This window comes from Lolium rigidum, chromosome 1 (assembly GCF_022539505.1).
Source record: "Lolium rigidum isolate FL_2022 chromosome 1, APGP_CSIRO_Lrig_0.1, whole genome shotgun sequence".
In the NCBI taxonomy this organism is placed as follows: domain Eukaryota; kingdom Viridiplantae; phylum Streptophyta; class Magnoliopsida; order Poales; family Poaceae; genus Lolium; species Lolium rigidum.
In genome coordinates, this window is record NC_061508.1 from 38,453,154 (window position 1) to 38,525,242 (window position 72,089).

Here is a 72,089-nt window from a genome sequence, read left to right on the forward strand (position 1 = left end):
GTCTATTAAAACAAAACGAGGCCCGACGAGAGTGTTAAAGGGCGAGGGCAGGTTAGCCCTCACGGCATTTAAGGCTAATGGTGAACCGGAGCATCCCAATGAGTTCTACCGCAAATTTACAAATCAAGCCGGAGTTCTTGTTAGGGACCATGTACCGATCAGCATTCAAGAGTGGAATAAGCCGAAGAAAGCGGGGACTGGAGCTAGTTATGTCAACGACACGATGAAAACTTTTCTTTGGGACACTCTACTGACACGATTCAGCCTACCGGAAGACATGACGGAAGGCCAGAAGAATAAAGTCAGGGAATGGACATGGAAGAAGATGGCCATACAATTCCAGACCTGGAAGAAAAATTTATGGGACAAATATAAGAATGAAGATCCAGTTTTCGATGATACTCTAGTGAAGATAAAAGATCACTGGCCCGCATTTAAGGAGTATAAGCAATCGTATACTTTTGTGTCCCGATCGGAGACAAATACGAAAAATGCTGCAAAGAAGAAACTTTGGCATCATTTGGGGTCAGGTGGCTACAAGACTACCATTCCGAAGTGGACAGCGTTTGAGAATAAACTGATGGACGCAGGAATCACTCCACAGACATGGGACTAGCCCGAACGGTCCAAGTTCTGGTTGTTCGCGCATGGGGCAGGGTTGGACCCAAATACAGGGTTGATCGTTGCGAAGGGAAAATGGAAGGAAAAGATTGAGGCAATCGTACCGAAGCTTATAGATGCAATTGATAAGGTCAGAAAGGGAGAGTACATTCCCGATAGAGAGAATGACGAGCTTACACTCGCTCTGGGGAATCCTGAACACGTTGGACGGGTACGAGCTCGCCCAGGTCTCACCATGAAGGAAGCATTCCCGGAGTCCGCTGACACTTATAGAAGCCGTTCGCGGAAGAAGAAGAAGGATGCCGACATGTTAAAAGAATTGTTAAATAGGGTGGAGGCGCTTGAGAAAAATCAGAGGGCACCTGATCAGCCGCTGTTTCTACAGGATCCACAAGCCGGTGCTGCCCCATCTCAGCGAAGAAGCAGTGTCGGTTCCTCGCATCTTGACGGATGTGGAGGAAGCTACCCCGTGGATTATGTCACGGAGAAGACAGATTGCGAGCTACATATGTTAATCAGGACCGCGTCCGTTAAGGTGGAGGTCGGCTATGTGTACCCAAGTGAAGATGGAGCAATGCACCATCATATGCCCATTCCACCTGGTTGTGTTCGTGTCGGGGTGGATGAAGTTGTTTCGGGTTTTGAAAAAGTGGAGCTTGATATTCCTAGAGGTGAAGATGAGAGGACACTGGCCGATGTCAAGCACGGTTTCGCCCTATGGCCGAAGAAGTACGTCGTCCTTTTACAAAGGCCACCGACTCCTACACATGAGCAGCAAATGCCATCGACTCCTCCTGGTGGCAGTCCTCGTGAGCAGCCAAGTCCACACCTACCTGAGAGGGACCCCAGCGTGAGTCCACCACCTCGAGATCCTCTGTGTAAGACAGCGCCCGTTAAGCGGAACGGTGCACCGCCCAGGAAGAAAGCTAGAAAGGAGAAACCACTGCCGCCCATTGAGAAGTTACCTTGGGAAAAAACTCCCGAGGAAAACCAGGCAGCCGTTCAGGCCGAGGTGAAATTTTTTTTTGCACCGAAAGTGCCAGAGATACCTTTCGAGAAGACACTAGATCCGGTGAAAGTTGTGCGTACCGTTGAGAATCTATATGACCCTGTACCATAGCCGCCATCTGACTATAGGCATTCTATTGAAAGGTCGTATGACAACATGATCGAGGCGACAAAACCCGTTCAATCGGGTGTCAAGGAGTTAAAAGGGATACACCAAGTCTAGCAGCTCGGACAACAACCCGTTCAATCGGCCCCCCATCACGTGGTGTATGACGAGAAGGCCGTTCAAAGTTCTCGACAATACACCGATTACCCCTTAGCTGAAGTACAATATAAATATGTTCAAGGGAAAGATTTGGTCGAGAATCTCAGGAAGCTACCAACAAGAATGCGTAACTTGCATACGTGGTACCAAGTTGCCACAAAGGGAGGGATCGAGACTATCATGGTGCGAGTTAAGGAAGAGCACTACTTCCAAGAATACTCTGTGAGCATTGACTTCTGCGAGCTTTTCCAGTTATACAATCTTCGGGCCCTCGACAAATCTATCATCAGTTGCTATTGTCTGTAAGTGATTTATTCATATAATTTGAGAAGTCTTTAGCTCAGCTCCTTCATTATCTGCAAATTATAATCTTTTGTGCGCTATTTTATGCAGATCGAAGATGCTCGAATGCAAAAGGGATGAAATCACGGACATTGGGTTCATTGACCCGAACACAATGCATGTCAGGACCATAGAAGAACCCCTCTATAACAGGGATACACCGGAGACTTTGCTAAGGTTTTTGAAGCGACAACGTGACAAAAAGATAATACTTTGGCCTTACAACTTCCGAGTGAGTGTTACTCTCTTATAACACATTCTATTTTGCTCACCATATGTTAAAATATTAACTGATGACTTATATATATGACACTACATATTTAAACTTGCATAGGTTTCACTTTATTCTTATCGTCATTAAAATGTACGAAGGAGAAGTTGAAGTCTTTGACTCACTAACCAAAGAGCCTATACTATACAAGTCTTGTTTTCTTATGCTCAAAAGGTAATTCAAATTCTTATCGGTTTTTTTGTGAATTTCCTGATATCAACAGATTGATAACTCTTTTGTGCATTTTCTTTTGTCGGGCAGCGTATGGGAAACTTTCATCAAGGAAGATCAGTCATTTCAATGGGCACCGAAGCTGATATGGCGTGCGAACAAAGTAAGTAGTAGTTACCTAGGTCCACACACCTTTATCATACTTGATTATTGTTTGACTGAATTATATTCTTGTACGTAAATGCGCGAAACAACCACAGGGGACTGATCTACGTGGATACTACGTTTGCGAGTACATCCACAGAATTGTCAGCGAGAGAGCGAATAATGAAAGAAATAAAGAGGTACGAAAACAATATTCACAAATTTATTTTCTTACCATAAGTTGTGCTGAGGTTCATGTATTCATTTGTATCTTATTCTTTTACAGTTGAGAAGAAAGCGGGAGAGGATCTCAATCGAGGAGCGCTTCAAAGCAATTGGCGAGGAATTTACGGGATTTTTCCTTCGGGAAGTCATACCACCATCCAGAGAGTTCCACTATGCATAAAGATCTTCTCCCGCTCCTCGATTGCTTTGTGTATATATAGTTCGACTCGGAGTGTACCACTATGGTACATGTAATAGATAGTATGCCTCGGAGAGTACCACTACGCATGAAGATCGATCTTCATGCATGTACTACTTTATTCTGGTGCATCGACTTGATATGCATCGAAGAGTACTACATATGCAATTACATGTGTGTTATATTATATGCACCAACTTGATATGCATCACCTTGATCTTCATGTACTACGTATACCTAAACGCGTTTCTGGTGTATCGACGTGATATGAAACGCTCCGATACCCCTAAACCCCTCCTAAAACCCTAAACCCTGAATTCTCTGCCGCGGCAGAGATTTTTGCATTTTCTCTGCCGCGGCAGACAACCTTTGGTACCGGTTTGTAATACAAACCGGTACCAAAGCTCCCTCGCCGTGCGCTCTCCTGGGCTCCCATGTGGAGGCGCCATTAATACCGGTTCGTAAGGAACCAGTACGAAAGGGGGGGGGGCTTTTGTACCGGATCTTTTATACCGGTTCAAAAACCGGTGCAAATGGCCCTTACGAACCGGTATAGATGAGCGTTTTTCTACTAGTGTGATATCTCTGCGCAGTTACTTATGTGTTTTTTTAAATGGAGGCAAAAGCTTTGTCTCATCCATTAATTAAGAAGAAGGTGTCCGATTTTTAGGAAAAAACCGGGCGAAAACCTACAACAACCGGGCCAAGCCCACACCAACAACACACCCACATAGACCACACGACGACACTAACAAGCACTCAAACACGACACTCAAATGCCGCACCGAAAAGACAGGCACGACATTGAGAGGCACCCGTCAACCAACTACGGATCGAGGATAGGCAACAACCAAGGTGGTGAGGAAGTCGCAAACCTCTCTGGTGACAACAACTCCAGCCACAGTTGGCAACAGCCCAGACTTAGTGACCCCATCACCAATAAGAACCACATGTCTCCCGGACTCAGGCGAGGAAGAGACTGCAACGTCAACAGCAGCACACTTCTCAGGTGCCTGGCACGGTGCAGAAGTCGCATCCAATAACTCGTGCGAACCGGACCTCACTTCCTCAACGGGGGGGGGCCGGGGCGTAAGCACACCACCACACAACTCGAGGAGTTCAACCATGATCTGCATAATCAAAGCCTTGATCGCCGAGCACACCTTAGCACGAGGAGAGAAACAACCATGAAGGCCCTCTCCATTTGTGCCCACTTTGCCAACATCAAGAGGAACCAAAGGATCGACGGGATTCTAGGAGAGCCTACCCAACACAGCTTCTGCCCGCTCCAGAAAGCCCCCAACCACTAGCATCCAGTCGTGCAAGGAAACAACAGCCTGTTGAAGAGGACGGACGGCCTCCTGAAAGAACTCAGCTTGCTTATCCATAGCGGATTGCATATCTGTCGAGGCCAACGAGCGGACGGGAGCAGAAACAACTGACGCCCAGGACCGACGATGAGGAACATCGGACGGGAGCGAGACCTCAACCTGGGCCCAATGCGGAGCCTTCGCTTGGCTGGGCGATGAAGCGACGAGGCCTGCCAACAAGCTGAGAGGACGCCAAGCGTTACGGCAATCATGTGCCCGATGACCGTTTTCAAAGCATCAAGAGCATCTCAAGGGATCACAGCAAACCGCATCACGGTGACCAGGGGCTAGGCACCTGCAACATCTACCTTTGAGCCAAGTAGGAATAGGACGGCGAGCAACTGACGGGGATGGCAGAGTCGGGCGCCACGGGCCGCGCCGTGACATTACTTCCTACCATCCAAAAAGCGCACTCGCCACACACTCCACCTCCCCGCCTGTTACAAAAGCACGCAAATAAAAGTAGATCAAACGAAGAACAAGAACACAGATTTTTACGTGGAAAACCCAAACGGGAAAAAACCACGGAACGCACGGCGGCGTATCACTATAATTGGAGGAGCATTACAATACACGAGAGGACAAACCCTCTACGTGCTATCAATATGGAGAAACTCTCTCTCATCTATTCTATGACTACATTGGACTATATATAGGGGCAAACAACTCTCTTTCTTGGCGGACACGAAATAGAGTTGTAGATGTGCTACGTCTAGCACGGTTGGCACGCCGTAGTCCGTTAGGACTCCTTCCATAGTACAACAGGTAAATAGATTTCGGAACACAATACAACAAACTCCACCTTGAGCCGAAATCCCTTGCAACAGTCATAGATAACATTCAACTCCTCAACTAAAGTCATCACAAGTAAATCTTGTGCCTTGAAACGTCCATAGGACTAATAAAATTCTCATGAAGTCAAATTGAGCAAATCAATCTTGGGTTGTCCAGAAAACAACACAGCTATCAACAAAGCAGACAAACGAATATGGGTCTCCCATAAAATCCAAAAGTCTAAGTCTGTGCCACTGATCTCAACAGAAAAAGAAACCGCTCAATCATCAAATGACATAAGTCATCATATCTCCTGTGGTGCCTGAACGAGCGCATAGCTCATAGTGCAACATCTCGGTGCACATAACATTGTGAAGAACTCATCTCATGGAATCTAAACGTGCTACAAACTAGAGAGCACACACCTCGGCAAACATACTCATGCAAGTGCATCTGATACGAAGGACATCACGTACACCAAAAACTGTCGATCTGTAATGGCTAATGAAAATCCATGACATGGTCAAAAACTGTCTCTGTAGAGCAACTGTCGGATGAAGGAACCTCAACATGCAATGGAGCATCAACTCTGCAATAGACCCCTCTTAAAAGAGCATAGACAACAGAATTGCACTGAAACTTACAGTACTAAATATTGTAGTATCTAGCAGAAAACAATCTCCACTTGCACCTCAAATGATAAGGTGCAAGTGGAGATTGTTTTCTGCTAGATACTACAATATTTAGTAATGTAAGTTTCAGTGCAATTCTGTTGTCTATGCTCTTTTAAGAGGGGTCTATTGCAGAGTTGATGCTCCATTGCATGTTGAGGTTCCTTCATCCGATAGTTGCTCTACAGAGACAGTTTTTGACCATGTCATGGATTTTCATTAGCCATTACAGATCGATAGTTTTTGGTGTACGTGATGTCCTTCGTACCAGATGCACTTGCATGAGTATGTTTGCCGAGGTGTGTGCTCTCTAGTTTGTAGCACGTTTAGATTCCATGAGATGAGTTCTTCACAATGTTATGTGCACCGAGATGTTGCACTATGAGCTATGCACTCGTTCAGGCACCACATGAGATATGATGACTTATGTCATTTGATGATTGAGCAGTTTTTTTTCTATTGAGGTCAGTGGCACAGACTCAGACTTTTGGATTTTATGGGAGACCCATATTCGTTTGTCTGCTTTGCTGATAGCTGTGTTGTTTTCTGGACGACCCAAGATTGATTTGCTCAATTTGACTTCATGAAAAGTTTATTAGTCCTATGGCCGTTTCAAGGCACAAGGTTTACTTGTGATGACTTTAGTTGAGGAGTTGATGCTATCTATGACTGTTGCAAGGGATTTCGGCTCAAGGTGGAGTTTGTTGTATTGTGTTCTGAAATCTATTTACCTGTTGTACTATGGAAGGAGTCCTAACGGACTACGGCGTGCCAACCGTGCTAGACGTAGCACATCTACAACTCTATTTCGTGTCCGCCAAGAAAGAGAGTTGTTTGCCCCTATATATAGTCCAAGGTAGTCATAAAATAGATGAGAGAAAGATACACATATTAACAGCACGTAGAGGGTATGTCCTCTCATGTATTGTAATACTCCTCCAATTATAGTGATACGCCGCCGTGCGTTCCGTGGTTTTTCCCGTTTGGGTTTTCCACGTAAAAATATGTGTTTGTGTTCTTTGTTATTTGCTTGTCGCTTTTATAACACTGCCATCAACCTTGTCAACGACAACATCATCATTGAAGAACTTGGGGGCCGGCGGGGTCCAGGGAACCAACTCCTCTTCGTCGTCCTCGTCGTCGTTGTCCGAAGCGGACACCCAATAAGCAGGCCACAACACGGGCTGTGACGGGTAGCGCCCCTGCACCGGCCTCACCGTCGACAGTAGCAGACCGCGGCGTCTGGGGTGCAAGCCCTTCCTCATCCTCCTCGATGTCAGCTGCATCAGAGGTTCCGAACCGACGGGGGCAGCAGGCGAAGATGCAGACGGTGCGTTGAGGGCCGCAGGTGCAACCTGCACATGCCCGCCACCACCAACCTGGCAAACAAGGAGGTCCGACGGAGTCGAAGAAGACATCAGAGTCTGGGGGCCAAGACCTCTTCTTGCTCATCGTCGACAGCAGCGGCGGAAGACCAAGACGGAGCTCCATGCGGCAGCGGCTTGCCGGGCGGCGACGAGGCAGGCGCTGCAGCAAGCACAGATGGTGACGGGGCAGTTGCAGCAGCTGGCACGGACGGGAGGGGCGGCGCGCGAGAGCACAACTCGCTCACCTGCCCAAGCCTGGAGACGGCCACGCCCGAGACAACCAGCCCGCTATTCTCCTTGCGAAACCGCCCTGCAGGAGGCAGCCGTGACGAGTGACGAGCGTCGAGCGGGAGCTGCACCCAACACGGCAGCAGGGGCGGCGAGGCCGGAGAGGCGGCCGTCGCGGCCATGGAGAAGAGAAACTCCAGGAGCGACCGCGGGAACAGCAAGCCAAGCCCCTACATGGCAGACGGAGGGAAGGGAAGAGGGCTTCGAGGGGATTCCGGATCTGGTCGCAGAGCTTGGAGAGGATGCCGGAGGAGGGAGATCACGCGGCCGGCGGCGGCAGGTCAGTGCTCGTCTCCATGGTCGCGGGTCAGCGCTTGGTCGGTCAGGGAAAATAGTGTATTGTAATACTAGCTATAGCTTGTTGATAGATCACTTACTTATGTGTAATGCCTACCAGGTTATCACTAAAGGTCAGGTGCTACAGTCTCAACTACTTCCTATGTGTAATCCTCATGTGTGTTGTATGTTGTGTTGTGTAATTGCAAGATTAGGACATGGAATCTGTTTTCTGAATTTGTCATTTGGTTTCGATTTTTTTTTCATGAATCTAGTGATACTAATTTAGTGTCATAAAAGCTGCTACTTTTCTCTATAAAGCTGGTGTTTTTTTTTTAATTTCTGACTAAGGACAAGGTAGAAACACATGTATTCATATTCATGGACAGAGGTAGTGTATTCATTTTGTATGTTGATTTTTATTTCCCCTCTTTTCGTTGCGTTTTTGGTTAAACTCATAAAAGTGTTATGTATATTCACAAAACAATAATATTTACATGTATGATTTCCTTTTAATACTTTTTTTGGAAATAATTTGTATGACAATTAGTTTTTGTATAAGTATGTGTAATGTACATGTAAGTGAACATTTATATTTACAACACATATTTTTTATATTATTAAATAGATTTATAAGAGGCACATATAATATTTAAGCTTATAATAAAAATGAAAACTATAATACATAATAATGGGACACACCAAATGCGGCCAATTTAGGGCATCATTATCTCCAGAAGTGTTGAATAAGAACTCCATAGGCAAGTGAACCGGGAACGCCCTGAAGGTCGGGATATAGGTACACAAGGTTAAAGGGCCACATACAATAACAAACAATGTCGATAGAGTGAGCAAAAAAAACATGGATAAGCGACTATTTTATATGGGACATATATTTCACCCCCATCAAATCATAGTAACACGAAATCAGTATCAATAGATCCATGATGAAATACATTTCCAAAGCTGTGCACGCAGCTTGCACAAACTTTAAAATATTTGAATGAAGATAATTTATAGGCCATATAAACTGAAAGGTAGGGAGTAATATTTTTTTTAAAATAATTTTCTTCTATGAGATTCTTTTTGTAGGATTATGTATTGAGATGTCCTTGAGTATATATGGATGATATGTGCATGCATATTGAAATGAAGGTAGACCAGCTTGCTGCTATCCATACTACCAAAATTGTGATTCAGTGCTACAAGTGGGATTTAGAAAAATTTACTGATAGATGACTCTCTCAGATCATGTACCATGGTCTCTCGTTGGCCTATACGAAGTTCACTGGGTTATATTTTCATCTCCTAATCAACAAAAGTACGGCTCCTATTGTAGAGTTGGAGATACATGAATCCACAACCACCAATTTTTTTTGTTGATCTTGCAACAATTTGCTATAAATTTCCCAAGAATGTTTAAGGCCAATTCTAAAAACTTTTATCCATATTTTTCTTAAGGGGCCTTACTTGACTCATATTTAACATACAAAACCATGAATTGAACTAATTAAACATCAGCACAGCTAGCCCAATCTCATTAATTCGAAGTGTGTCAAGGTAGGAGGCCCCATAACACGTCAAAAGTTTATGCCCTCATACCATTCACCCTCCATATATCAACATCTCAACTCTTTCATCATCATACATCACCTTCATATACTTCATCAAATAATGTAACTGATAACATATTTATAACAAAATTATGCATGCCAGTGGTACTGACCCACGTATAAAACACCAACCGACAACATATAATTGCAAGTTGTAAGTAAGATAAGACTTACACAAATAAGAAGTGGAAAATAATCATGAATTAGAACATAACTATGATTAGCACGTGTTATTCACTTATTACCATAAAATCATAGCATAAAACCAACCCGTTACATGGATTAGCATGGATTAGTACTAAAGTATCACTGATTAGGATATCACTAATTATTGGGTAATAGTGTGATACCTTGTCCTATTAGTAGAGGGTCATGACTCATGTGGCACAAGTGGAATTTCCTGGTGTGCTTTGTCCCTTGTCGAAAACATAAAGAAAGTTTGATCACCATATATATCATTATGCACCAAACTGTAGGGATTCGTAGCACAGAAAACAAAAAATTCCTACCGCAAAAATGAATAACAAGCCAAGATCTAATCTAGTAGATGGTAGCAACGAGGTGAAGACCAACATACCCTTGAAGATCGCTAAGCGTTAACGAGATAAATCTCATGGTGGATGTAGTCGATCACTTGCCGCTTTCAAAAGCGCGTAGAAGATCTTGACGATGCCACAATCAGGGAGCACCTCCGCACTCGGTCACACGTACGGTGTTGATGACGACGTCCTTCTCCATGTTCCAGTGAGCAGTGGATGTAGTAGATCCTCCTCGGAATCCCGCCAGCACGATGGCGTGGTTACGGTGGTTGTGGAGATCTCCAGCAGGGCTTCGCCGTAAGCACTGCAGGAGAAATAGGAGGAGGGAGTAGCTAGGGTTTGGGAGAGAGGGGGGCTGGGGCACCGGCCTGGGAGCCCCTTGGTGGTGCGGCCAACTTGTGTGTCCAGCCCCCCTCTCCTCCCCTTTAAATAGGTGGAAACCCCCTAGGGTTTGCCCCAAAATCACTTTGAAGTCCAACTCCAAACTTACCAAATTGAGAAACCTAGAAGGAAAGGGATTTCTCCCTTTCCTTCCTTCTTGGCCGGCCAACTAGGTGGAGTCCACCATGGTCTCCACCTTCCCACTTGGTGGGTTGGCTAGGGTTGGTGGAGTTCCTTCGAGACTCCTCCTTCCATAGTGATTTATTTCGGACGATTCTAGAAACTTCTACAACCTTCCATAAATTCACCGGATCACTCCCAAACTTGGAATGTGACTTCCCATACATGAATCATATTCTCCGGACCATTCCGGAACTCCTCGTGATGTCCTGGATCTCATTCGAGACTCCGAACAACATTCAAACTCCATTCCATATTCCATATCTACTTAAAACGATATCAAACCTTAAGTGTCTCACCCTACGGTTTGAGAACTATGCGGATATGATCGAGTCTCTTCTGCGATCAATAACTAATAGCGGGACCTGGAGATCCATCATAGTTCCCACATTTTCAACGATGACTTCGTGATCGAAAGAACCATTTACATAAAATAACAATTCCCTTTGTCTCGCGATATTTTACTTATCCGAAGTTTGATCGTCGGTATCTCCATACCTAGTTCAACCTCGTTACCGATAAGTACTCTTTACTCGTACCGTGATATGATATCCCTTGTGAACCAGTCACATGCTTGCAAGCTAAGATGTCATTCTACCGAGAGAGCCCAACGTATACCTATTCGTCATTAGGATGGACAAATACCACTACTGATTCACGTGCCTCAACCCTATACTTTCCGAACACTTAATTCCATCTTTATAACAACCCATTTACGCAGTAGTGGTTGGTGTCATCAAAGCATCTATCCGGTGTAGGTGATTAACATGATCTCATGGTCTAAGGATTAAGTTACTATGCATATTAAAGCTTGAAGCACAAAGAACTAAATGACTTGATCATATGCTACACTTATTGTGGGTGTATGTCCATCACATCATTCACCTAATGATATGCCCTTGTTATTAATAACATCCAATATTCCTTTATGTTTACAAAACACACAAGTATTAATGTTTCCGATTAATACAATTATAGCATGTGATGTAAACATTTATCATGAACAATAAACACTTTTATTATTACCTCTTGGGCATATCTCCAACACAAACATATATCATTTTAGAGTTCACCCTTTTAAGTGGAGGGAGTACGAAAGTGTAAGAGAGGTGCTATGTACAACTGGTCCCGCCCAATGGGTGGGGTAGGGCATTAAGCGAGTTTAGGCTAGAGTGATACAAATGGTATTCTTTTTTGCGAAATAATACAAATGGTATTCATACTAAACATGTGATGCATGGGACACATGTGTCTGCGTGCGTGTGTGTGCGTGCCGATGAAGGATACACGACGCAAGACATGTACACGGAGATCATAGACATCTTCTTGCTAGCGGTGTGATTCTAAGGGCGCTAGTCTTCAAAAGTGTGTGACTTGTGAGTGTAATACCCAGATCCATTAGTAGAGGCATGATGGCTCATTTAGAGTTGTGTGGTGGGTATAGTCTCACATGAAATGTTTTCAGATAATTTAAAAATCATATATATCATAGTCTTGTTAATTAAAAAAGTACTTCCAGGTTATAACTCTTACATGAAGCGATTGAGAAAGTGTAAAGAAGATCTAAGGACGTGGATGCTTGCCCTATGAATGGGCAGAACAACAAGCAAATTTAGGTTACAAATAGGGAGCCCCGGGCCACCTGTGGTAACCCAGCATACCACTGCATGGTGTAGTATGCAAGTCGTTGACATAACACCAATGAAACACCGTTCCACTAGTATTACATCGCTCAAAGTGGTACAACAGAAACATATGCGAGTCCAAGGCATGTCTATAGAATTACAACACCGACTCTTTACAAAAGATCAACACAGCCTCCTACTTTACAATGAGGTAAAACTGCAAATAAACTCCAGAAGAACGACTCGTAGTCTAATCTTATCACGAACTCTATCTATGGAGAATTTGACTAGCTATAGAGACTATGACTGGATTCTAGCTAAATAGGAGCTAGGTTAAGGAGCTAGTTCCCTTCTATTGCTAATCTAGGTTTTCTCCTTGTTGGGTGTGGTATTTGACACTTCTGACACGGTCATGTCCCTTGAAGTAGTTGTTGACTTCTTGTCCTTCGAGTTGCACTGTAGATCCTCCTTCGATGCCTACATATCTAAGCAGGGGATTTAAGGTGGGATGAGTACGAGCGTACTCAACAAGTTCATTATAGGAAAGAGGTGTTTAATGCACTAGCTACAACCATAGACCAGAAAGTCATAGGCAATGCAAGTTTTTGTAAACATTTCTTCAAAATGTTGCTTTTATTCTGAAGAGCTATTTCCGTCAGCCTTCACTGGGTGTCTAGAACTTCATGGAGTTCCTTTCCGGCCGCGTTCGCAGTTCCATAACCCGGAACAGGGAGTGACAGGTCACGATTTGATACACTCTGCAGAGGTGTGTTTCTTTACCCATAAGAGATCTTAACTTTGTTGCTCAACCAAGTCATGAGCTTGTCCGCACTTCCTTGGTATGGGGCTAGGTATAAGGTCCTAGCCAATCATTGCATTTCTCTGCGACCCCGCACACACACCCTTTGTTGCAGTTCCGACCTTGGGTCCTCGCCGGTCAGCGTATCCATTGGATACCTCGACTACTATCAGGTTCCACGACCTTGATACATTCGCTGGTCCCTGCAACCCATCATAGACCGCATTACCATGGGGAATTAGAATGGGATCCCCACCCTCCGGTTGTTCTCGCAAGACGCAACTGCTACGGTAAGCGCATCCATTGATGTACGAGAGGGAGAAACACAACTGAGTACTCCATCCCACTCCAGATCTTATGGTTAACACGGGTCTTACGGCACAAGAATCACTGGACGATATTTGTTGTTAATCCTAGATGGATACAAACCCATTGCAATGGAACCTCCACCATACTCATACCATGGTTCCATTGCCCACCACATAGTCATATTCATAGTTATGAAAATAGCATTTTTTTCCTTTCATGCAAGAGTGATAAGTATAGTACTTTGCAAGTAATTTGGTAAAAATACTCAAATTGACATGAGCAAGCGATAAACTTGCCTTTCTTGACTGCAAGATTATGCAGGCAAGGTCTTTGATACGCAATAACTCCAAATTCTGAAATACCATCATCGTCCGGTAAGGACGATGTTTAAAAGATTGGCAAGGATGCAATAATGCATAAGTATGAGATGCAATCGCTCTAAGTGTGACCTAACCCCGATGATTTATGATTAGTGAGTTGGTATAATGGTTTAGGGTGTGTTGCACTTTTTAGAGTGATTCACAACCAAGGTCCTTATTAAGGGTTGATGACTTGGTATCATAAACAAGTAGTGTAATATATCACAATCAATAACATTACTAGCACACAACAATAATCATTTGGTAGAATCCGAATATGAAATGAACTGTGGTGACCCTGCATACCACTTCATGTTCTAGTATGCCAGTCGTTGATATAACATTCACGAAGTACCATTCCGCAAATATTACATCCCTCAGAGTAGTACAACAGAACATAGCAGGTCCATAACTCATTCATTTATTATTACAACTATCATACACATGTCATCTCGGAGCTCCTCTTGGGTCCTAAGAGGAATACTCCTGGGTTCGAGGCGAACCCAACATAGCTTACAATATAAGAGTCTCATTAAGTTATACATTTATTTCCTCGAGCAGCTAAATACTAAGAGTTCGGGCTGCTCGGTTACTACTACTACTGGATTTCTCTAGGCTTGATCTCCTCCGGAAGCCTCCCCGGATCCGTAGACGATGAGGTAGTCTACGCCTTCTACACCTCCAGAGAGGTCTGGTTCTTCATAGCCGATGATCTCGGCTCCTTCATTGTTGTCGTAATCCTCCTCCAGACGATTCAGACAATCTAAGCATGAGATTTAAGAGTGGTATGAGTACGAGCGTACTCAACAAGTTCATTATAGATAAGAGGTGTTTAATGCTCTAGCTACAATATTAGACCAGAAAGTCTAATACCAATGCAAGTTTTGATAAACATTTCTTCAAGAGATTGCTTTTATTCGAAAGAGCTATGTCCGTCAGCCTTCACCGGTTTACTAGAACTTCATGGAGCTCCTTTCCGGCCGCGTTCACAGTTCCTTATCCCGGAACAGGGAGTGACGAGTCACGGTTCTTTACACTGCGCAGAGGTGTGTTGCTTTACCCATAAGAGATCTTATCCTTGGTGCCAACCGGGCAGCTTTCCCGTCCACACTTCCTTCGGTGTGAGGCCCGGTATAAGGTCTAGCCAATCATGTTCCTCCGCTACCTCGAACACCCACCCTTTGTTGCATACTCCGACCCTGGGTCCACGCCAGCCCCATTATTCCCATAGATTTCAGTGGTGGACTCCGACCACGACGTCAATGCAGGGCTCTACCATACATTCCTACGCCGGCGGATGCAACCCATCATAGACCTCATTACCGTTGGGACTTCTACGGGTTCCCACCCCTGCATCAAGTCTCGCAAGATCATGAGCACCCGGTAATGAGCATCCGTTGATGAACGAGAGGTGGAAACACTTTTGACTACTCCGTCCCACTCCGGATCTTATGGTTAACACGGATATTACGGCACAAGAATCACCGGCGACATTTGTTGTTTAATCCTAGATGGATATAACCCTTGCAATGGAACCTCCACCATATCAACACAATCCATGGTTCCATTGCCCACCACATAGTCATATTCATAGTTATGAAAATAGTGGTTTTGGTTTTTATGCAATAGTGATAACCATAATACTTTGCAAGTAATTTGATAGAAATACTCAAATGACATGAGCAAGTGATGAACTTGCACGAACACTGCAAAGTTTTGCAGTTGGATGGTGTGGACTGACCCTTGTCCTCTCGTCTCCGAAAAATAGCATCATTGTCCGATAAGGGCAATGGTTAAAGAAGCAATTATGCATGATTCCAGTTTTAGGGTTTGTTCCCCCCTTCCGATGTCGTTGTTATTTCATGTGAGATGTTAATACTAAGAACAACTTGGAGATACTTGCTTTAGGGTAAATACAACCTTGAAATATTGTCAAGGTGTTTTTAAAGTCCAAATGCATTAATGGACTTATTTTCTTTATTGAAAATAATATGTGTGATTTAAATGATTATTTAAATCATCAAATGAAGACTTATTCCTAATTGTCTTCAAAAATTCACTTTTGTATTTTATTATGATAGAGAATTTTATGCTGATCTATTTTCATATTTTTAATTATTTTTTTAGAGCTTTTAAACATTTCTTATGTAATTTCAAAGTTTCTGTTTTAATTCATTTTGTGAAATGACTATAATGCCCCTGGGCCCACCTGTCAGGGTGGCCCAGTGGGTTAACCCTAACACGAGCCACACTTGGGCTCGGTCGGCCCACTCGCCCCTTTCTTCCTCGCGCAGAAACCCTAACCCCTCTCTCTGTGGCTCTCGCGACGCCGTGGTCGCCTCGCCGTCGCCGAATTAATCCGGCCAACTCCGGCGGTCGCCGCCGGTGAGATCAAGTGGATCTGATCCGCCTTTCGACGGCGGACACGGTGGTCCGTGTCGATCTGATGCTGGCGTCCTTGTTCGCTCGCCCTCGTCGCCTCTGCTCGCCTGCTGTGGGGATCCATGGCGATCTCCTCGCCGCCGATGCTCCCGGTCGCCGTGGCGGTCGTCGGGGCGCTCGCGCTCGGCGACGTCAGGCCAGGCGCGGCTTGGCGCTGCCGTGGTGGCCCGTGCCGCCGTGGCACGCTATGGTGCTCCGCTCCAGGTACGTGCGCCGCCATCCTCTTCCTTCTTCCTTCTCTACTGCTAGTTCATCCTCCTCTCCTGTTCTTCTGAGCTAGCTCTGGCCACTGCCTGCTGTCCCTTGTGCCTATACTGTTCTGTGGTTGTGCTCATTGCTGCTGCCTACATGCGCCATGGCTCCTAGCTAATGTGCTTGCTCTCATCGCTATGCGTATGCTTGCTTGTCTGTCTTTATTCTGCCATGCTTCGTGCTTCCTAGCTACTTCGTTCATGGTGATCTCCCGTCGTGGCCCTCCTGTGATTGCTCATGAGCATCCAGTGATGCTCATGGCCTACTGCCTTGCTCCTATAATTTTTACTGTCACTTGGACATATTGTGTGTGCATAATCCTGTCCCTGGCTTGATTATATTGTGCAATTTCTTGCAAATTTGCAAGAACCAGTGCACTTGGGTGCTCTTCAGTGTGCTATCATTCATAGTCTTGCTCACTGGGAGCATGCACGTGGGCTAAACAACACCATCCCTTGATGATGTGCTTCTGTATACAATTATATACATGTATTTGATTGTCTGCTAGGCCATTATTCCTGTTCTGTGACCAATTAATTTATAGGGTGCATGTGTTGATGCTAGGCTTGGCTCTAGCATGCTCTGCCAAGCTACGATGATCTTATAATCATCGGATGCTTGGTGATCGGCTGATGTTTCATGCTTATGTTTAGTTGGTGCTCTCCTGGTGTACGTGTGATGCATACACTTGTGCTAGTGAATGGTAATGCTTGCTCAAGCATCATCCGATGCTTGCGGTGAGCCATTGGTTCAACGGCAAGGAGTTGGTGCTTGGTTCTTGGTCTCGTTTCATTTATCCGTAATTCCTTGCTTGGCTAAATAGATAAATGATGTGAGCTGTTTATCAGTAATGATCATCTTAATATTAATAAGATTGAGCTAGAGGGATGCCAACATCTATTGGGAACCCTAGCTCCTTTTTGAACCCATCTGGGTGATGATATTTGTGCATGGCTTCTCCGTGGGATTTGGTGAAGTGGTTGAGGTGGCCCCGACAACAAATCTTTCTTCGTTAGGGTAGCTCCCACCTTTGTTGGCTGGCTGTGATTTGGTGAATATCTCACTGGAAGAAACCATGTTGGTTTTCCAGTATCTTTGCTGTTGACAACAAAAATAGACATGATCTGTCTAATATCTGATGGCTTGCTTGGCTTTAGGTGCTAGATGATTTTGAATGGCTAGTTAGGGATTAATCCAGGTTGGATTTCTCTGGTATGTCATCTTGTTGACATGCCAATGTTCCCCTTGGAAATCTCCCACTGTCTGTTCTCTAGTTTGCTTGCACCAAAAGGCTTAGTAGCCAGATGATGATACAAACTAGTTCTCACACCCTTTTGCTTGTGTGTGCTTGATGCATATGCTTATTTATGAACAAACCATCTGGTTTGTTCATGATGATTTGTATACCTCACTCCAGCTCCTAGAAATATTGTTGGTGTAGAGGGTTTGCTTCTGTGATGATCTTTTGCTTGCCCTGCTCCTCCTAGCAAGCTTGTGGTCTTGGTTTAATTTCGGTGATTGTGGAGTGGATGAAACAGCTTTAGCTGTTCATCTGTTCTTGGTGTTCTTGAGCTATTCTTGCTGTTCTTGGTGGCTTACCACTGCTGCCCGTCGATGGATGAAACAAATGACTAGGGTTTTGGCTGGGAAAAGCTTATATGTGGCCAGCCATTGCATCCCTGGTCGACAGCTCCACCTTTCCCTTTGGGTGACTCACTGTGTGTGTGTGCTGCATGCACACAGCCACGTGAGCGGGTCGTGTGTGTGTGTAGACAGGTGATGTGCACTTGGACCTGGAACTTGACTGTGGCATGGATCAGCTCGGCCACTTTGGTCCTATCTGCTTATTTCATATTTTCATTTGATTTCTAACCTGCCAAGTGGCTATGCCACTTGGCATAACTTTTATTTGTTGTGATTATGTGCAGGGATCAACAATTGATCAAGATGAATATGGAGGTCTGATACGTCTCCAACGTATCGATAATTTCTTATGTTCCATGCCACATTATTGATGTTATCTACATGTTTTATGCACACTTTATGTCATATTCGTGCATTTTCTAGAACTAACCTATTAACAAGATGCCGAAGTGCCGATTGCTGTTTTCTCGCTGTTTTTGGTTTCGGAAATCCTAGTAACGAAATATTCTCGGAATTGGACAAAATCAACGCCCAGGGTCCTATTTTGCCACGAAGCTTCCAGAAGTCCGAAGAAGAGACGAAGAGGGGCCACGAGGCAGCCAGAGCATAGGGCGGCGCGGCCCCTGCCCTGGCCGCGTGGCCCTATGGTGTGGGCCCCTCGTGCCGCCTCTTGACCTGCCCTTCCGCCTACTTAAAGCCTCCGTGATGAAACCCCCAGTACCGAGAGCCACGATACGGAAAACCTTCCAGAGATGCCGCCGCCGCCGATCCCATTTCAGGGGATCCAGGAGATCGCCTCCGGCACCCTGCCGGAGAGGGGAATCATCTCCCGGAGGACTCTACGCCGCCATGGTCGCCTCCGGTGTGATGTGTGAGTAGTCTACCCCTGGACTATGGGTCCATAGCAGTAGCTAGATGGTTGTCTTCTCCCCATTGTGCTATCATTGTCGGATCTTGTGAGCTGCCTAACATGATCAAGATCATCTATCCGTAATTCTATATGTTGCGTTTGTTGGGATCCGATGAATAGAGAATACTTGTTATGTTGATTATCAAAGTTATATCTATGTGTTGTTTATGATCTTGCATGCTCTCCGTTACTAGTAGATGCTCTGGCCAAGTAGATGCTTGTAACTCCAAGAGGGAGTATTTATGCTCGATAGTGGGTTCATGCCCGCATTGACACTGGGACAGAGTGACGAAAGTTCTAAGGTTGTGTTGTGCTTGTTGCCACTAGGGATAAAACATTGATGCTATGTCTAAGGATGTAGTTGTTGATTACATTACGCACCATACTTAATGCAATTGTCTGTTGCTTTGCAACTTAATACCGGAGGGGTTCGGATGATAACCTTGAAGGTGGACTTTTTAGGCATAGATGCGGTTGGATGGCGGTCTATGTACTTTGTCGTAATGCCCAATTAAATCTCACTATACTCATCATGATATGTATGTGCATGGTCATGCCCTCTTTATTTGTCAATTGCCCAACCGTAATTTGTTCACCCAACATGCTTGTTTGTCTTATGGGAGAGACACCTCTAGTGAACTGTGGACCCCGGTCCAATTCTCTTTACTGAAATACAATCTACTTGCAATACTTGTTCTACTTGTTTTCTACGCAAACAATCATCTTCCACACAATACGGTTAATCCTTTGTTACAGCAAGCCGGTGAGATTGACAACCTCACTGTTTCGTTGGGACAAAGTACTTTGGTTGTGTTGTGCGGGTTCCACGTTGGCGCCGAATCCCCGGTGTTGCGCCGCACTACATCCCGCCGCCATCAACCTTCAACGTGCTTCTTGGCTCCTACTGGTTCGATAACCTTGGTTTCATACTGAGGAAAACTTGCCGCTGTATGCATCACACCTTCCTCTTGGGGTTCCCAACGGACGCGTGTTGAACGCGTATCAAGCAGCTTTTCTGGCGCCGTTGCCGGGGAGATCAAGACACGCTGCAAGGGGAGTCTCCACTTCTCAATCTCTTTACTTTGTTTTTATCTTGCTTAGTTTTATTTACTACTTTGTTTGCTGCACTAAATCAAAATACAAAAAAAATAGTTGCTAGTTTTACTTTATTTGCTATCTTGTTTGCTATATCAAAAACACAAAAAAATTAGTTACTTGCATTTATTTTACTTGATTCATCATGTTTCCTTTTAATTTTACCACGAAAGACATACCGGTAGGACATGGGTCTATAGTTGGGAGAAATAATATAGAAGAATTTTTCAATCATGTTAGTACCATTGAAAATTTTGAAGATAGACACTTGGTAGACCTTGCGCCTACTTATGAAATTGTCTGCTGCGCATTTAGTTCGCCCTGTTGGAAACTAAATTTGTTAATCTTAATCCTATAATCCAACACATGTTTCTCACACTTGGCGATATGGAAGAAGGGGAAAAGAAAGATTTTGTTTTAGAAACCCTTCTTAGAGAATTTGGTGGTCTAGCAAGAGAAGCTAGAAAGGTCTTTGCTAAATTTAATATGCTTGGTTCTCATACTAATTTTGTTAGTCTCCTTGAAAAGATGGACATGGATAGAATAAGATACACTAATAATATTGATGATGGTGGGGAGATCAAAGCACCAATACCATGTAAACTCTTAGCTATGAATGATGCACTAGAAAATAACTATGCTTGGCTTATTCCTGAAAATTTGTTTGATGCGAGTAGCACGCCTAAGACTAATGAAAAGGGAGATGCTAAAACTTATGTATCTAATATGTTATGCTTGGTTGAGAAAACTCCGCACCCCGCTGAGAACGCACCATCTCTTGATAATACTTGATACACACTTTCTGCGCCTAGCTGAAAGGCGTTAAAGAAAAACGCTTATGGGAGACAACCCATGTTTTTACCTACAGTACTTTGTTTTTATTTTGTGTCTTGGAAGTTGTTTACTACTGTAGCAACCTCTCCTTATCTTAGTTTTGTGTTTTGTTGTGCCAAGTAAAGCCGTTGATAGAAAAGTTCATACTAGATTTGGATTACTGCGCAGAAAAAGATTTATTTGCTGTCACGAATCTGGGCTGTTTTCCCCTGTAGGTAACTCAGAAAATTATGCCAATTTACGTGAGTGATCCTCAGATATGTACGCAACTTTCATTCAATTTGAGCATTTTCATTTGAGCAAGTCTGGTGCCATTTTAAAATTCGTCAATACGAACTGTTCTGTTTTGACAGATTCTGCCTTTTATTTCGCATTGCCTCTTTTGCTATGTTGGATGAATTTCTTTGATCCATTAATGTCCAGTAGCTTTATGCAATGTCCAGAAGTGTTAAGAATGATTGTGTCACCTCTGAATATGTTAATTTTTATTGTGCACTAACCCTCTAATGAGTTGTTCTAAGTTTGGTGTGGAGGAAGTTTTCAAGGATCAAGAGAGGAGTATGATGCAACATGATCAAGGAGAGTGAAAGCTCTAAGCTTGGGGATGCCCCGGTGGTTCACCCCTGCATATATCAAGAAGACTCAAGCGTCTAAGCTTGGGGATGCCCAAGGCATCCCCTTCTTCATCGACAACATTATCGGGTTCCTCCCCTGAAACTATATTTTTATTCCATCACATCTTATGTGCTTTTCTTGGAGCGTCGGTTTGTTTTTGTTTTTTGTTTTGTTTGAATAAAATGGATCCTAGCATTCACTTTATGGGAGAGAGACACGCTCCGCTGTAGCATATGGACAAGTATGTCCTTGGTTTCTACTCATAGTATTCATGGCGAAGTTTCTCCTTCGTTAAATTGTTATATGGTTGGAATTGGAAAATGATACATGTAGTAATTGCTACTAATGTCTTGGGTAATGTGATACTTGGCAATTGTTGTGCTCATGTTTAAGCTCTTGCATCATATGCTTTGCACCCATTAATGAAGAAATACATAGAGCATGCTAAAATTTGGTTTGCATATTTTGTTTCTCTAAGGTCTAGATAATTTCTAGTATTGAGTTTGAACAACAAGGAAGACGGTGTAGAGTCTTATAATGTTTTCAATATGTCTTTTATGTGAGTTTTGCTGCACCGGTTCATCCTTGTGTTTGTTTCAAATAAGCCTTGCTAGCCTAAACCTTGTATCGAGAGGGAATACTTCTCATGCATCCAAAATACTTGAGCCAACCACTATGCCATTTGTGTCCACCATACCTACCTACTACATGGTATTTTCCGCCATTCCAAAGTAAATTGCTTGAGTGCTACCTTTAAAATTCCATCATCACCTTTGCAATATATAGCTCATGGGACAAATAGCTTAAAAACTATTGTGGTATTGAATATGTACTTATGCACTTTATCTCTTATTAAGTTGCTTGTTGTGCGATAACCATATTTACTGGGGACGCCATCAACTACTCTTTGTTGAATTTCATGTGAGTTGCTATGCATGTCCGTCTTGTCTGAAGTAAGAGAGATCTACCACCTTATGGTTAAGCATGCATATTGTTAGAGAAGAACATTGGGCCGCTAACTAAAGCCATGATCCATGGTGGAAGTTTCAGTTTTGGACATATATCCTCAATCTCAAATGAGAAAATTATTAATTGTTGTTACATGCTTATGCATAAAAGAGGAGTCCATTATCTGTTGTCTATGTTGTCCCGGTATGGATGTCTAAGTTGAAGAATAATCAATAGCAAGAAATCCAATGCGAGCTTTCTCCTTAGACCTTTGTACAGGCGGCATAGAGGTACCCCTTTGTGACACTTGGTTAAAACATGTGCATTGTGATGATCCGGTAGTCCAAGCTAATTAGGACAAGGTGCGGGCACTATTAGTACACTATGCATGAGGCTTGCAACTTGTAAGATATAATTTACATGATACATATGCTTTATTACTACCGTTGACAAAATTGTTTCATGTTTTCAAAATCAAGGCTCTAGCACAAATATAGCAATCGATGCTTTTCCTCTATGGAGGACAATTCTTTTACTTTCAATGTTGAGTCAGTTCACCTATTTCTCTCCACCTCAAGAAGCAAACACTTGTGTGAACTGTGCATTGATTCCTACATACTTGCTTATTGCACTTATTATATTACTCTATGTTGACAATATCCATGAGATATACATGTTATAAGTTGAAAGCAACCGCTGAAACTTAATCTTCTTTTGTGTTGCTTCAATGCCTTTACTATGAATTATTGCTTTATGAGTTAACTCTTATGCAAGACTTATTGATGCTTGTCTTGAAGTGCTATTCATGAAAAGTCTTTGCTTTATGATTCACTTGTTTACTCATGTCATATACATTGTTTTGATCGCTGCATTCACTACATATGCTTTACAAATAGTATGATCAAGGTTATGATGGCATGTCACTCCAGAAATTATCCGTGTTATCGTTTTACCTGCTCGGGACGAGCGGAACTAAGCTTGGGGATGCTGATACGTCTCCGACGTATCGATAATTTCTTATGTTCCATGCCACATTATTGATGTTATCTACATGTTTTATGCACACTTTATGTCATATTCGTGCATTTTCCGGAACTAACCTATTAACAAGATGCCGAAGTGCCGATTCTTCGTTTTCTGCTGTTTTTGGTTTCAGAAATCCTAGTAACGAAATATTCTCGGAATTGGACGAAATCAACGCCCAGGGTCCTATTTTGCCACGAAGCTTCCAGAAGTCCGAAGAAGAGACGAAGAGGGGCCACGAGGCAGCCAGAGCATAGGGCGGCGCGGCCCCTGCCCTGGCCGCGCGGCCCTATGGTGTGGGCCCCTCGTGCCACCTCTTGACCTGCCCTTCCGCCTACTTAAAGCCTCCGTGACGAAACCCCAAGTACCGAGAGCCACGATACGGAAAACCTTCCAGAGACGCCGCCGCCGCCGATCCCATCTCAGGGGATCCAGGAGATCGCCTCCGGCACCCTGCCGGAGAGGGGAATCATCTCCCGGAGGACTCTACGCCGCCATGGTCGCCTCCGGTGTGATGTGTGAGTAGTCTACCCCTGGACTATGGGTCCATAGCAGTAGCTAGATGGTTGTCTTCTCCCCATTGTGCTATCATTGTCGGATCTTGTGAGCTGCCTAACATGATCAAGATCATCTATCCGTAATTCTATATGTTGCGTTTGTTGGGATCCGATGAATAGAGAATACTTGTTATGTTGATTATCAAAGTTATATCTATGTGTTGTTTATGATCTTGCATGCTCTCCGTTACTAGTAGATGCTCTGGCCAAGTAGATGCTTGTAACTCCAAGAGGGAGTATTTATGCTCGATAGTGGGTTCATGCCCGCATTGACACCGGGACGGTGACGAGAAAGTTCTAAGGTTGTGTTGTGCTGTTGCCACTAGGGATAAAACATTGATGCTATGTCTAAGGATGTAGTTGTTGATTACATTACGCACCATACTTAATGCAATTGTCTGTTGCTTTGCAACTTAATACCGGAGGGGTTCGGATGATAACTCGAAGGTGGACTTTTTAGGCATAGATGCGGTTGGATGGCGGTCTATGTACTTTGTCGTAATGCCCAATTAAATCTCACTATACTCATCATGATATGTATGTGCATGGTCATGCCCTCTTTATTTGTCAATTGCCCAACCGTAATTTGTTCACCCAACATGCTCGTTTGTCTTATGGGAGAGACACCTCTAGTGAACTGTGGACCCCGGTCCAATTCTCTTTCTCGAAATACAATCTACTGCAATACTTGTTCTACTTGTTTTCTCGCAAACAATCATCTTCCACACAATACGGTTAATCCTTTGTTACAGCAAGCCGCTGAGATTGACAACCTCACTGTTTCGTTGGGACAAAGTACTTTGGTTGTGTTGTGCAGGTTCCACGTTGGCGCCGGAATCCCTGGTGTTGCGCCACACTACATCCCGCCGCCATCAACCTTCAATGTGCTTCTTGGCTCCTACTGGTTCGATAACCTTGGTTTCATACTGAGGGAAACTTGCCGCTGTACGCATCACACCTTCCTCTTGGGGTTCCCAATGGACGCGTGTTGAACGCGTATCAAGGTCATCAAGTCCAAGATCAAGTGAAGATGATCTTGTAGTATTTAGGATGGGATCCATCCTTGTACTTTTCTTTTTATTTTCTTTTCTAATTTTTTTCCAATTCTTGTAAAGTGTTGTATATTCCTTTTTCTAATTATGGATATTGTAAATGACATTGTATTTTGTGTGTATATCAATAAAGCTCCCATTTTCCTTAATGAGCTTTATATAATTGTTGTATTATTTATATTCTTGATTACTTTTAATTATTTATTGAATTATCTTAAGTTTGAATGATGTGGTATCAATTTGATGTTTGAATATGAAATTCAAATTCAAATTTGGTTTGAATTCAATCATGCAACTTAATTGAGAATTCAATCATGCAACTTAAGATTGTGATGCATCATCTCTTCTCTCTTCTCAAAACCCTAATCTAGCTAAGTAGGAACAAGTTCATAGCTCTCTCGAAACCCTAACCTCCGTAAAGTGTCGAGAGAGAAACCTGTCCCCCTTTGATGCGAGTTTTTGTTTAAAAGCGCGAAATTTCCCCGTAAATTACAATGCAATGCACATCCCTTTCTAAAATCTACCCCTCGATCGTCTCTAAACCCGGGACATTACAGCCTTTCCCCCTTAAAGAAAACTTCGTCCCGAAGTTGTGGTTGTAATACACGAAGAGTTCGGGGTATGTTTTCCTCAGGTCTTCCTCCTTTTCCCAGGTAGCTTCCCTCTCGGGGTGATGCTTCCATTGTATCTTGCAGTATTTGATAGCTTTATTTCTGAGTTGTTTCCAGCTCTCCTCGAGAATCTTGGCTGGTTTCTCAATGTAAGTCAAATCTGGTTGTAACTCGAGCTCGGCATGTGATACTGGCTCATACGGGGTCTTTAAGCATTTCCTGAGTTGTGACACATGGAATACATTGTGAACTTGAGCTAGCCTTCCCGGTAGATCCAATTCAAAGGCTAAACCTCGGTTCTGACTCAGTATCTTGAAAGGTCCGATGTATCTAGGGCTCAACTTTCCTTTTACTCCGAATCTCTGAAGTCCTTTCATCGGGCTTACCTTAAGATATACCATGTCTCCAACTCGTGGCTCCCATGTTCTCCTCTTCTGATCAGCGTAACTCTTTTGCCGACTTTGGGCTATTTTCAACCTATCTCTGATAATGTCAATTATTTGTTGCTTTTCCTTGACATAATCAGGGTTGAACTCTTTGCTTGCTCCGGCTTCATACCAACATATCGGTGATCTACACTTTCTTCCATAGAGAGCTTCAAACGGTGCCATCTTGATGCTGCTTTGATAGCTATTATTGTATGAAAACTCTGCTAGTGGTAAGTGCTCCTCCCATGATCCTCCGAAGTCTAGGGCACAAGCCCTAAGCATATCTTCTAAGATCTGGTTGGTTCTCTTGGTTTGTCCACCTGTCTGGGGATGGTAAGCGGTACTATAGTCCAACTTGGATCCTAAAGCTTCGTGTAGTTGCTTCCAGAATGCTGATGTGAACACGGATCCTCGATCCGACACTATCTTCTTAGGCACTCCATGCTTACTCACGATCTCTTTGATGTAAAGATCGATGAGTTTCTCTCCTTTATCCTGCTGATTTACCGCTAAGAAGTGGGCGCTCTTCGTCAACCGGTCCACGATTACCCATATCATGTCCTTCTTTTTATTGGTCATGGGTAGTCCGGTGATGAAATCCATCCCTATTTCCTCCCATTTCCACTCTGGAATAGGTAAAGGTTGTAACTTTCCTGCCGGACTCGGTGTTCAGCCTTCACTCTACGGCGGGTATGGCATTCCGCCACGTATTGTGCTATCTCTCTCTTCATGTTATTCCACCAGAATAGTTCCTTTAGATCCATGTACATCTTTGTACTTCCCGGATGAATGGAGTATGGTGTTTGATGGGCTTCCCGGAGTATTACTTCTTTGATTTCAGCAATATCCGGAACACAAATTCTCTTCTGGAACCATAATGATCCAGATTCTCCGCGATGAAATTTTGATGGTCTTCCCTCATCTATTCTTCTCATCTCCTCCACGATGAATGGATCGTCCAGCTGACCCATCATGATCTCATTCTTCAGGTTAACATTTAACTCATTGGCTACTTGCAACGCCGATAATCCTTCATGGGCTTCCTTCTCCCAAAGTTGTATTTGGGCTTGACTTATTTCCTTTCTCAATTCCGGTGAGATTTCTTGTTCCACTCCTCCGGTACTCTTCCTACTCAAGGCATCTGCTACAACATTGGCCTTCCCTGGAGTGTAATTGATTGTCAGATCATAGTCCTTGATTAGTTCAAGCCATCTTTTCTGCCTCATGTTGAGTTCCTTCTGAGTGAAGAAATATTTGAGACTCTTGTGATCTGTATAGAGCTCACACTTGGCTCCATAAAGAAAATGTCTCCAAGTTTTGAGTGCAAATACAACTGCTGCTAGTTCCAAGTCATGTGTTGGATAATTCACTTCATGAGGTCTAAGTTGCCTCGATCCATAAGATATCACTTTCCGATCTTGCATGAGTACGCAACCCAATCCGTGCTTGGATGCGTCACAGTACACGGTGTAATCCTTGCCAACTTCCGGAACCGCTAACACCGGTGCCGTGGTGAGTTTCTCCTTCAGAGTTTGAAAACTCTTCTCACACTCCTACGACCACACGAATGGTGTGTTCTTCCTTAACGGCTTTGTCATTGGTCCTGCTATCTTAGAGAATCCTTCAATGAATCTCCGATAATATCCTGCCATTCCTAGGAATCCTCGGATTTCCTTGACGAGTCTTGGGTGCTTCCCATTCTAGAACTGCTGCTACCTTACTCGGGTTAACAGACTATTCCATCTTTACTAATAACATGACCAAGGAATTCCACTTGATCTAGCCAAAATTCACACTTGCTAAATTTGGCATAGAGTTGATGTTCCCTTAGTGTTTGCAACACTAACCTCAAATGTTCAGCATGTTCGGCCTTGTTCTTGGAATATATCAAGATATCATCGATGAATACGATGGCAAACTTGTCTAGATATGGCATGAAAATCTTATTCATGAGATTCATGAATATTGCTGGCGCATTGGTTAATCCAAAAGGCACTACTAGGTATTCATGATGTCCATACCTTGAGACAAAGGCAGTTTTCGGAACGTCTTCCTTCTTGATCTTTATCTGGTGATAACCGGATCTTAGATCAATTTTGGAAAAGACTCCCGCGCCTCTTACTTGATCAAATAGATCTTGTATTCTTGGAAGTGGATACTTGTTCTTGATGGTCACATTGTTCAAATTCCTGTAGTCTCCGCACATCCTTCTTCCTCCATCTCTTTTATCCACGAAGATCACAGGTGATCCCCATGGTGAAACACTTTCTTGAATAAATCCTTTCTGTTCCAAATCATCCAATTGGTCCTTAAGTTCTTTCAACTCCTTGGGCCCCATCTTGTATGGTGCCTTAGCAATCGGAGCTGTTCCTGGAATTAGGTCGATAGTGAATTCTATCTCCCTATCTGGTGGCATACCAGGTAATTCCGCAGGAAATACATCCTGGAATTCATTTACTACCGGTATATCCTCTAATTTCACCTCCTTCATGCTGTTCAGCTGTAGCTCCACTTCAATCTGTGTATGTTTGTCGCCTTGGTAGATCATTCTGCTTCCATCGGGACTTTTCAAAGATACCGTCTTGTTCACACAGTCGATCAATGCTCCATTAGCTTCCAACCAGTTCATACCAAGAATGACATCAATGTCCTTCATCGGTAGAATGAACGAGGTCCGCGTCAAACGCGCACTTATTGATCATGATGACTTGTTTTTGTTTGGTATGGGTTACTACTATCGTTCCCCGCGTGAAAGTATAGTTATGGGTGTATCTAACTTAGTGCAACTAATCCCATGATTGATGATGAATTGTTGAGAAATGAATGATGTAGTTGCACCAGTATCAAAAAGTACTTTGCCAGGATGAGTGAGTATCTGGAGCGTACCTATCACCGCCTGATCGGAGTTGATCACCTCCTCCAGACTAGTGCAGTTCAGCTTGCCGAAGGGCTTCTTATTCTTCCAGTTCCCTCCGTTATTTCCTCCTCGGCTGGCTCCCCCTCCAGATTGACCTCCTTTATTCTTATTCTTAGGGCAATCCCTAAGCATGTGTCCTTCCTCACGGCACCCGAAGCAAATGATCCTGGGCTTCTTACAGTCCTTGGAGAAATGCCCCGTACCTCCACAGCTACAACATACAATCTTATTTGCAGTCTGGAATGCTTGGTTCTTCCTGCTACCGTAGTAGTTGCTGTTGTTTTTGTTGTTGTTGTTGTTGTATCTTGGCTTGAAACTCAAGCTGGTATTGGGCTTGCTACTAACAAACCTCTTAGGCTCAAACTTGGCCTTTTTCCTTTTCTCCTCTTGCAGTTGTTTGAAATCATCTTCCAGAGTGATGGCAGCATCCACCAACTCTTGAAACTCCGTCGCTCTCATCATACGGAGCTGAACCTTGAACTGGGGACTTAACCCCCTCAGAAACCTCTTCTTTTTCTTGTCCTCGGTGTTGACTTCCTCAACAGCGTACCGGGACAGCTTTGAGAATTCCCTGACATAAGTCAGGATTGCCTTGTCCTTTTGCTCGAGACTTTCAAATTCTCGACGCTTCAGCTCCACAATACTTTCAGGGACATTGGATTCCCTGAACTTCCTTGCGAATTCCTCCCAGGTAAATACCTTTCAAGCCGGATAAACGGCTACGATATTGTCCCACCATGATGCGGCAGGTCCACACAGCAGGTGGGTAGCATAACGGACCTTCTCTTGGTCGTTACAACCAACGGTATTGAGCTTTCGCTCAGTATCCATAAGCCAATCTTCCGCGTCCATTGGCTCGGGCGCGTATGCAAAAGATATAGGCTTGGTGTTCTGGAAGTCTGCTAATGTGACTCCCGGATTCTCGGGTCTTTCCACCCTGTTCTGTTGCAGCAATTCTTGGAAGAATTTGTTCTGCTGCTCCAACGTTACACGTTGTCTTTCCTCTACCAGCTGCATGTACTGGACAAAATTCTGCTGCGTCATGGGTGGTGGTGGTGGTGGAAACTGATCTCTGGCTGCTCCCTCAGCCTCTTCCTTTTGTTTTGCTTCGCGCTCCATGCGCTGCGCTTCGGTCTCCTCTCCTAACGCTCCCGACATAACCCCCTAGTTCCGCAACACAAGATGATACTCATAATTACTCCATGCGCAAGTTTTACGAGCTCAACTTTGTGCACAGAACTAGTCACGCAATGGAAATCAAGAAGCAAATCCAAATCATACAAAACATATACCCTGTATATACATACTTAAGTGGTCTTATTACAATACTCAAGTCGATGTGAGTATGCAAACTCACTTATTAAAGTATATGTACAAATTTATACAAATATTACATACTATAATACACGTGGTACTTGTGTATTATAGCCTCGCCTCCCTTGGTGGACTCTAGTCGATCTTCACTCCCGGTACATCCCGAGGCTTCCATCCGGCCGAACGTGTCGTCCTCCGATAGACCCTGGAACATAAGGTCTCCCCGTTGGCTGGTAATCCGAATCAGATGATGATCCTAGGGAGAAATCAGTGTTCACAAACTGATCGTTAAGTGCATCATAGTCCACCCATCGGGTGTACTCCCCTGTAGCTCCACCATAGGTGTTTCCAACACTCATACCCGACTCAACTCTGTGTCGGATACCCTCCATCAACTCCTTCATTACTAGGATAACTGCGGTTCCGGGTTGTGGCGTCATCATTCATCTCCCCATCATAATACACGAAGTACTATGAGTTCCGGTATCGGATCCCCAACGCCAACCCGTGGAATTTTCTATAGGAGTCTCGGAACGGCTGATTGTTTCCGGATTCCTCTCCGCCCTCATATCCCCCATAGGAACTACCCGGATAGTTCCCGAGTGTAAGCAGTGTAGTTTCACGCTCAAGAGGATCAATACTAATGTAGTCACCGGCTGAGTAAGCTGGTGTGTGCACCACATTCTCCATAGGTTCTTTCCCCCTAATCTCCTCCTTGGGTTCAGTAAACTCCTCTAGCATCGTATCAATTGCTCCCGTCCGATGATGGTTCAACTGAAAGAGTAATGATATGAAGTTGCGGCTATTATCCATATATTTTGCAGCTGCTATTGGTTTGCGTTTTGCATATTTGTAGTGGTTAAGCATGGGATCTTCTTCCTCCTGATTATGAGGAATATGGGAGAATTCGGAACCCATAAGCTCTTTCGTCTTATGTTCCCGAATGTCGGTTATGGCTCTCATAACAGCTATATGGTAGGCTGTGTTGATAGTCCCGGCTTCCCTGCTGGCATGACTACGCTCATTCCCGGAGATTCGGGAAGTCGCGAGTCCTACCCTACACTTGGCCAATACAGTACCATCATAGTACATGTATTTCTTTACTTGGATCTGGGGATCACACCCAAATTCAAGTAACATGGCTCGTAGGATATCTGCAAGTCCTCCTTCGTATTCACTCAGTGTGGAATCCATCACTTTCACGTTTCGTCCGGGACGTGAACTTGCCATGTTGGCTGTAGAAATAGAAAGATTATAAGATTAGTAATAATGCATCATAATAGAGATAATAAAGAATTATCGCACTAAAAGATATGATTGTTGTATTCTCAATTGAATATACACCATATTTTTAGAGAATTCTTTACTAGTCCTATTTGACTCCTAACGTTTGGTCCCATTTACTAGGTTCCAACCTAAGGTCAAAGCTTTTGCTCTGATACCAACTGTGGTGACCACTGCATACCACTGCATGTTGTAGTATGCCGGTCGTTGATATAACATTCACGAAGTACCATTCCGCAAATATTACATCCCTCGAGTAGTACAACAGAACATAGCAGGTCCATAACTCATTCATTTATTATTACAACTATCATACACATGTCATCTCGGAGCTCCTCTTGGGTCCTAAGAGGAATACTCCTGGGTTTGAGGCGAACCCAACATAGCTTACAATATAAGAGTCTCATTAATTTATACATTTATTTCCTCGAGCAGCTAAATACTAAGAGTTCGGGCTGCTCGGTTACTACTACTACTGGATTTCTCTAGGCTTGATCTCCTCCGGAAGCCTCCCCGGATCCATAGACGATGAGGTAGTCTACGCCTTCTACACCTCTAGAGAGGTCTGGTTCTTCATAGCCGATGATCTCGGCTCCTTCATTGTTGTCGTAATCCTCCTCCAGATGATTCAGACAATCTAAGCATGGGATTTAAGAGTGGTATGAGTACGAGCGTACTCAACAAGTTCATTATAGATAAGAGGTGTTTAATGCTCTAGCTACAATATTAGACCAGAAAGTCTAATACCAATGCAAGTTTTGATAAACATTTCTTCAAGAGATTGCTTTTATTCGAAAGAGCTATGTCCGTCAGCCTTCACTGGTTTACTAGAACTTCATGGAGCTCCTTTCCGACCGCGTTCGCAGTTCCTTATCCCGGAACAGGGAGTGACAGAGTCACGAGTTCTTTACACTCGCGAGAGGTGTGTTGCTTTACCCATAAGAGATCTTAACCTTGGTGCCAACCGGGCAGCTTTCCCGTCCACACTTCCTTCGGTGTGAGGCCCGGTATAAGGTCTAGCCAATCATGTTCCTCCGCTACCTCGAACACCCACCCTTTGTTGCAGACTCCGACCAGGGTCCACGCCGGTCCCATTATTCCCATAGATTTCGGGGTGGACTCCGACCACGACGTCAATGCGGGGCTCTACCATACATTCCTACGCCGGCGGATGCAACCCATCATAGACCTCATTACCGTTGGGACTTCTACGGGTTCCCACCCCTGCATCAAGTCTCGCAAGATCATGAGCACCCGGTAATGAGCATCCGTTGATGAACGAGAGGTGGAAACACTTTTGACTACTCCGTCCCACTCCGGATCTTATGGTTAACACGGATATTACGGCACAAGAATCACTGGCGACATTTGTTGTTTAATCCTAGATGGATATAACCCTTGCAATGGAACCTCCACCATATCAACACAATCCATGGTTCCATTGCCCACCACATAGTCATATTCATAGTTATGAAAATAGTGGTTTTGGTTTTTATGCAATAGTGATAACCATAATACTTTGCAAGTAATTTGATAGAAATACTCAAATGACATGAGCAAGTGATGAACTTGCACGAACACCTGCAAAGTTTTGCGGTTGGATGGTGTGGACTGACCCTTGTCCTCTGTCTGCGAAAAATAGCATCATTGTCCGATAAGGGCAATGGTTAAAGAAGCAATTATGCATGATTCCAGTTTTAGGGTTTGTTCCCCCTTAGATGTCGTTGTTATTTCATGTGAGAGGTTAATACTAAGAACAACTTGGAGATACTTGCTTTAGGGTAAATACAACCTTGAAATATTGTCAAGGTGTTTTTAAAGTCCAAATGCATTAATGGACTTATTTTCTTTATTGAAAATAATATGTGTGATTTAAATGATTATTTAAATCATCAAATGAAGACTTATTCCTAATTGTCTTCAAAAATTCACTTTTGTATTTTATTATGATAGAGAATTTTATGCTGATCTATTTTCATATTTTTAATTATTTTTTTAGAGCTTTTAAACATTTCTTATGTAATTTCAAAGTTTCTGTTTTAATTCATTTTGTGAAATGACTATAATGCCCCCAGGCCCACCGTCGGGGTGGCCCGGCGGGTTAACCCTAACACGAGCCACACTTGGGCTCGGTCGGCCCACTCGCCCCTTTCTTCCTCGCGCAGAAACCCTAACCCCTCTCTCTGTGGCTCTCGCGACGCCGTGGTCGCCTCGCCGTCGCCGGAGTAGTCCGGCCAACTCCGGCGGTCGCCGCCGGTGAGATCAAGTGGATCTGATCCGCCTTTCGACGGCGGACACGGTGGTCCGCGTCGATCTGACGCTGGCGTCCATGTTCGCTCGCCCTCGTCGCCTCTGCTCGCCTGCTGTGGGGATCCATGGCGATCTCCTCGCCGCCGATGCCCCTGGTGCTGTGGCGGTCGTTGGGCGCTCGCGCTCGGCGACGTCGGGCCGGGCGCGGCTTGGCGGCCGCCGTGGTGGCCCGTGCCGCCGTGCCGCCGTGGCACGCTATGGTGCTCCGCTCCAGGTACGTGCGCCGCCATCCTCTTCCTTCTTCCTTCTCTACTGCTAGTTCATCCTCCTCTCCTGTTCTTCTGAGCTAGCTCTGGCCACTGCCTGCTGTCCCTTGTGCCTATACTTGTTCCGTGGCTGTGCTCATTGCTGCTGCCTACATGCGCCATGGCTCCTAGCTAATGTGCTTGCTCTACTGCTATGCGTATGCTGCTTGCTGTGCTGTTACTGCCATGCTTCTGTGCTTCCTAGCTACTTCTGTTCATGGTGATCTCCTGCTGTGGCCCTCCTGTGATTGCTCATGAGCATCCAGTGATGCTCATGGCCTACTGGCTTGCTCCTATTATTTTTACTGTCACTTGGACATATTGTGTGTGCATAATCCTGTCCCTGGCTTGATTATATTGTGCAATTTCTTGCAAATTTGCAAGAACCAGTGCACTTGGGTGCTCTTCAGTGTGCTATCATTCATAGTCTTGCTCACTTGAGCATGCCTGTGGGCTAAACAACACCATCCCTTGATGATGTGCTTCTGTATACAATTATATAACATGTATTTGATTGTACTGCTAGGCCATTATTCCTGTTCTGTGACCAATTAATTTATAGGGTGCATGTGTTGATGCTAGGCTTGGCTCTAGCATGCTCTGCCAAGCTCTGATGATCTTATAATCATCAGATGCTTGGTGATTGGCTGATGTTTCATGCTTATGTTTAGCTGGTGCTCTCCTGGTGTCTGTGTGATGCATACACTTGTTCTAGTGAATGGTAATGCTTGCTCAAGCATCATCTGATGCTTGAAGTGAGCCATTGGTTCACTGGCAAGGAGTTGGTGCTTGGTTACTGATCTGTTTCATTTATATGTAATTCCTTGCTTGGCTAAATAGATAAATGATGTGAGCTGTTTATCAGTAATGATCATCTTAATATTAATAAGATTGAGCTAGAGGGATGCCAACATCTATTGGGAACCCTAGCTCCTTTCTGAACCCATCTGGGTGATGATATTTGTGCATGGCTTCTCTGTGGGATTTGGTGAAGTGGTTGAGGTGGCCCTGACTGACAAATCTTTGTCTGTTAGGGTAGCTCCCACCTTTGTTGGTCTGGCTGTGATTTGGTGAATATCTCACTGGAAGAAACCATGTTGGTTTTCCAGTATCTTTGCTGTTGACAACAAAAATAGACATGATCTGTCTAATATCTGATGGCTTGCTTGGCTTTAGGTGCTAGATGATTTTGAATGGCTAGTTAGGGATTAATCCAGGTTGGATTTCTCTGGTATGTCATCTTGTTGACATGCCAATGTTCCCCTTGGAAATCTCCCACTTGTCTGTTCTCTAGTTTGCTTGCACCAAAAGGCTTAGTAGCCAGATGATGATACAAACTAGTTCTCACACCCTTTTGCTTGTGTGTGCTTGATGCATATGCTTATTTATGAACAAAACCATCTGGTTTGTTCATGATGATTTGTATACCTCACTCCAGCTCCTAGAAATATTGTTGGTGTAGAGGGTTTGCTTCGTGATGATCTTTTGCTTGCCCCTGCTCCTCCTAGCAAGCTTGTGGTCTTGGTTTAATTTACTGGTGATTGTGGAGTGGATGAAACAGCTTTAGGCTGTTCATCCGTTCTTGGTGTTCTTGAGCTATTCTTGTCTGTTCTTGGTGGCCTACCACTGCTGCCCGTCGATGGATGAAGCAAATGACTAGGGTTTTGGCTGGGAAAAGCTTATATGTGGCCAGCCATTGCATCCCTGGTCGACAGCTCCACCTTTCCCTTTGGGTGACTCACTGTGTGTGTGTGCTGCATGCACACAGCCCTGTGAGCAGGCTGTGTGTGTGTGTAGACAGGTGTTGTGCACTTGGACCTGGAACTTGACTGTGGCATGGATCAGCTCGGCCACTTTGGTCCTATCTGCTTATTTCATATTTTCATTTGATTTCTAACCTGCCAAGTGGCTATGCCACTTGGCATAACTTTTATTTGTTGTGATTATGTGCAGGGATCAACAATTGATCAAGATGAATATGGAGGTCATCAAGTCCAAGATCAAGTGAAGATGATCTTGTAGTATTTAGGATGGGATCCATCCTTGTACTTTTCTTTTTATTTTCTTTTCTAATTTTTTTCCAATTCTTGTAAAGTGTTGTATATTCCTTTTTCTAATTATGGATATTGTAAATGACATTGTATTTTGTGTGTATATCAATAAAGCTCCCATTTTCCTTAATGAGCTTTATATAATTGTTATATTATTTATATTCTTGATTACTTTTAATTATTTATTGAATTATCTTAAGTTTGAATGATGTGGTATCAATTTGATGTTTGAATATGAAATTCAAATTCAAATTTGGTTTGAATTCAATCATGCAACTTAATTGAGAATTCAATCATGCAACTTAAGATTGTGATGCATCATCTCTTCTCTCTTCTCAAAACACTAATCTAGCTAAGTAGGAACAAGTTCATAGCTCTCTCGAAACCCTAACCCTGTAAAGTGTCGAGAGAGAAACCTGTCCCCCTTCGATGCAGTTTTTGTTTAAAAGCGCGAAATTTCCCCGTAAATTACAATGCAATGCACATCCCTTTCTAAAATCTACCCCTCGATCGTCTCTAAACCTGGGACATTACATGAACAATTGTTGGTTCTAGTACTATATGGCATGGTTAATGATTGCTTATCATATACTTCAAAAGAATAACTTTTGAAGAACATGTTATTTAATAAAGAACAAGTATGATATTTAGGGTTGTGGGGTTCTATGGTTTACTATGGTTCCAAGTAGCTTCTGGAGTAAGGATTAGATGGATCACAACAAAGTTGGATTCATCAACAACTAGGGCTTGCATGGTATTACTTAAACATAAGCATCTTAAGAAAATTATTATAAATGGTTGCTATCAAGGTTGGTATATCTTATTGGTGATAGCTGGCTATTGTCTATAGGTCCTATTAGGCAGGGTTGATGACTATTCTATATTAACTTCAAAAGAATAACTTTTAAAGAACATATTACTTAAGTAATAAGAAGTATTTCAATTTAGGGTGAGGTTGTCTAGGTTTTGCTATTGGATCCACTAAGTAAGGAATAGTCAGTTCCTAATTAAGTAAGATGTTTCATAAATATCTAACACTAGTAGGGTTTAGTGTGTATGGTATATGATGCAAAATATTGGGCATGGTTGCTATTAGAGTTCATCACAATGGTGTGATGTTAAATATGGATAGTTAAGGATTATGGCCTTGGTAAAGGGAACTAGGGTTTACACTTGGTTGATCCTGCTTGATCATCTGGTTTTATTTGGATGAGACATGAAATACCAATTTATTAGTGATAGGGCACCTATATTTTATGTGGACATGGACGTGCATTCAGTTGTTAATTATGGATATATAAATGAAAAGAAAATAACATGATCACATGTATAACCTAGGGTTTAGGTTTATAAGCAAGTTAGGATTCACATGAAAAAATGGAGCTAGGGTTCCTAATGAAATTAGGGTTTTAGGGTTTCACATGAAATGATAAGGTTGTAATTTCATTCAACATGGAATTAGGGTTTCCTATTAGTAATGTAGTTCTTAAATTATTACTTGGTTATAAAGTTGCATTTATTATTAACCTTGAAACCAAATAATAATGGTCTTAGCAATTTTATTTTTTTTAGAAAATTAATAATTATGATAAATATCATTTAGGGTTTAAATCCATCTAATAAGGATTTAACAAGATAACATGTAAAGAAAATTAGTTTTAATGTTTTATTTATTTACTTACTGGTTTTTATTTACTTTTGAAACTTTTCTTAATTATTGAATTTTAAATGAATTTAGATTTAAAAGAAAAGGCTTAATTAAATAGGGTTAAACAATTAAATTTTTATTTAAAATAAAATTTTCATATTATATTTTTATTGGATAGATTTCATTTTAAGGAGCATTTTGATATCTTATTTATATTTTTATGAATTGAAATGAATTTTCTATATTCTTTCAAAGTTACAGCAATTTATGAAATTTGAAATAAAATAGAAAACTACTAAGTCTACCCGGGCTAAAGCTACCCGTAGACACAGATAGGTGGGCCATCAACCAGGTCAGTGGCCACGTCGATTTTGACCGAGTCAAAATCGATGACTGGATGGGGAGCACATCGCCGGCGGCAGTCGACCACGACACCGACGATACCGTGCACCCCCGGACGCGCGGCTATGCTCGCTGGAATCAGCTCGACGTGGTGAACCTAGTGGTGGTGGCGCCCCCTCCGAATGGTCACCGGAGAGTGGCCGACGGCGATGATCTGCGGCAGCTTCCGACGAGCAACAACGACAGCGAGCTACGATGTGAACCACGATGCAATAGGGGGCTCTCGAGAAGCGCATGCTCACCCTGATGGTAATGGGCTTGAAGGAGAGGTCTATGGAGCTCGGACGGCGGTGATTTCATCCATGGACGGCGGCGGTGGTAGAAAATGGCCAAATTCGCCAGAACAGGGGCTTCCCAGCTTGCACGCGCCGGCGAGAAGAACGAGGAGAGGACGGCGGTGTTGGGAGTATCCTCGGCGAGGCTCGGGGCTGCCTCAATCGCCAGCGGTGAATAGAGGCCGACGAGCTAGGGTTTCGGCATAGAGAGAGAATGGAGCAGAGAGAGGGGAAATGGAGGCTTCCACTGCGTTTTATATGGCCTCCGGCGTGCGCTGGCAGTCAATAACGGCGGTGGCGACCCCGGGACGTGTCCCTCCCCATCGTGGTGTCGCTCTCCTGTGCATGCGAGCGAGGCAGAGACGAAGAACAAGATGGCGACCTCGTCTTCGGTCTTATCCAGCGAAGGGGTACGTGGGCTGCTCCTGGGTGGTGGCTTGGGCCACGTTGGTGGGCTCCTGCTAGGCTTCTGCGGCCTGCCCTGGCAAGCACCTCTCTTATCTCTTTTTCTTTTCTGTTTTTATTTTCCGTTTTCAATTCCGTTTTTATAATTCTGTTTTAATTCAAATTTAAATCATGGGATACCTTGCAGGTATTTCACAATTTGAATTTCATTAGGAGTATTAAAAGGATAAATGCATTACTGCATTGTTTTTGAATAAACATTTAATATATGTGAGCCTTATTGCAATTTTCAATTAGGCAAGAATTTAGGTATTCATTTTAATTTCCTTTTTCATTTGGAATACAACTCCCTTTTGAATGATTATAGTTGATAATTTCTACTCCAAGTGTTTTAGAAGTTATCATTAGTACTTTACCTCTTATTTGAGAAGTTGCTCACTTACATATGATTTCATGTGAGCACTTATTCATTAGGGTTTTATAATTTCTATTATAACCCCTTTTTAAGGTTATTACTATCATTATCTTTGAAAGTACCTAAGGTAGGTATTGTTTCCATCAAGGTTTGGTTTTGGTTTATGAGGATAAGTGGTTGATAACCACACATGGTTTTAGTTATAGGATTTAGCACTATGTGTTTCTTATGTTCCATAATTCAACATAGGATTTAATGAGAATGCAATTCTAGGGTTTTATTCATATTTACTTACTGTCACATGGGTTGGAACTTAATTGTGGCTTAGGTTTTTGTTGTGATCACTCAAGTGATGCACAAACTAGGGCTGAGATGTAGTTATAGGTTATAGAGATGAGATGACACCATATTGCATTGGCTAGGGATTAGTCTCCCCTAACCATGATAAGATGGTTACTTGCTTAATATTTCATGTGCTCCTCTAGTTACTAAGGACTTGAGAATTGGTTTGATCTTATACCAGTAGACTTCTACTCTTACCTTTAATCTAGCATTGAAGAATCTAGGGTGACTATGGTTCTTATTGTGGTTACCTTTGGTTATAAGGATGAATAGTTATTCACACCATTTTAAGTATGGGGTTTGGCTCTAAGGTTTTCTTAAGTTCATTAATTGTGGAACAAGTGTAACATAGATGTGGTATGATTCTATTTATGATCACTAAGTGATTCACAAGTTAGGATTGAGATATAAGTCCAGGGTTGCTTACTAGTGATCTCCCTATGATTTTATGTTGTGGTTGTTATCTATTTAACCCTCCAAGGTTTAACTAGTAATTATATATCTCCAAAGCATGGTCATGGATTAGACATGATCAACTTATTCTTAATATCCTCTACCTCAAGTTCTTAGGGTTTATGATCATTACTCAATTTATAATGCTCAAAGATTTGGCTTACTAAGGTACCTCTCATGACCTAGGTTTCTCACTTCCAAGATCAAGTATTGTCTTGATCAACTAGGGTATAGTACTTCTTTTATACTATCTTGAGTGGACATGGTTATGATTACCTCAATAGTTTATATCCCAGGGAAATGCCTGAGATAATAACTTAGAGTTCTTCCCAAGGAATGATGATATAATCATCTGGTTCAATGGATAGTTCTCTCTCACAAATTCAAGTGTTGGCTCAACTAACTTGAGTGTAACACCATAGCTTGAGCTATCTTATATAGGAATGGATTATTCAAGGGTTTATGGTGTACTCACAAGATCTCATTAGGTATGAAAAGGTTAAGTCTCCACCTGGATAACTTAGTTGAATTAGTCTCTAGTTTACTTCATCAATTCATGGATATAGTCTTGTTCTACTTTAATGTTGGATTATCTCACCACTTCAAGATGAGAAAGAGTATACCCTAATGCTTTAGCTCAAGACTTATCCTTGAATCTTTATTAGGTATAACTAAGGTTGGTATGAATGATTCCTCTCATTTGGGAAGGACTTTAATAATAATAACCTAAGGTTAGGCTCCATCGAGAATGATGTGATCATCAATATCTATGTTTAACATAAATGGGTTCTCTCTCTAGAAATGTCTTGAATAATATCCTAGGGTTCTTCTTAAAGATGATGATGTGAGTAATTGGATACATATATTCCAGGTTTAGCTCAAAGTTGGCATTGCTTCTCTAATAAATATAGAACTCTCTCTTCTCTAGGTTTTGATGTATAATAATTTGAATGAAGAAGAATATAGCAAATGGAAACTAGGGAACATTTCTAGAGTTGGTCTCCTTGTCATGAATTCCAATATTGAAGTGGAATGAATACCATGGGGTTCATGGTACGAGCATAGATTAGTTCAAGACATGGAAAAGATAAGTTAATAATAGTTTCTCCATTTTATTGTTTCTTGATTTGTAGTTGAATAGATGTTCATATGTTATGGCAAGGAATACCATATTATGATCTTTTATAAGATCAAGCAATTGATCATTGATTAAAATGTTGTTGTGTTGGTTTTAGTTCCATTTGATCTAACCCCTTAGATCAAATCATTTTTACCCAAAACAAGGCTTTAGCAAAGGTAACATTGAGGTTTATAGCACTTGGCTTCATGATCTACTTCAATTCCATCAAGGTCAAGTGAAATTTGAGTTACTGTGACATGTTTTACTTGAAAGCGCGAAAATTACCCAGATTTTCCATGCATGAATGCAATGCACACATCTATTTCCTCTATTTTTTGTAACCCCAAATCCTGGGATATTACACCACCCCACAATGATAAAGGTCCAAGTAGTGAATTGGGAGCCCCCTTGGATAGTTGACCATATAGAGGGGCTAATATTTAGTGCGGATTTTGCACATATAGAGGACACAGAACCTACAAAATTTCTTACATCTTTTCTGGGAAAAAATTCAGGAGTATCCACCTTAAAATATAGCTTGCAAAAATACGATCATATGTATCGTACAACAACTAATACAAATTCTTACAAACTGAGGGCGAATATGTAATATTCTGTTCACACATACAAAATTTGTGTTCTTTTGCATGGCGTATGTTTTCATATTTTAGCAGAAATAAATATGTGCAAGTATACATGTTACATCACAATAAACAAGCACCGCTACCAGTGTCTAGTTGACCAGATAGATGTCCAAGCACTAGAATGGGAGCCCCTTTGGATAGTTGACCGGCCAGATAGAGGGGCTAGTTCCTATTGGACGCGGATTTTGAGCACGCAGATTGGCATAGAACCTGAATTATTCCTCCTTCGCATTTCCTACTAATATTGAATCAATTATTTTTTGTGAAAAAGGGTTCACGGATGTTCATGCTGAATATGATATGTTAGCTTGCATACGTCTTGTGCAAAAATATGCTCTTCTGTGTCATAAAAAGAAAGACACAAATATTTAGTGAGCTGTGAATAATATTCCATGCATTAACATATAAGTACGAAATTTGTATTCTTCTGCAGAGTTCATATTTTAGCACCAAATTTCGTCGGTGCACATGCTACACGTCGCAACAAACGAATAACCAATGTCAGTGGCAATGTCGCATGTATATAAAACATGTCACTTTGGCGTTTACCGGCTGCTGGGGATCTTTTTGATTTCCATATATACTGTGAGGGTCGAGTGAGCTGTTAGAGTTTTTCTCTGACCAAACACTGCCACGCGCATTAGTGCCCTAACCCTCTTGGCCATATATGATCGACCGACACTCACACTATAGCTACCTAGCCTGGGTTCCTTGTCCTTCCATAGTCACCAACCGATTCAAACATGTACAATTATACAAAGCGAACGGGGGTAGAACACGAGTTGCGTGTGGGTAACATGCGCGTTCATTTCTCAATATACAAATCGTAATGCAAAGGCCCAAAAATTGCTAGGATTGCGTCTTGTACGATGTGTCCAGTATCCACTTGGGAAGAATCAAACTGAGGAAACTGCTCGGAACGGCCCATGCACTCGGCTGACCTGGCTGCGATCGAGATTGTACACAGGTTGGGAATACTTTTGAAATGGTTAGGACAAGTGGAAAACGAGATCGACGAGGATGCGTGCCGTAGGGGCCACCGATACGCGATCACCATCACCGGGCTTGCTTTTGACCAAATACGTCCTTTTTACTACAGTTTTATCGCGCAAGTGGGACGAGGTTGCATGTGTAGATTTTGACCATGGGCAATGTTGATTAAATCACACAAGACTTTGCTGGCCTGGTAGAAACCTGACCATTAGAATTTTTTAACAAATAAAATATGTTAATATCATAAAAATTAATTACACTCAGACTCCGCAACAACGTCATACTCCGATGTTAGTATGGATGCATACATCCGAAAAAAGAAGCTAAAAAAGAAAAAAAAATCTGCTATATTGTTCCCGTCTTTATAACAGCAGCAACACAAACACCACCATAATAACATCAAACCATTAGATACACATGTCTTTTTTTTCCGGAAAGCTCCGCCGGCGAATGGAACAGTGCATCTTATGTCTGGAGTTCGCTGGATCGGGTGGTATTCGGTCGCGCGCACCCATGCTTTTATTCCGACCGTTTGGTTCTGGAGGGAGCGGCGTGAAGCTCTTTTTCTGTGTTGACATCAAGTGACTATGGATCCATGATGAAAGTCGGAAGAAGAAAATTTCATGAAGGCCGGAGGGGAGGACTAGCTAAGGGAGGTTCAAGTCTCCGCGCTGTTGAGGGGCTTGCTTGGTGTCTGGGCTTCACATCAGCGGTATGAAAGTGGGGGCGACAACACATGTGAAGCGCGAGTCCTACCTTTCGGAGGTGAAAACCCAAGGTCGGCCTTAACCGGTTGTGCCCGGCAGTGACCTTGGTGGAGGCATTGTTTTGAGAGTGGGGACTATCTTCGGGGTGAAAACCTAAGATCTTTGATCGGGCGACGACGGTGTTGGAGCACGGTTCCCTTCTTGGAGGCGTCGTTTTTGGAGAGTACGCAATTCAGGTGTTGTCATGGTGGTGGATGTATTGCTGTTGTTAGGCCCGAGACACTGTAGCGGGACTTTTGTTTCTTAGTTTTCTTTTCCTTTTTTTGGCTGTGTGCATCCGTAGTGCCATTAGGGTGGTGCGTTGTTGCAGAGGCTGGGTGTAATTGGTATCTCTCGATATTAATATATTCCCTTTATCGAAAAATGTCTTTCTTTTTGTTGGGTAATTTTAATGTGAATATGTAGGAGAGACATAATGAAACTAGGATAAAATGCAGGATCACCACACTTTCGACAATAACACAATGTTTCCTCATGCCATATCACGGTGCATGTGCGCCAAGTCAGCGTGGAATCGTTGTTCTTGTTCAATTCATTTTCAGATTATGGGTCTCGCTTTGTTCGGACTGGCGCCACGGTGGATTCTTCCTGGGACTTTGCATGGTCAAGGATTTGCATTGAAGGTTTTGACCTTATCGATCCATCAACTTGCAACGTGTGGGTTCTCTTGTCGCAGCTTGACAACCTATCTCTTGGGTGCATGTTCTGGTTACGTGGTGATCGCCATGTCAGGAATTAATGTGAACAAGACCAATTATCTCCATGTACGTGTGTTATGGGCGGAGTGGATGTCCCTGGATCTCGTGTCCACGACACATTCATGCCCGTTTTGGTGATTGCACTACGGGAGAGGTCCAGTTTGCCGACGGTGACCGTCGGCGTAGCGTCGTCGGCATAGTTCTGGTTGGGGACTGCCCGATCACCGTCGGTACAGACTGGTCGTCGGCACAGATTGTTGTGCCGACGGTTATACCGTCGGCATAGTATTTCAAAATTTTCAATTTTTTTTTGAAAAAAGATTCAAATTATGTTTTTTTTAAACATATTTTTTTTTCAATTTTCTTCTTATTCTTTTTTACTTGTTAATCTTTCACAATCACACTTACACTTAGTACTCCTAATATTAGGTTAAATTGCACTTGTAGTCAAACTTCCCAGTTGGTCACCCATCCTCATACTACTCCCGCCCCAGCACGCTTAACTTTTTGGTTCTCTTCAGATGAGCTTCCATGAAGGAAATGACGCCCTTGTTGTTAATACTACCATATCAATCATATTAACCCTTTGACCCTGCTGCCACATCTCTATATTTTTGAATTCTAAACAATTACTTAAGTAAACAACAATGAATATATATAAATAATAATAATAATATATAATTTGAAAAACAATTAAATGATTTCATTTTTGTCTTTTTATTTAATATGGAATAATTAATATCAGTAAATACGAATTTGGCAAATAATATGTCTAAATTGATCCGAAAAATGAGAGGAATACAAATATGGCATCCATATCATATTTTGAACCTACAATTTAATTTATCCAAAAATCATGAGCAATAGATCAAGTACCTCTAGTTTAAATCTGGTTGACTTTATCGGAAATGAGGTGGGAAACAGCCTCAGCATGGCATAGTTTCCCGAAACGACATCATATTTGGTACGTGTGTGGGCCCTAGGATGGGAAGCAAGACCCCGGGTGCGGATTTCTAATCCGACCCACGGGCGACCATCGTTTCATTTTTAGCGTGCCAAAACGGTTTTTATTTGTGAAGCAGCTACATGGGGCGCATTTTAGTATGACGTGAAACCTCCGTGCGATGATAGTAGACCACCTACGCACCACCTATCACATGGCATGTACACACGTTAGCTATTTGAGAACCCATGCGGCTTCCGGCGGTGTCCCGCCGAATCCGCTGGAAACTGATCGGATTTGAACTAGGGCTCAACTATCCGTCGCTCCAGAAATTCCGGAAAAAATGTTTTTAGTTCTACGACGCATCATTATATCTGCTAATTTTTGTCCGTTTAGTTTTTTCGCGAATGGGTGCACCCGCACGCCCGGTACGGCGATACCGCATGTCCTGGGGGGCCTGTTTTGGCCATATGGCAATTTGAACGAAGTCAAAAAATCCCACTGGGCCGCTTGGTGTCATTTTATTTGTCAAAACTGGGATGTGGCAATTATTTTGGAAAACCCTTCACGAAAAGAGCTATCACGTCCGGGGTTCTATGGATTTTAGGGAAAATGAGGTGGGAAACGGCCTCGGCATGGCATAATTTGCCGAAACGAGGTCATATTTGGCACGTGTGTGGGCCCTAGGATGGTAAGCAATACCCAAGACGTGGATTTCTTATCCGACCCACGAGCGACCATTTTTCATTTTTGGCGTGTGTGAAAGCCATGAAACCTCGAACATTATAGCTCATTTCTAAGAAAATTTATTTAGGTATTCGAAATATTCCATTTTTGATATTTTTCTATGATAGATCTTGTTTTTCTGCAAAATTTCATATATTATACTTTTCTCAGTTAGAATGATTTAGTTATGCTTTTTTGAAGACTGCCATGGAGAAATAGGAAAAAGCTAGGCCGACGGTTAAACCGTCGGCACAGGTCTGTAGTGGAAAAAAAAGGAAAAAAAAATGTTGTGCCGACGGCTAGACTGGTCCTGTGCCGACGGGCAGAACTGTGCCGACGGTGACCGTCGGCACATCCAGCTCGTACCGACGGCCAATTTAACGCCGACGGTCATCCTCGTCGCCGCGCTCCGGAGGCTACTGTGCCGACGGCCCCGACATTTGGCCGTCGGCACATCGCCTGGCCGTCGGCGTACGGCAATTCTCCCGTAGTGTTGGGGAATCGTAACATGACCATGTCATCCCAGATCAGCACGGCAAACACTTCCAAAATTTGGCAAACCAAGTAGGTAGACTGACATGTCCAATGAAACACGTATGTAGGCGTAAGAGCATCTCCAGCCGCGTCTCCCAAAGCGTCCCCCAAACCGCGCCGGATTGAGCGTTTGGGGGACGTCGCTCCCCAGCCGCGTCCCCCAAACGCCTCCCCCAAATATTTAAAATACTTTTTTTGATATTTTTATTTCAATTTTCACAGACTAATACATAATTGGGAAGGTGATAATTGGGAAGGTGGTTTACACGAAGACACAGTTAGGAACATGGTTTTCCCAAACTAATACATAGTTTGAATCATGGTGGACACAAATATAAAATTTTGCAAAGAAACTAAACCTAACTAGGCCGTGCATCGAAGGTTTCCTGTGTTCGCTGCTAAGAAAGAACACTCGAGGGCACACCCAGTCACCTAAACTGGAAAATCCAGCGGGAGGATGGTGCCCTGGTTCTACCGATGAGGCGAACATCCAGAAACTTCCGTGCACGTGTTCGCTGCGAAGAAACAACACTCAGTCGTCCTCCTCGTCGGTGCTGTCGCCGTGGTAGTCCCAGCGGAAGCGCGTCTCGTCGAAGACCTTGACGCTCATGTCCCTATCGCCGAAGTAGGAGAACAGGAGGATGAAGCCGGCTTCGAGGTTGTGGTGCCGCGCGAACTTCTCCCAGCCGATGTTGAGGTACATCTTGCTGCGAGCGTCGTAGATCACGTCGACGATCCACCGGTAGTAGCCGCATGCAGCCTCCCACAGATGCATCGTGCGCGGGCGGTCGTCGCCGGCGACGTAGTCAGCGAAGGAGTCCGGCAGCCTCTGGATGCCGCGTGGGTCGCCCTTGAGGACGAGGACGAACTCGAACAACACGTCCGGCTCCACGTCCATCTCCGACGATGAAGCCGACGGCGTGGGAGGCAACGACGAGCGTTCAGCTCTGCCGCGGCCACGACCACGGCCGCGAGGTCGGCCTCTGCCTCTACGAGACATAGCGTCGAGTCTTGTTGAGATGGTGGCGGCTAGGGTTTGGGAGAGAGGCGCTAGGGTTTGTGTGTGAGAGGGACGATGAGAGGCGGCCCTTTTATAGGCCGGAGGGAGGCGGAGGAGCGGTGGTGCTCATTAACGCCGGCACGCAGAGCTAGGCGCGACGGGACGCGTCGGCTGCGGCTCGCGGGAACCGCACCATCGCTGCGGGAACTGCACCGTCGGCTGCGCGCCAATAACTTCCGTCGCGAGGTAGGCGACGGTTAGGGTTAAAATGTATTGTGCCGCGGACGAGTCGGCCCCGCCACTCCCCGCCTCGCTTTTCGGTGTGTCCGGCGTCCCCGGTGCGTCCCCTGTGGGACGGGGACGGGCTCGGGGCGCCGGACACCGTATCGGGGCGCGCCGGACAAAAACCTGCTTTGGGGGACGCGGCTGGAACGGTTTTTGTGTCCGGCGCGCCCCAAATCCCTTTGGGGGACGCGGCTGGAGATGCTCTAACAGTGTTTGGTTCATGTCCGCATGTCAAGACTGCGAGATACGGTTATGTTGTCTCATCAAGCTGGGTAGCAACACATTGTGTACTTCACCTGGTGGTGTTCTAGGAACACATTGTGTACTTCACCTAGTGGTGTTCTAGGAGTAATCTGGTCTCGAGCTCTAGGGTGAAAATCCTAGGCCTGACCTATGTACAATGCTTGTACCTAGAAATGATGATGTATGCTCGTTGTTTCCTTGTTGAAACCTTTGCTTGCAGATTGCACGGACTTCCTCTCTAGGATGAAAACCCATGAACTGGCCTCTGTTGTTGGATTTAAAGACAATGACGTTAGTGTGCCGTATCCTTCCTAGAGGGGTCGTTTTGTGGAACTTTCATGTTGTCCATGTGTAGCCAATGGTGGTGTTTGATATCGATGTATGTTCTTGCAGTCCTTTAATTGCTTCATCATGACTTTTAGGTTCTTTTAACAATTTGGTTGTGTGCATTCTTGATATTTTGACTATACTTGATAGTGTGTTGTTGCAGAGGCCCGCGTGCTTGATGTTATATTGATATTATTATATATTCCTTTATAGGAAAATATGGTGGTGCATGTCTAAGTTAGTTTAAAAATTAAAACAAGATCTCAGAGCTTTGTATTATACTCACGAAGTAGTTCATTGGACTATTCCAAAAGATGGAGTAAAGAGCTCCCTGTCCCCATTTCATTTCCATGGAAATGACAAATAAAAGAAGTACAAAGTTCCACTTTTTTTTTATGTGGCGAACTGTCTGAGGGGCTCCTGATCATGTACTCCCTCCAGGCAAAATTAATAGATATTGTACTGCATTTTACAAGAACAACATTGAAAATGAAGAGTCCAGCAGATAGCTACCTACAATTGCATGAACCAACCAAAACCTATTACTCATGGCAGCACTCATTCGACAGTATACAACCAATACGATCGCAAGAATAGTCCCAACCGTGCTTTAGATGGTGACTTGTTCAAGCTGATTTCCACTTTAAATAGTTATGTGTTTCCAGGAAGATGTCTCATTCAAAACCACGTAGTTTTGAATAGACTAAGCAGTTTTGGGAGTTGAAGTACAGTGTCAACAAGAAAACTTCGGACGACAATCAGAGGAACCTCACTAGCTAAATCGATGCCGTAATGCAAACAGAAAATCTGTGCAGAGCCAGGAAAACCGCAGAAGAGATGAGCCATTTGCGTGCGACGAACACGAATTTGAACGCACGTGTTGAAAGGTTCAACCATTGATCTTGTCCTTAATTAACACACGGTAGCACACAAAAGTATACCTTTACCACCTAATGACCTAGTCACCATCATCTAATTCCTAGTTTGGTAACGACGACCAATACATGCGCGTTTACTAATGCCATTGGCATTAGCACGCGCGCGCCTCTATCTTCTAATCAATCCTCCTATAAAATTGCTCCCTTCATGCCTGCAGAACATACACACACCTTGTGGTAGCTAGCTAGCTCTGGTTCATCGCTAAGCTCTAAGCGTGCTCTCTTGTGACATCGAACAGTCGACCGGCAATGGACGGCCGGGATGAATACTTCTGCGACTTCATGGAGCTGAAGCCGCACAAGGGCGGCGTCCGCAGCCTCCTCCACCTTCTGTGCTCCGGCGACGTCGCCGAGAACGACGTTGTCGAATGTCCCCCTGGCACGACCGAAGACCGACCGTCGAAGTCGAACAGGTGGGTCATCTTCGTCTCCGTCGTGGCACAGATGCTGCTGCTGTGGGTGAAGACGCCTTTGGCAAAGCTCGGGGAGGCCGTCGAGTACTGGATGAACTTCTTCACGGTCAACGGCGGCGGGGTGCTCAAGCTTATCAGGAACACCATGGAAGGTAACTGATGAGATTTAGCATTATGTCGTATGGTCAAATTTTCAAAAGATTCTTCAGTAAGAACAACACTGAAATGGCCAAATTATCTCATACTAGCTGCTGTACGTATTTTGCAGGCAAAGTACGAATTCCAGACAGAGAATCTCCCAACTACCGATCGCTCATCGGGCTTCTGGACACGAGAATCGAGCTGGACGAGAAGATCAAGCCAGAGCATAGCAACTACCACGCTGCTCTCAGCATCATGGCTTCCAAAATTGCCTACGAGAACGAGGTCGTCATCAAGACCGTCGTCGAAAACCATTGGCAGATGAAATTTCTCGAGTTCTTCAACTGCTATAATGGTACGTAGGTCCAGGAAATGTGGATGCATCTCAGAAGTAAACGCATGACATGTGATGCCCATTTTCTTAATGTGCAACTAAGAAGATGTGTTCTTCGTTTCCCGGCAGAATTCCGAGGCGGACACACGACCCAAGCCTTCATGTTCGCCGACAAGGCGGTGGACGCCGACCTGGTCGTGGTGGCGTTCCGCGGCACGTCGCCATTCGACGCGGATGACTGGAGCTCGGACGTGGACCTCTCCTGGTACGAGATCCCGGATGTGGGCAGGGCACACGGCGGCTTCATGAAGGCGCTCGGGTTGCAGCCGACCGGCTGGCCGGCGAAGATCGACGCGAGCAAGGAGCGGCCGTTCGCCTACTACGCGATCCGCGACGCGCTCAAGAAGGTCCTGGCGGCCAACCCGCGCGCCAAGTTCGTGGTCACCGGGCACAGCCTCGGCGGCGCGCTGGCGGTGCTGTTCCCGGCCATCCTCGCCCTGCACGGCGAGCAAGACGAGAACGACGAGCTGCTGGCCAGGCTTCACGGCGTGTACACGTACGGGCAGCCCCGCGTCGGGGACCAGCGGTTCGGGGAGTTCGTGGAGAGGCACCTGGATACGCCGGGGGCGAAGAGGAGGTACTTCCGGTTCGTGTACTCCAACGACGTGGTGCCGCGGGTGCCGTACGACGGCGGCGCGCACCTGTTCAAGCACTTCGGGCAGTGCGTCTACGTCGACGCGTTGTACAGAGCGCAGGGCATGGTGGAGGAGCCGAACAAGAACTACTTCTCGCCGGCGTTCCTGGTGCCCAAGTACGCGAACGCGGCGTGGGAGCTCGTCAGGGGGCTCGTGATCGGGCAGGTTGCAGGGGCGGAGTACGTGGAGGGGTGGGTGATGAGGATCTCCCGGGCGCTCGGGCTGCTGATCCCCGGCCTGCCGCCGCACTCGCCGCAGGACTACGTGAACGCTACCAGGCTCGGCGCCGCGTCCCTGGACCTGCTTCTCCGTGACCATTGATTTGTTCTTTAGAGGGCGTGACCATCAAGTTGTTGCTTCTCCGGGTTTTAGTTTTCAGCACTTGTATAAAATCCATCAGGTGTATTTTGCCCGGAAAAGAAAGTAGCAGCCATTTCCGTGATGATCGGCCACCATAATTGGCAAGATTTTTTTATTTTTTTAAACTTAAGGTACAAGTGCCTGATTTTAAATTAATAAAGACATGAATAGCTAAAGATAAAAGATGCCGAGGGATTCAGTTTACAAGACACCAACACACACAAGCAAACACAGATTACACAAAACATACACGCTGAGCGTCAAGGTTCTCAACCACCAAGGCCAAGCTACACACTAAAACTGACGAAAGCTGAAGCCTCGAGCTAGCTCGCCGTTGACGATAGTCTATCCCGCACTTACTCCAAATGGCAGAATGCCATGATCCGCCTCCCAAGCTGAAGAGAGCCCCTGCTCCCTCGCCCTGGTTCGAAAGACGCCGCATTGTAAGCCGGAGTCGCTCACCCTAGAGCTCAAACAGAAATCCAAGATATAGATTCCACGAAGCCGATAACAAGCAAGACCACAAAGACGACCAACACCACAAGCACAACTCCACCACCGGTCATGAGAGCTCACCAGTCTGACGTAAGCATCGGTGCATCGATGGAACAACAACACACACAAATGTACCCTCGTTGGAGAATCGAATAAGGCGATGCTAAAGGAAGCCGCCAATGTTACCAACCAGACATGGACCAACACATCGCCGCCCCATTGCCCAAAGCGGCGCCTTCAAGAAGGGAACCACGCCGAGGACGTAGTCGCCATCCATTCCAAGAAGAATTTTCTTTTCGCACGGGCAACAAGGGGATGGTAGGAGGGAGGGGAACCTCGACGGTGCCTCCAGCGAGGAGACGATGCCCGCGGGTGTCATCACTGTCATGGCCAACCGAACAAGGATGTACAGGAGATGGCCGAGCCAGAGGGCTACCTTCGTATCGAACGTGAGAGACACCGGCCTGCACGTCGGACCTGCACCTGCTACGGAGACGCAACAACGAAGCCAAGACTATAGCCAACATCCATGCGCGCGCGACCTAGCCGGAGAGTCGATGCCTCCCTCCATCCTAGGGACATCGCCCTGGCTTCCAGAAGCCCACACCAAGGACACCTTCGACAGAAACTCCCCCACATGCAGTCGCTCCAGTCGGGGACTCGCCACGAGTGGACAGACTGTCAATGGAGAAGTTGTCATGTGGACTAGCTATCCCACCGAGCGGGAGCAACAACAACGGTGAGCCCCGCACAGGGTTCCTCCTCCATTCCATTGTGCATGGAGTTGATGTCCAGATCCCGTCGCCCTATTCACCGGCTCCGCGAGCTTTGACGGTCGCACATCTGGGGGCGACGACGAGGAGGAGAGACATAGGGGGGCCAACAACGGAGGGGGCTATGGTTTTCCGTCTCGTTCGCCTAGAGGAGATGACGCAAGGGGAGCGGTTCCAAATTATGAGATGTTAGAAGGCACTTATAAGCTATCATAACTGGCAAGATCGCACTAGTTCCCGGACTGAGACGAGATTCCTAACCTCTCATAATATGTGGGAGTCATTATGAACATCCAGACGACGTAGGCTTAGCCCAGTGGTTGGGATCGCAGTGGCGCACCCTAACGACCGGAGTTCGATTACTGTCAGGGACGAATTTCAGAATTGTCACACCAAGTCCCGCTTCTACTATATCAAAAAGTGTCTAGCTCCTCCTAAACACGGTTTCATTTTTTTTCATTTCATTATGAACATCCAGGCATTGCTATTGATTTTGATCGGGAGAGGTGTCTCGATCATATCTGCATATTCTTGAACTCATAGGGTCACACACTTAACGCTTCATGACGCTAGAGTAGAAACGAGATATTCATGATGGTGAAATCGAAAATTTGTTCAGAGTCTCGGATGAGATTCAGTGTATCATAGGAGCTTCGGAATGGTTCGAAGATAAATAAAAACATATGGAAAAGTATTTTCAGAGTTACCAGAAAAGCTCAGTATTTTTTCGATATTGTACCAGAGATTCTAGAAAATTCCGCATGGTAACGTAGAAGGGCTCAACTGTCCCGGACAACCCACATGGACGAAGGAGATCGCACATGTCCACATAGGCCAGGCACGTCAGTTTCCCAAGGAACAATGGCAACGGCGAGCACGCTCTTGCTTACAGGGACGCGGTAAGAATAGAGGACATTGACCAATCTAGAGTTTTCTTCAGAAAACTGCATTCAAAAAGTTTAGACTTTATCCAAGCAAAACGCAGAGCACTGGAGGAGGAGAGCCAAAATTAAATGGAAAATGCTTGGGATCCGGCGACCGATCGCGTCGCGCGGATCGGTCGTCCGGCCTCGCTCCCGCGTCGCTTAATGAGCCTATTTTTTTTTTGCCCAACAATGGTTTCGCTACAAAACACATGGAGTGAGATGATGAACTATTTGTTGTAAACAACCCGTAATTTTTGTAGGATTTGTTGTTAACAATTATTGTAAAGAGACAACATTTTTTTATTTTTTGTTGATGCTAATAACAAAGTGATTTTTTATTTGGTGTAACCATTTGTGACTTTGGATAAAATAGTAGGTGATTTTTGTTGTAATTCAATCTGTAGCAAATTAAATGTCGCTTGACCACTTTGCATCATTTTGCAAACATATTGATTTTTTATTGTAATCGTTTGTGACTTTTTGTAAAAAAAGTTGGTGACTTTTGTTGTAATTCAATATGTAACAAATTAATGTTTTCTTCTATTTTTGCAAACATATGGATTTTTGTTGTAATAGTCTCCGGTTTTTGTTAATAATAATGGCTACTTTTGTTGTAAATTGATCTCCAACAAAACAATTTGTTGGTTTAACCACTTTTATTGTGACATTACTTTTAAAAAATGTTGCGACTTTTTGTTGTAATAGTATATATTTTTTTGTACGCGGAGAGATGATTTTTGTTGTAATACTCTTTCACATTAGGAGGTACTGCGGGTTGGTTTCCAGAAAAAGGAGGGTGGCAAATGTAAAACTGCATTTAAACTATAATCTGAAAAATATAGTACCGCGGGTTGATTCTCCAGAAACCGGGGGCTATAATGTAAACTTCCTAATGCGACTGATTCTGCCCGTCGGATCGCCATCGGACGGCGTGGAGGACGACCGATTTTTTGCCACATATCCGCCGCCCGACGGGTTCGCCAAATTAAATGGTACCAGTTGGGAGATGAGAACACTCGGTTTTTCCACGCGGTTTCAGAAATAATAAGATTAACTTCTTCAAGCAAAACAAGGAGGTGTTCCAAGATACTGCGAAGCTAAATATTGCAACAATCGCAATACGTAAAGATTATCCTAGATACATTTGCAAACTTCAGTAGCCTAAGAATCAAATAAAAACAGTACGATGGTACCAATGGATGTGGATCAGCAGCCACAAAATGAAATTGCACAGATTTTGGGATGCTCAATAAGTACCTCTTGCCGTGCACATATCTTGGACTGACACTCTCAATGAACAAGATATCGAAGACGCTCCTGCAGCCGGTGATTTAGAATATTGATTGTCGGTTACCAGGATGGGTTCCTCAAATGCTTTCTTCAGCTGCAAGGGTGGCTCGTATCAATTCTGTACTATCTGCAATACCCAACTTCTTCATGGCATGCATCTAATGGGACAAATCTAGCTTATAAGCTGAGAAGGGTCTTCTTTTGGAAAAATAAAAATCAAGTAAGTGGTTGAAATTGCCTAGTGGCATGGGAAGTCATCGCTTTGCCAAAGTCACAAGGTGGCCTTGGCATCATGAACCTGGCTATTCACAACAAAGCGTTGATGACAAACATGGTTGCAAAATTGCTGTCTGGGGCAGCTGGGCCGTGCTTCAGTAGGTTGTCCAACTGGTACCTCAATCAACAAATCCCAGTACATATTTCTGCTTCCGACACACCATTTTGGTGGTCTCCGATACCACCGGTACAAACGGTTCAGTTCACAACCTCATGCAACCTAAAGCCAGGCAAGTACACTGAATTCTGGCAGGGAAGAGACAGATTTGCTTGCCCAGTTTTGCTGCCATTTTCAATAGACCCCCACTGCACAGTACAGTCCCAAATGTGCAACGGAACATGGCAAATTCAGTTCATACAACCCTTGTCGCACACGGCTGATAGGGATCTGGCTAATGCAAGTGTTAAAGACGACTGATTTTCATATCACAGCAAGTTGACGGTCGATAAAATTGGAACGATACAGAGAAGATTAGCATGGCCCCTGCGCAAGGATGACACGCACAAATCGAGAAATGGTCCAAATTTTTTTTGGACGACTGTAATCGTCAAGTGAGTAATTCGGTCTCCCGTTCCCCCTCGTCGCTCCCGTGGGCGACGGGAGGGAACCCTAGCCGCCACCGGCCCAGACCCCCTCCCCCTGCTCCTCCCTCCCCTCGCCGCCGCCGGAGGGCGTCGCTGGGCAAAGCCCGGGCGCTGGCGGCGGCGGGGATTCCTCTCCCCCTCGCGCGGAAGCCTTGGCGCGGGCCGACGCGGCCGGTGAGGGCCGCGCGCTCGACGAGGGGCGCGGCGGCGCGGCTGCCTCAGCAGCGGCGTGGTGGCCTTGTGGCGTGGCGGCGACCCCGTGCTGGAGGCGGCGGCTGCCCTCGGGCGGCCACCAAGTCCGGCGGCGGGCGGCGCGGCCAAGCTGTAGGGGTGGCCAGCGACGGCGACGGCGCTGGGGATGGCGGCGACGGCGCTAGGGCAACGACGACGGTGCTGGCGGCAGGTGGTGCTGGGCGGCCGGAGTTGACATCATGGCGGCGCGGGCTTGCTGGCTCGGATCTGGGCCCTTTGGGCCCGATCTGGGTTTGGCGGGCCCCGGCCGTCCTGCCCTCCGGCGCACAGGTGCGGCCAGGCACCTCCTCCTTGTCCGTCCTTCTCGGCTCCGAGCGCAAGTGCTGCTGCTCTGGCCGGGTTGGGCGGAACCCTACGCCATCTTGGCGTGGCGGCTCGTGGCGTCCGCTCGGCGCTGGTGACAAGGTGGACGATGCTGGGTGGCCGGCGATGCTCTCTGAGGTGGATGCGTGCAGTCCCGCAGTCCCGCAGCGACCCACCCCATGGTGGCACCTGCGCCGCTAGCGGCTCGGTAGTGCCCCTCTTAGGCAGACATGTCCCTTTGTGGGCATGGCTGCCCCCGAGCTGGCGCGCTGGACGTGCTGCCGGCGGGTTGCGCTACCAAGGCTAGTGCTTTGAGAGAAAAGGGTCAGCGCAGGAGGTCTTGGCGATGGATGATAGTGCCTGCAGTGGTGAGGATCCATGCTCTGGGCGAAAGCCCTGCCTTTTGGGGCCGGTGACGGCAACGCCTGAGGGCGCCGTTTTCCTCTTGTGGCGTCACCGAGGAGTTTCGGCACCTCCCTTGCCTAGGGTCTCATGTTCCGGGTGAAAACCTCAGATTTGGCTAGCCAAATCGGGCGACGACGGCGTCTTGGACGTCGCACCCTCCTTGGAGGCGTCGTCTTGGGAACTTGAGTTCGGGCCGTAGATCTTCCTCGTGGATCTCAGCGCTGACCACATGGGAGGTGTCTTGCGATGCAGGTAGCGCGCCAGCCTCTCGAGTAGTATCGCGGTTGCGCGATGAGGATCTTCCTCGATCAGCGCGAGCATGCCTCTGGATGAGCAGCAGTGGGCTGGCCTCTGTGTTTGTTGGCGGGCTGCTGAAGACTGCACGCTTGCACGTCTGTCGAGGTTGCCGGAAGCTAGCCGCTGCGCCGACGGCGTTCCTCGGATTTGGGTCGAGGCCGGAGCAGCAATGCTCCCAGCTGAGCCGTGGTGGGCTCGCGGGATTCAGGTGGTACGCGTCTTGGCTGCAGCTGGCAGGTTCTTCGTAATTTCGACGATGCGCGAGCACTGCGACTTTCATCGGCAAGGGTTCTGTCTTGCGGAGGAGCTCACTCTGTAGTGTCCTGGAGGAGCACTCGACGGATTTCGGCCTTTTTGTCGTAGTCTAGTTTGAGTGTCGGGTGTGTACTGTGGGTGTCGGCCTTTTCTTAGGCTTGTAATGTAAACTTCCTTTCTATCAATGAATCGAAACGCAAACCTTTTGCGTTTTCGCGAAAAAAAAGTTGACGGTCGAAAAGTTGATCACAATGGTCAAAGAACCAACAACAAAAGGCATATTATTAGTTGTTTGCAACGCATGGATAAAAATGGCTAGCTTGTAGATGGGTTTGGAGGAAAGCTATTCCACCGCTAGCCTATCGTGGGAGGGAAAACACCAGGGATAACAGGGTCAAAAAAACATGGGTGCCCGATGCTGGATGCTGTATATGACCAGCAGTGGAGTCCAGCACACACCGGGCACTGCACTGTAGAAATTCACAATTTATTTGTACCAAGCTAGGGATCAAACAAGAAGCAGATACTTCAAGAACACTAACAAACTTTGTGCAGACAATAATGAACAGAACAGGTTCGAAGGAATGGCCTATATGCTTCGCTGCATGCCTCTGTATCCTGTGGAAAGAAGGAAGGACATAATTTAGGCTAAATCTGGGCTCAAGAACTAAGGCTCTGGGCAAACAGATCAACAAAGGATCTGAAGCATCTGAAGCTGCTTCCTTTTTATCTTTCTCTTTTATTCTTCTTCAATTACTCTTTGTAATTATTATTGTAAATGTAAAACCCCAAAACTGGCCCTAAGGCAAAAAATGAAGCATATAAGGTAGAGAATCCTCTACGTTTTCCCTTAATAAAAAGGTTCAGATGCCTTAAACAGGCAAGACCAGCACGACTCACAACGTTATTCTCGTGCGTACTGAATTACTACCAATATCACTGCTCAACTGAATTTTTTATGTACTACTATCTTTCCAACGAAGAGTAAGTTTGAGGCGCAATAGCTAATTAGTATACTCGTCTTACTGCATCCACATACAATCTATAATGCCGAAGGCGCTTTAATTCGTGCTACAGTTTTACAACATATAGCATCCATCTATCAGATCCTAATTATGCAGTATTTATCAGTCTGTACAAAAGACACGAAATCATTATTAATTACATTCTCGAACCCTCCTCTCTTTCCTTCCATAATTCATAGTAGCTTCAAAGTAAGAAAAAAATCAACATATGTCACAAACAATTTAAATAATTAGTTTAGAGTAAGAGAAAAACATTTTTGAGAAAAAGCTGAACATCTTCAGACTAACATATAAAATTTTCTTACGGAATACAAAAATGATTCCATAATTCCATGGACTTTTTTAACATTCTGATTGTATGCTTTCTTAAAAACATAAAATTGTGCATTTTTTCATGAAAATTCTTTTTGGTGTACAGAAATATTATGCATCTTCTAAAAAATAACAAATCTCCATAAAAACATTCCAAATTATTATCCCACGTGTGAATTTCATACACAGCTTATTTCTCCAACAGAATTGGATGAACACTTCTTTGCAACATGATGCAAATCTTACACGTACTATGCAAGACATATTCCAAGATCGGAGCATTAGCCATTGCTATTCGGCATTTAAGGTATTGAAATATTCTGTTCAAAAAAGCTCTTGTTGCATTCTGGGATCAGGGGAAGAGAACATACCGAGCCGCAAAGAAGAGATGGCCGATCGGACTTGCAGTTTGGATGTATGGTTTGTGTCGTTCATTTTCTTGAGTTGATTCCCCAGCTTTCTCCAGTTCGCTTTTGTTCTTGCACTGTATTAATGGTTAGAAGACTGGTTAAATTAATGGGCAAAGCAGCACGAAATGAAGTTGATTGCCTTATGTTTGAAGTGCTGAAAACCGAAAAAAGCGGCACAAGCACAATAACCAAATTAATCAGAAAGAACCATCTTATGGCTAAGTTTGTGCATGCATGGAATTGTAAGTGGAGGGAGTATGTTTGCTTAGCAAATTGTCGTTTTGTTCTTGAACTGGCACAATACTTGCACACAGGTATGAGAATATATCAAATTAGAGTCTCAATAGCTTCTCAAAATATGCTGATTTAGCTTGAATTGGCAGAACAAAAGTCAAGCAAGAATATGATAGTTTCAAACACCTAGTTATGTGAGAATATGATATTTCTGTCAGAATATGAAAGCTTCAAAAACTTTGGGTAAGTGAGAACATGCTGCTTTAGCTTCACTGGGGGTACACTTCGCCATATATTGTATTATGTACACTGAATATTTCAGTTATTAGTTAATTTTCAACAGTTGGACGATCCCTCTATTTGTTTATGCACATAAGAAGCAGAAGTTAGTTTAGTGCTAAGTGATGCTAAGCTCAACAGCCCAGCGGAATGGTCAGAACTCAGAACACTAGCACCAGCAATTTGCATTTAGGCGACCCATGAGCAGTGTTACCTTAGGAAGAAGCCCTCCTGTAGTCATCAGCTCATACAAATTGTGCATTATTGTTTCTTCTTTAACCTACAGACAAGGTAGCAATAATGTTAGCAACAGATTACTATCCAATAAATCACCATGAACGTGCACTGTCAGTCTGTCACCATACAGGTTTAATAGCATCTGAAGCTCACCTGTAGTTTATGCAACTCATGAGATATTGCTCGGTATGTTTCCATTAGGGCTTGATTTTGCTTCTCCAAATGCCTGGAGTTACTTTCTATGTTATATAATCGACAGAAGTAGTTATGCTTCATTTTTTGCTAAAGGACACTCAAGAGGTTTGTACCTGGACATTTCAGCAGAATGTTTTGGTTCCATTGTTCGGAAAACCACTTTACACTGCTTTTTTGTAAATTAGTCGGCATGTCAGCTAATCATTTCAGATCAAAGCGAGAAGCTGTCCTGAACATAATATTTACCAGCAGGCAGCAATGGAGGCGTAGGTGCTGGAGAGGTGGGGAACGCGCCGCAGTGTGTGAGGTGAGGTCCGGATGGATGTGGAGCCGGTCGATGTAGCCGAGGATGGAGGCAGCAGCGGTCGTGGCCGTCTGAGCTCTGAACCGAAGGCGACGACGACCGCGCCCCTTTTAGCTCCCGGCGGAAGAGCACGGATCACGGCGGTGGAGGTAAAGTGGGAGACGAAAACGTCGGATCTTGGGACGGATGGGCGCGACGCCGGCGGAGGTAGAGCAACAGCGTCGCGGCGCGGCTCGCCGGAGGGCGGCGGGGACAGAGGCGTCGGTAGGGATAGACGGATGCACGAATATTGAAGTGTTGTCAGCCCTTGGATAGACTGAATGAAGATGCGTCTAAGGGCATCTCAGCCGCCCAACCCTAACAAACGCAAAGTGAACGTTTGCGTCCACGAATCAAAAAATTTGTCTGCGCCCGGCCCAATGGTCCGATGCAGAGTGACCGAGGTATCCGCCGAGACGCAAACACGGTTTAAATTTGGGTCACAAATGCGTCCGCGCAGATGCAGCGACTGACATCTCCCCTCTAATTTGAACCCGCCTAGCATTGAGCGAATCGATGCCCTCCATTAAGGATCGCATCCCAATAGTCTTCAATGGCACGCTTCAGCTTCAGCAGCAGCGCCAGTACTGGCAGGCGGCGGCTGGGCGTTCGCGCCGCCATCAATGGTACTCACATGAAAAGCTGCGCATGCATTCATGGAGGTCGACCATCCTTTGGTAAACAGTTGTCTTTTGCCGCGGCATTGACACCAGCTAGCCAAGATCTGCACCACCGCTATCCATCACCGCCAAGCATCGCCCCCACTGAACAGCAAGTTCTACGTCGGGCATGGGCAAGGGATGGCCATGGCGGAAGCCAGAACATGACCCTGAGGCCGGGTCATCGGCAACGCCGAAGACGAAGAAGATGAAGAAGTCGTGCATCCGCGTGTTCGTCACCGTTGAAGTCTCCTACGCCCTATACCGCGCACGCATGCGATGCGCCCTTGGGTGGACCAACGTCCACCTCCCCGCTGGCTGGCGCCTTAGCCACCGGAGGGTTCCCATGCAGCCGATGCCACGGGAGGGACGGGAGCGGCGGTGGGAGATCAACCGACGCAGGGCCCTTCTAACGCCAGAGCTCCTCGCCGGCCTAGCTTTCGTCTTTGAGTCCATGATGTGGGACTCGTTCGGCCACCTCAAATGGGATTCGAGGCACCAAACGGGGTTCCTCGTCGATGACGAGTTTGACTACGTCGCTCTGCTCACGCCGGTGAAGGAGGAAGAAGAGGACGATGATGAGGCGCGGAACGACACTAAGGACTACCTCGGCTACACGGCCTACTTCGCGGAGAAGCCATGGAGGAAGCTCCCCTTCATGCTGGAAGGCATGGATGAGAAGTTGATGAGGCTGGCCATGAAGGCCTTGCAGGAGCAGCCTCCACCGCCACAGCCACAACCTCCCCCATGCTATGCCTCGGCGGTCATGTCTCCTGGCCTCTCAGAGGACGAGGCCACGAGGTTGGCCATGGACGCCTCGGTCGTGGCGCCACCACCGTGGTCACCGTGGCCCGTGCCGCCTCCTTCCTACGATGCATCGCTTCCAGTGGACTACCCACTGCCTTCCTAGGCACCTCACGCGCTGCAAACGCCTCCTCCTCTCGCACCAATACTGTCGCTAGTGCGTCAAGAGCCTACACACTAGTCGTGGCCTTAGGCACCTCCGACCTTCATCGACCTCGACGACTAAGACTAGAAGCCAGCCATGGCGGGCATAGCTAGGGCTATTTTCTAGATTTTCAATGTATTTTTTCCACTATGTATATTGATCTATTTCAAAAAATGTTGACCAAAAAATGGGTCGGGCTGCTGGCTGCCCTAACCCAAACAAACATACCAGCTAACGAGACCAATTTCGTGCCACCGGTCCGGCCCAAACAGATGCTTTGGTGTCCGTTTTGCGTCTGACCGCTGGAGATGCCCTAACGTTGGAGCATCTCCACCGATGCTCCCCAAAGAGACCACAATAACATTTTTGGGGTCTGGCGCATTTGTTGGGCCACACCGGCGCCCAAAAGTAGCCGGCCAGTTTTGTAGCCCAATACAATCACCGGCAACCCATTCCAGGCCCTTCGCATAAGGTGCCGAACGGGTGAGCCAACGCCTCACGCCACATCGGATTGAAGCCCTCAGCCCTGCCTGGAAGCCGTTGAATGAGAGGTTGGCGTAATGACCTAGCCATGTGTGCGGGAGATTAATGGTGCCACCACCCACCTACCTTCGCCTACCTCCGACCAAGCAATAATTGCGCACACCGCCCCCACGCTTGCCTCTGGGTATAAAACACGATGATCGGCACCAGCTCCTCCTCACACAAATCCTAGAGCCACCGCTGCCTCCTTATATGTTGCAAACGTATCTATAATTTTTGATGCTCCATGCTTGTTTTACACCAATTTATTTATGTTTTGTTTACAATTCGTTGCACTTTTATACATTTTCCGGCACTAACCTATTGACAAGATGCCATAGTGTCAGTTCCCTGTTTTCTGCTGTTTTGTATTTCAGAAGACCTGTACAGAAAATATTCTCGGAATTGGACGAAACAAAAGACGAAGATCTTATTTTTCCGCAATGAAGACGAAGTCCAGAGGGGGGCGAAGAGGCGCCACAGGGCGGCCAGACCAGGCCTAGGCGCGACCCAGGCACTGGCCGCGCCTAGGGGTGTTCTGGGGCCCCTTGGCCTCCACCGACCTCTCCCTTCCACCTATAATAAGCCTCCCGACGCGTGAACCCTAAATATACCAGCCTCCATCCACGAAAAGTTCTATAGGTCCGTCGCCGAAGACAAGATCCGGGGGACAGAAGTCTCTATTTTGGCACCCTGCCGAGACAGGGAATTGCCCCCGGAGCCATCTCCATCGACTCCACCGCCATCTTCATCGCCATTGCTGACTCTCGTGATGACGAGTGAGTAGTTCTCCCCCGAGGATAAGGGATTTACCGGTAGCTATGTGATCTATCTATCTCTCCATGTATGATCTTGATGTGATCATGAGCTTTGTAATCTAGTTGAATAAGTAGATGTTATGCTTCAACTATTGTGCTACTCAAGTGGTTTTATTATGTGATCTGCGGGGACACCTTGTCCAACGGTGTGAAGATGACAGTGCACACCGTGTTTGCTTCTTGAACATAATTTCTAGAAATACTTATGAATTGTGGTGACTAGTTAGTACCATCTTTGTATGCTCAAAGTGACAGCGTGGGGTGTCCATAGATTGGGAATGCAAACTTTAAAGAATGTTTATGCAGCCCTACGCAATGAATTTGTGTTTATTATCAATCCGGAGAGTGGTTTAGAGTAGTATAGTGAAGTTATAATATCTATGTATTCAATTATGGTATCATTGTTGAGAGTGTCCACTAGTGAAAGTATGATCCCTAGGCCTTGTTTCCAAGCATCGAAACACCATCTACAACCAGTTATGCTATATGTTTGCTTGCTGTCATTTTTATTTCAGATTGCAATTACCACTCATAATCATCCATATTACTTGTATTTCACTATCTCTTCGCTGAACTAGTGCACCTATACACCCGACAAGTGTATTGGGTGTGTTGGGGACACAAGAGACTTCTTGTATCGTATTTGCAGGATTGCTTGAGAGGGATATCTTTGACCTCTACCTCCCTGAGTTCGATAAATCTTGGGTGATCCATTTAAGAGAAACTTGCTGCTGTTTTGCAAACCTCTGCACTTGGAGGCCCAACACTGTCTACAAGAATAGAAGCGTGCGTTAAGGATGCAAGTGGGCCGCTCTACAGAGAGCCTGCTACCATCCGCAATGTCCACCATGTGATTAGGAAGGACAAGCGGGTGCCTGCCACGCAAAGCAGGCGGGCTTTGCAGGCTTCGCAGGGCTTGGCGGACTGTCCACGGAAGGCGCCGGCAAGGGGAGTGGGGCCAGCGAGCGGCGGGGTCTGAGTTGCGGGAGGCGAGGGAAGGCGCGCGGAGGGCGGTGAATGGAGCAGGGGCGGTGCGCGGTGGCCGCCTTCACGTGCATGCGGTCGCCGGCCGGAATCTCGGGTGCGGCAGCGCCGCGGCATCAGCAGGCCGTGAGGATGAGTTGTGATACTTGCGAGAGGGCGCTGCAGGGAGGCCGGATCTGGTCGTAGCAGTTATGGGGGATTCCGGTGGGTGGAGATCAAGCCGCCGGTGTCGGCAGTTCACCCCTGGACGCCATGGTCGCGACTCGCTCAGGAGCCCGTTCTCTCGTATTGGATGCAATTAACGAATTGATTGCTGCACGTTAGAAGGCCATGCGGGCCCAGAAGGATAATGCAGGACGGCTTACCAAATCCTGCAAATAAATCGAAGGATTTCCGCGACGCCGCCAAGCGCTTTCTCGCGGCGCGGCTCACGCGGGCCTCTGGACGCCTGCATCCACCTGCACCCTGAGCGTGCGTAGACATCACGCTCTTTTCTGGCGCCATTGCTGTTGAGGTAAGGTAAAAGATACTCACATCCTCTGGCTACTAAGTCTTTTAGTTGCCGGTGAGTGCTCGAAGTTATTTCCTTTAGATTCCGCAATTATATCTTTTTGTTTCTTGTTTTTATTTTCACTAGTTAGGCTTATGGAAAACAACAACAAAATTAGAGAGACTTATAGTATTATCTTGAGTTAGGACATGAGGTGTTTGAAGAGAAAATTAAAAAACCTATGGAACTTTATTTGCATGCTAATAGCAATGTTATTAGTATGAATTCTTTGAACACCATTATTGCTAATGTTATGGAAAAATCTAATCTTGGGGAAGCTACTTTTTATGAAAATGATCTTTTTACTTCCCCAGCTTTTAGAAGATAACTATTCTATGGCTTATGATGATACTAAATCTCCAATATATGATGATTACAATGATGATTATGTTATTTTCAGTCCACCTACTATTGAGGAGAAAATTAATTGTGATTACAATATGCCCCCCATATTTGATGATTATGGTGATGAGAATAATAAAGATAGTTATTTTGTTGAATTTTCTCCCACTATAATTAATAAGAATGACTATGCTTATGTGGGGAGTAATAATTATTTTATGCACGTGGCTCGTAATAAGAATGTTTTGTACAAGATTCCTATGCATATTAAGTGGGTTAGACTTAAATGTGTTTCATATTTGCTCATTGATGTTCTCTTTTGCTTCAATTCATATTTCTTATGTGAGCATCTTCTCAAATTACTGCGCCTAGCTGAAAGACGTTAAAAACACTCTTGGGAGATAACCCATGTTTTATTTTCGTAATTTTTATTTTGATGAGTCTTGGAAGTTGTTACCTCTGTAATAACCTCTCATTATCATGTTTATTTCATTTTTGTGTCAATAATAGCCTCTAATAAGAAGAAAGTAAGATTTGGGGAAGTTGCTCTCCTGAAACAGATTCTGTGTTGTCACCAAAAAAATTTGTATTCCCTGCCAGAACGTAATTTTGAGCTGCCAAATTTTGAGCATATGCCCGAGGTTATCATCTAACTTTCGTTAGTTGAACACTTTTCGACCTGAGGAGCGAAAGATTTTCGAAAAAATCGATCTTTACCTGCTGTTCTGTTTTGATGGATTTCTGCCACTATTTGCATTTGCCTCTTAATCTCTTTCTTTTTTAGTTCTTTTGGGAAATATATTTTTGAAGAATTTCCTACAGTAGCTAATGTTTTAATGGATGTTTGATATATACTAGAACTGAACCCAAGTGGATTTATTATTTTGATTGCACTAATGCTGCTAATAAGAATTGTGTGAAGTTTTGTATGAAAAAAGTTTTCAAGTGTAGGGAGAGAAGAATGATGTAATTAGATGAAGTATGGACAAAATCTCAAGCTTAGGGATGCCCCAAGAAATATCCAAGGGCATCCCCTCTTCATCAACAAAGCATCATGTCATCTTGTTATGCGCTATATTTTTATTACTTCATACGCTATGTGTTGTTCTTGGAGCGTCTTTATTTTTGTTTTTAGTTTTTTTTGTTTTTTTTGTTGTAGCATACGGGATCTCAGCATATTTATTTTAGAGAATGACACACTCCGTTTTAATTGCATAGAACGCTCTAGTTTTCACTCTTATTGTTCTGCGAGTGTTCTAGTTTGCTAGTACTACGTTTAGCTCTTGGTTTTCTATTCTTATTTTGTTCAGAGCTTGTTGGTTTTCTTTATTCATGTATGATAAGCTATCTGGTCCATATTGATTATTAGATTTGTTCCAAATAGGTAGATTGGTGTTGGAGACGAGTAAAATGTTTCATGTTTATAGTGATGCAAAAGGAAGCTTATTTAGACTGTGGCATAGACTTTGGCATGTCATGTTGGATGTTATTCTTATCATATGCTTAGTAGTTATTGTTGTAGCATGAATTGTCTCAAATAGCTGAGAGTTTTTAATGTGCCATTGAAAGAATCATGTGTTGTTTCCATCATAAAAAGCATAATATTATGATATTCTCCTTTGATGCTTTATTGGGTTGACTTGGCACATGCTTATACCATGTTATGACTACAAACCGGCCAGTCAACTAAAGCCTCTATGATCATTTAGTTTTTTACTTGTAATATCACTTTATGCTTTGATTAATAATGTTTTGTCGCTATGCATGATTATGGCTATTATTGCTCTTTTAGTTGATCGCTCCTAGTCTTTTGCTAGCCTTCGCCTGTATTGAGTATGATCTCTACTCGTGCATCCAACCACCAAAAACCAAAGTGACAATTATGTCCACCATACATACCTATATGTGATATTTCACCGCCACCCCAAAGTGAATTGCTTGTGTGCTACCTTTAAACCTTCAAACATTATTACCTATTTTGTGTTTTGTTCTTAGCTCATGAGGAAGTATTGAATAGTTTTTTATTTTCATGACTTTATTTCGTGACTAGCATGAATAATGTGCTGGTCCTTAATATTGCAAAAAAAAGTGCAAGGGAACCAGGTGCCTGATGCGCGTAAATGTACACGTCCGTTGGGAACCCCAAGAAGAAGGTGTGATGCGCACAGCAGCAAGTTTTCCCTCAGAAAGAAACCAAGGTTATCGAACCAGAAGGAGCCAAGAAGCACGTGAAGGTTGTTGGTGGAGGAGTGTAGTGCGGCGCAACACCAGTGAAACCGGCGCCAACGTGGAACCTGCACAACATAATCAAGATACTTTGCCCCAACGTAATAGTGAGGTTGTCAATCTCACCGGCTTGCTGAAAACAAAGGATTAACGTATCGAGTGGAAGATGGTGTTTGTTTGCAATTGCCAAATTTCAAGTTATTCCAAACCATATGCAGCATTTTCTGATTCCAACCAAATAGCAATCTAACGAAGCAATTTCAGCCTTCTCCATGAACATTAAAGCACAATTAAGAACACAAGTGTTCCATATGAAAAAGTGGAGTGTAATATCTCCAATATAAGGATGGTGGGATCCAACTTTATTCAAACCAAAACAAAAATAAAAGCAAACCGACGCTCCAAGTAAAGAACATAAGATGTGATGGAATAAAAATATAATTTCACTAGAAGTGACCTGATAAGTTGTCGATGAAGAAGGGGATGCCTTGGGCATCCCCAAGCTTAGATGCTTGAGTCTTCTTAAAATATGCAGGGATGAACCACCGGGGCATCCCCAAGCTTAGACCTTTCACTCTTCTTGATCATAGTATATTATCTTCTTCTCTTGACCCTTGAAAACTTCCTCCACACCAAACTTCAAGCAAACTCATTAGAGGGTTAGTGCATAATCAATAATTTACATATTCAGAAGTGACACAATCATTTTTAACACTTCTGGACATTGCACAAAGCTTCTGAAAGTTAATGGAACAAAGAAACTCATTCAACATAGCAAAAGCGGCAATGCGAAATAAAAGGCAGAATCTGTCAAAACAGAACAGTCCGTAAAGACGAATTTTGCAGGGGCACTTAACTTGCTCAAACGGAAAAAATCAAAACTAATGAAAGTTGCGTACATATCTGAGGATCACGCACGTAAATTTGCAGATTTTTTTGACTCTTCTACAGAGATTTCTGCGCGAATTCGTGACAGACAGCAATTCTGTTTCTGCGCAGCAATCCAAATCTAGAATCAACTTTACCATAGAGACTTTACTTGGCACAAAAACATGATAAGGAGAGGTTGCTACAGTAGTAAACAACTTCCAAGACTCAACAATACAGTAAATAAAATGAAACTTGGGTTATCTCCCAAGAAGTGCTTTTCTTTAACGCCTTTCAGCTAGGCGCAGAAAGTGCAAATCAAGTAACATCAAGAGAAGAAACATCAACATCATAATTTGTTCTAATAATAGAATCAAAAGGCAACTTCATTCTCTTTCTAGGGAAGTGTTCCATACCTTTCTTGAGAGGAAATTGATACTTAATATTACATTCCTTCATATCAATAACAGCACCAACAGTTCGAAGAAAAGGTCTTCCCAACACAATAGGACAAGATGCATTGCATTCAATATCCAAGACAACAAAATCAACGGGGACAAGGTTATTGTTAACCGTAATGCGAACATTATCAATCCTCCCCAAAGGTTTCTTTTTAACATTATCGGCAAGATTAACATCTAAATAACAATTCTTCAATGGTGACAAGTCAAGCATATCATAAATTTTCTTAGGCATAACAGAGATACTTGCACCAAGATCACATAAAGCATTACATTCAAAATCATTGAATTTCATCTTAATGATGGGCTCCCAACCATCTTCTAACTTCCTAGGAATAGAAGCTTCAAGTTTTACTTTCTCTTCCCTAGCTTTAATGAGAGCATTTGTAATATGTTTTGTAAAGGCTAAATTTATAGCACTAGCATTAGGATTTCTAGCAAGTTTTTGTAAGAACTTTATAACTTCAGTAATATGACAATCATCAAAATCTAAACCATTATATGTTCTACAGCAATGGAATCATTGTCACCAATATTTTGAAAAATTTCAGCAGTTTTAGACAATTTTGCACGCTTTGTACTAGGAGTAGAAACATTGCCAACACCAATTATTTTACCATTGATAGTAGGAGGTGTAGCAACATGTGTAGAATCAACATTACTAGTGGTGGTAATATTCCAAACTTTAGCTACATTATTCTCTTTAGCAAGTTTTTATTTTTCTTCTCTATCCCACCTAGCATGCAATTCAGCCAACATTCTAATATTATCATTAATTCGAACTTGGATGGCATTCGCTGTGGCAGAAAATTTTGTATCATTATCCTCAAGTTTAGCAGCCATTTTATTAATTAAAGAAGATTGTGATTCAGACATATATGAGATTCGATTTTCAGCATTTGTAAGTTTAATTTGCAAACCAGAAATTTTCACATTCAAATTTTCAAGTTGATTTCCTATATTTTTCAACAAGGCAGATTATTCATTCATAGTTTTAGTAAACAATTGATTTTGCTCATATTGAGATTGCATAAAGCTCTTAGTAGTTCTTTCAATTTCCAATATCTTTTCCTCATTACGCAAAACAGATCTACCATAAGAATTACCATAACCACTACCATTATTAAAAGGATATGGCCTATAGTTGTTGTTGAAATTATTATTCTTAATGAAATTCACATCAACATTTTCTTCTTGAGCAACCAATGAAGCTAAAGGAACATTATTAGGATCAATATGAGATCTACCATTTGCAAGCATAGACATAATAGCATCAATCTTATCACCCAAAGAAGAGGTTTCTTCAACAGAATTTACCTTCTTACCTTGAGGAGTTCTTTCAGTGTGCCATTCAGAGTAATTGATCATCATATCATCAAGAAGCTTCGTCGCGGCGCCCAAGGTGATGGACATAAAAGTACCTCCAGCAGGTGAATCCAATAGGTTCCTCGAGGAAAAATTCAATCCTGCATAAAAGGTTTGGATGATCATCCAAGTAGTCGGTCCATGGGTTGGGCAATTCTTTACCAAAGATTTCATTCTCTCCCATGCTTGAGCAACATGTTCATTATCAAATTGTTTAAAGTTCATAATGCTACTTCTCAAAGATATAATCTTAGCAGGAGGATAATCTTTACCAATAAAAGCATCTTTACATTTAGTCCATGAATCAATACTATTCTTAGGCAAAGAAAGCAACCAATCTTTAGCTCTTCCTCTTAATGAGAAAGGAAACAATTTCAGTTTTATAATATCACCATCTATATCCTTATACTTTTGCATTTCACAAAGTTCAACAAAATTATTAAGATGGGCAGCCGCATCATCATTACTAACACCAGAAAATTGCTCTCTCATAACAAGATTCGATAAAGCGGGTTTAATTTCATAGAATTCTGCTGTAGTAGCAGGTGGAGCAATAGGAGTACTTATAAAATCATTATTATTTGTGCTAGTGAAATCACACAACTTAGTATTTTCAGGAATACCCATTATAGCAGTAATAAGGTAAACTAAGCAAGTAGAATAAAGACAAGTAACTAATTTTTTTGTGTTTTTGATATAGAGCTAACAAGACAGTAAATAAAATAAAATAAAGCAAGACAAAAACAAAGTAAAGAGATTGGATGTGGAGACTCCCCTTGCAGCGTGTCTTGATCTCCCCGGCAACGGCGCCAGAAAAAGAGCTTGATGCGCGTAAATGTACACGTCCGTTGGGAACCCCAAGGGGAAGGTGTGTGATGCGCGTAAATGTACACGTCCGTTGGGAACCCCAAGAGGAAGGTATGATGCGCACAGCAGCAAGTTTTCCCTCAGAAAGAAACCAAGGTTATCGAACCAGTAGGAGCCAAGAAGCACGTGAAGGTTGTTGGTGGAGGAATGTAGTGCGGCGCAACACCGGTGAAACCGGCGCCAACGTGGAACCTGCACAACACAATCAAAGTACTTTGCCCCAACGTAACGGTGAGGTTGTCAATCTCACCGGCTTGCTGAAAACAAAGGATTAAACGTATCGAGTGGAAGATGGTGTTTGTTTGCAAAGAACGAGTAAAAACGAGTAGAATGTATTCAGATGTAAAAGAATGGACCGGGGTCCACAGTTCACTAGTGGTGTCTCTCCAATAAGATAACTAACATGCTGGGTGAACAAATTACGAGGCGAGCAATTAACAAATAAAGATTCAATACATATCAACGATGATTACTATGTGATTTAATCGGGGCATTACGACAAAGTACATAGACCGCTATTCGGCATGCATCTATGCCTAAATAATCCACCTTCGGGTTATCATCCGAACCCCTTCCGGTATTAAGTTGCGAACAACGAGATAATTGCATTAAGTATGGCGCGTAATGTAATCAACACAAATATCCTTAGACAAAGCATCAATGTTTTATCCCTAGTAGCAACAGCACATCCACAACCTTAGAACTTTACGTCCACTGTCCCAGATTAAATGGAGGCATGAACCCACTATCGAGCATAATTACCCCCTCTTGGAGTTACAAGTATCAACTTGGCCGGAGCCTCTACTAGCAACGGAGAGCATGCAAGAACATAAACAACACATATATGATAGATTGATAATCAACTTAACATAATATTCTATATTCATCGGATCTCGCCAAACACAACATGTAGCATTACAAATAGATGATCTTGATCATGTTAGGCAGCTCACAAGATCTAATACAATGATAGCACAAGCGGAGAAGACAACCATCTAGCTACTGCTATGGACCCATAGTCCAAGGATGAACTACTCACGCATCAATCCGGAGGCGGGCATGATGATGTAGAGCCCCTCCGGTGATGATTCCCCTCTCCGGCGGGGTGCCGGCGGCGATCTCTCGAATCCCCCGAGATGGGATTCGCGACGGCGGCG

The 72,089-nt window shown here is 44.3% G+C and overlaps 1 protein-coding gene and 1 non-coding gene across 2 annotated transcripts; both read left to right on the forward strand.

Moving 5' to 3' along the window:
* Window positions 1-49,718: 49,718 nt before the first annotated feature.
* LOC124671401 (triacylglycerol lipase OBL1-like) lies at window positions 49,719-51,391 on the forward strand. The gene is made up of 3 exons (XM_047207778.1): window positions 49,719-50,052; window positions 50,169-50,395; window positions 50,609-51,391. The coding sequence occupies exons 1-3, from the start codon at window positions 49,737-49,739 to the stop codon at window positions 51,389-51,391; spliced, it is 1,326 nt and encodes a 441-aa protein (XP_047063734.1). The 5' UTR covers window positions 49,719-49,736.
* A 4,224-nt stretch (window positions 51,392-55,615) lies between these two features.
* LOC124685476 lies at window positions 55,616-55,720 on the forward strand. The gene has a single exon (XR_006997469.1). It is a non-coding gene; the product is annotated as a U6 spliceosomal RNA (small nuclear RNA).
* The last annotated feature ends 16,369 nt before the right edge of the window (window positions 55,721-72,089 follow it).

Coding starts and splice junctions, on each gene's coding strand:
- LOC124671401 (XM_047207778.1), top strand. CDS start 49,737: ATGGACGGCCGGGATGAATACTTCTGCGACTTCATGGAGCTGAAGCCG. Junction 50,053..50,168: donor TATCAGGAACACCATGGAAG/GTAACTGATGAG, acceptor CGTATTTTGCAG/GCAAAGTACGAATTCCAGAC. Junction 50,396..50,608: donor AGTTCTTCAACTGCTATAAT/GGTACGTAGGTC, acceptor CCATTCGACGCG/GATGACTGGAGCTCGGACGT.